Source organism: Papaver somniferum, chromosome 2, assembly GCF_003573695.1.
Source record: "Papaver somniferum cultivar HN1 chromosome 2, ASM357369v1, whole genome shotgun sequence".
In the NCBI taxonomy this organism is placed as follows: domain Eukaryota; kingdom Viridiplantae; phylum Streptophyta; class Magnoliopsida; order Ranunculales; family Papaveraceae; genus Papaver; species Papaver somniferum.
Genome location: NC_039359.1, coordinates 106882364 through 106946829, shown reverse-complemented (window position 1 = coordinate 106946829; position 64466 = coordinate 106882364). Strand labels below are relative to the sequence as shown.

The window sequence follows — 64466 nt, the reverse complement described above, 5'->3', positions numbered from 1 at the left end:
TAAGAATTGCTTCAACTTAAGCAAAGACTTTTGATACCAAATATATTTGTGGAAATAGTTTATGAGTATCTGGTGAATTCGTACTGGATAGGTATGCGTAGGGTTACACATACCCATGAACCAGTTTACGAATTCAGGAAGCTAGGGTATGCGTACTAGGTCTGTATACCCTCAGTTATTCACGAATTCAGTCTCTTGGGGTACGCATATTGGTTTTGCATTACCTCCCCCTTTATACAAATTCAGAACCTTGGGGTAAGCATACTGGGTATGCGTACCTAACTATGTTCAAGAACTTCATATGACTAGGGTACGCATACTGGGTGTATGTACCTACCATGTGTCCAGAATCTCAGTAATTCTGATAAATCACTTTTAGTGATTTGAAAGATTCCCGATCACCATAGGTATGAAATATCATTACTTGGAAAATTTCCAAATGATCAACTTAAAACAAAAATAGTTCTTATATTGTTCTTAACTAAGATTTCTAATGATGGATGAATGTTCAATCATATTTCGAGATATCCAACAAGACAAGCTTGACTCAAAATTTCTTCTTTGCAATATTAAGTCTACTAAAACTATACAACAAAGTCTTATAAAGGTAGAATGGTTATGCCGTGAGGAAATAGGATGGTTCAGTCATCGCATACCTCTTTGTTGATGAAGTTCTCGAAATGTCTTCGTTTGATCTTCAGGCTTCAGTCTTCGAGGGGTATTCAGTGACGTATGATACTAATCAACTACCATACTTTATTCCTCTTATGATACTTGACTTTAGTAAACTTGAAATAAAGGTATAGTGTTGTGAAAATAACATTGACAACAAGCTTGATATATCAAAACTTGCGAGTTCGGCCTAGCAGTACTCTAACAATCTCTCGTTTCTTAAACTGGTCTAGACACCTGCGCGATGCGCCTGCCAATCCGTTTTAATATATATATGTACTTGGAATAAAAAAATATATGCACATGTCAAAAAGTAATTTTTTTCTTCCAACATTGGATTTTTTGTATGTACTCCTTTTTAAGCTCAATAAGTCTTGTACTTTTCCGGGATTGTGATATGATTCGGAAAACCACCCTCAATTGCTGGCAAAAATTGATATGTCAGCATACAATAAGTAACAAAACCAAAACATAACATACAACACAAAAAAACACCTCATAATATTATATATGGAGTTGTATTTTCATTACAGATGCATATACACATACCTAAAACAAGAAAGAAAAAAACCAGACATCATATGCTTTGCATTTTGTGTATATACTCGACATTGAGCTTGCTCCGTGATTATGGGGCTTCTATGGGGGAGAAAACTGCGGTATGTTGCTGAAAAAGTTTATTAAGATACTTAAACCTATGAGTACATGTCGGTTTTAACATTGTTGATATTCGTATTTCAGATGAAAACACGTAGTTTATCGAAATTCAGAGCCTAAATTTCATTATTAAAAATATACTCAGAAACACAGTTGAACAAAAAATTTGTAGCTCAAATTAGGGAACCTGTGCTTCTTTTTGCACGCAATTTCTTAAATATGATGTCGATGTAATTATAGTTCTGCAGTTTGCTGGAGAACCCTGGGCTATGACGAGTAAAACCAAGACCGAAATTAGGAAAATTGGATTGGATACATGCATAACAATCAAAATGATGTACGAGTTTTAAAAGACGGAAAGTCACAAAACCAAAACCACAACAAAACATTGTATAATGAATGAATATAAGAATAAACGTACTTGCTATCAAGATCACAACTTATGAAATCAAGAAAAGTTTTCATCCAAAGGTGCAAGGTAAAACTTAAATGCAGAGGTAGATTCAAGTCAACATGAAGGATTCAGATATATAACAAGTTGCTTACATGGGCATGCCAACTCTTTGGGGATCATCTACACCAAAGGACTAAACTCCATTGTCTGGCATTCTTTCTACCTTCAACAGCGCACCATCAGATAAAATCGACCATGAGCATGTAAATAAAGTGTAGACAACAAAAATTTGTGATTGGCATCTTCAGTGAATAAGGCTCCGTGTGCACCATATGTGCCAACTACATATAAGTAATCTACGAAACTAAATAAATATCCAAAGCACATGTATTTATAACTCTTCAACAAAATTAGAGTACCCAGATGGAAACACGAAGTTCCCTTTACTGGATCTAAATAATGTAATCAAGAAATAACATTGTTACAACTATTTTATAAATGCAACTAAGCCCAAATTTATCCATTAAAGAATAAAGCAACATAAATGCGATATCGATTAATGATTGTTTTTTTTAATGAATTACTACTACGTAACGTTAAATATGTTATAAAACACCCAAATTTAACTGCTGAATGCCGGTCTTATTTAAATTCCGTCTTCCTAATTGCAGTTCCAATTCATTATTTTAAAATTAAAACTAAAACTCACTTAAAATAACATACTTTAATCATCGTCTGAATCAACCTTCTGATTCTGATAGAATGCTTGATCTTTAGAAATTCTTGTTAGAGCACTGCTCGGTCGAACTCGCAAGCGTTTCTATCTCAAGTTTGTTTGTCAAGTTTAGTTTATCAAAGAAATATACTTGATTTCTAGTCAACTTACAACTATGTGTCGGATTAGGATAGAACGTATAGTGGAGATTTAGACTTCATGGTGTTCACCGATTGAAGAAGAAGATCTACTAAGGAGCTTGGAGGAACTTCATTAACAAAAGGTATGTGGATACTAAAATTTATCTATCACTCATAAGTCTATTCTATTTTATCTTCTAATGAGACTAAGTCGTATAGCTATATAGACTTTGTGTTATACACAATTGAAATTTCGATCTAAGTATATCTCGTACATATATTTCTCGAAATACAAGTTGGAAGCTTTCTTTTTTTATCTTAAGTTCATAATCCACTTGACGAGTTTAGTTGGAACAATTTATTTTTTGGAAACTAGATATTAAGTCAAGATGATCATGTGAAAATTACTATGAACATCTACATGACTCGTGTGAGACAGTTATTTGATGTTAGCTCGGGAGGTTTTGTATTGATCAATTAATCACTTGAAAATTACTTGAAGTTATTGGTATGTGTAAGATTACCATCTTCGTCTTCCAAGGATGTTTCAATGATGAAATGAGAGTTTAAGAACTACCACCAATGTCCGGTTACAACACAGTATGCGTACCTAGTATGAGAACTGTGAAGTGCTAGTTCAGGTCTGAAACTCTTGTTTGCGTACCCAGTATGCGAACGGGTTTACCTGTGAAAGGTCCGGAATCGTAGTTCGAGAACGACTAGATTAGGAAATTCCGAAACTGTGGTCCGCGTACATAGTTTGCGAACGCCTGAACTTAGCCCAAGTCCAGGACTGTGGTTCGTGTACTCAGTTTGCGAAACACAGTATGTTGGTTCTAAAATCGATAAGTAAGAAAACTCGTACTCATGAACTCAGGATCGTTTTCGAACTCAGTTTGTGAACTAAAGTCCCTGGAAAGATTAATGAATTAAGGTGAGCGAACTTGTTTTCCAAACCACGGCAGTATATTCATGAATTGGTTCCTGTATAAGTACTTTGTACGATTACAAACCAAACCGATGTTGTTTCAAATTGTTCAAGAATATTTCTATGAGCTAATGAACATTTGAACAACTCTCGTGAAACACATTTAGATTCAGTTGATTATCTTTCATGATTGATTGATCATCATATTTGACCTGAAAGTGTTTGATGAATATTGCTAAGCCAAAAGTGTTCATATGCTTCAGTTAAATGTTATTGAGCCAACTTGATATACACGTTTAGGTACGGTTACCCATATATAAATATAGGTATATTTCATTTGTGTGTACCAAGCTAAGACCATCTAATGGTGGAGATTAATTGCTTAATTTCTAAGCAGACTTGGCTTGAATCTTAAATCAGGAGTTCATCTAACGGTGAATATCAATTATTTTGTTACTAAGTTAACTTAGCTTTGATTGTAGGCAACCCTGATTTGAAAGACTATATAAGGGATAACTCTAGCATCTAGGAAACCTAATCCCCACACTTCCGTGTGTCCTAGTTGCAAACTAGAGTCGATTCTCCATTAACCTAGGTTTTCCAAAACCATTATTAGGTTAACGACTTGAAGACTTCATTTGGGATTCGTGAAGACAGGTCCAACTATTTTACTTTGTAATTTTGGATCTTGATCTTACGATTTCTATTGTATTGAGTTTAATCCTCTCTAAAGTTTTCTCGAGATTTATATCCGATAAGTAAGATACAAGAAATCACAAAGTTCTTCGTCTCAGAATTTATGGTTCCGCAATAATTTCTTCTACCACAATATAGATAAGTTATTGTGAGGTGACTAATATTTCTAGGCTGCCCTCTGGGAGTATAAGACCGGATTATTAGTTGATTCATGTTCACCTTGATCTTTGAATCAAAAGAGGGAACAAAAAGAATAAAGGATACACATATCTGTGGGAGACAAATTTGTTTATAAGTCTTCGACTTTGGGTCGTAGCAAGTCTTATTTGTGGGTGAGATCAGCAAAGGGAATCAAGTGCGCAAGGTCTTGCGAGATTCAAGAGGCGTAAGGAACGCGACTGTACCTTAATTGGTGTGCGACTTGGTTAGGGCTCAACTACATTCCAGTCTGAAGTGAACTTGTAGTAGGCTAGAGTCTGTAGCTTCTTAATACATTGTAGTGTTCAAGTCTCGACTAGGTCACAGGGTTTTTCTACATTTGCAGTTTCCTCGTTTACAAAATTTTTGGTGTATGTGTTATCTCTATTCCACATTATATTTATTTATATAACTGAAATATCACAGGTTGTGCGTAGTTCAATCACAGTTGATAAATGCGACCTTGGTTGTTTGATTAAACTTGATTAACACTTGAATATTGGTCTTTGGTACCATCCAAGTCATTCTCATATCAATCAGTCTCACGAGTTTCTATCTAGTTGATTTACTGATTATATTGAGAAAGAGATAACACTCTTTGATATATTTCCTGATTGAGATCAGTAACTTGCTGCTCTCAAGGATTGTATTAGAGTCACTTCCATACAGATTGCCGAACGAAATAGTTGGGTGTGATTGGTATACCCCCGCGTTTTCAATTCTGGAATTTTGAGCACAAATCATCTGAATCAAAACTCTGATCCTAATGTGTTTAGATCATATCCGAAATATGTCAATTTTTGTTGTTATTGTTTTGATTTTTATAAAGTTCGAATTATGGTATTATAATCAAACTCGGGAGAAAGAATTTGTTTTGCTATGGCTTATCATCGGATCTTTTTAGGACAAAAATAAACTATGAAGTCTTAATATAGTATGGTCGTACCCTTTTATCGTTTCAAATTTACACGTTGTGATCTTACCAAGTAAGAAATGAAAATAATGGAAGGTTGTTTTGGTATTTTCCCGTCGGATGGTTGAAAAAAACCTCTTTTATTTTGATTAGTTAGATTTTAGTGACAAAACTATTAAAGCATATGAATACAAAATAAATAAACTTTTCATATCAAAATCCATCATGCTTGATCTTTTTGGTTCTTCAACATCGCCTTGAATTATTTGTTCTTCAAGTTTTTCAATAATTCTGCATATGATCGTTTCAGCACCTTTTCTTTTGAAGATCTGTATAGATAACAACTTATGAGAGTACTCCTCTAGAGATTTTCTATACTAATAAAATCACTCAATTCAATGGCTGTTATAAGAAAACTATACACCAACTTGTCAATCTTGTTGAAGCATGTTATTGTTATTCCTCAAAGTCAAATTGTACTAAAATTTTAAAGCAATACTACTGTGATATGTTGTCCCCCTTAGTCATTACTTACTTCTTTTGCATAATAGGTAAAATCTATAGTTTATAATCCACTTCCTCTTATACAATTCTCCGAGAAGCCATATGTTATCGTAAATAATACTAAATAATTCTCTCTCTTTTTGTCAACAAATTGGAAAAGGAGAAAAAAAAGGGATCACAATGAATTACACAAAAGAGTTATCGAGACTAGAGATAACAAACCATCTTTTTATTTAGAATATTTCACCAAGTAAACTTAGCGTCTTCATCTAGGAGATATAAAGGTACAATTTTAGGATTCACGTGCACAAACCAAATTTCACCAAGTAAAACTTAGCGTATTCATTTAAAGTCTTCTTTGGAGTCAAGAGGCATCTAGTGGTAGTGTTGTTGGGAAACTAGAATCGCATTGTTATTTTATTTTTCGATTATGGATTTGATTGACTAACGGTATAATTGAACCTTGATATTACCTCGTTTGTTTATTCTGTGATCCATCTCTTTTAATATAAGGTCACTAAAACGATCAAGGATTGATGATTTCAGATCTAATCTTTGATTCAATATTTGAAGATAAAAATTAAGATCATCTATTGTTAACAGACTCTGTTCTACGCGTGATCGATCATAATGGAATCAAATTTTTTACGCAGGTACTTTGAAGACTAAAGATTTGGTGATTAGAATTTTTTTTTTTTTTTTTTGTATTCTGATATTTGTGATTATACTTCGTGCACACTTCATTAACTGGGATCCGACAAGGTCATTCATCTTGATAAACGACGATCTATCACTTAGTATTTCTCTTTAGGAAATGAACTTGATATACTGTGAACTAAGATTGATTATCTTTGATAGTATTTATATCTTAGTTGATCTATTTGATACAAAAGATTTTATTTTGATTAAACATAAGAACCTTTGTAACTAAACATATCTCTGATTAACTTGTTGATCTGGAAGACTAATAGAGCAGTTACTGAAACAGATTAGTCCTTTACTGCTTCGGAATACGATCCAAATGCGTCGAGTGCTAGAAGTCTTCAAAGCAGGTGAAGCGACTTAAGATAGCAGACTCTATCTTATGAATCACGTGAATAGATCAGATTGGTAGTCAGCGCAGGAATATTGAAGGAACTGGGTAACTTGGAGTTAGTTTACTTAGTCTTACCTATAAGAAGTTGGTTGTATTGTATAACAACTTAATTATGAGAGTATTCAAAATTGGACCACGTCCCAAGGGTTTTCTACATTTGCATTTTCCTCGTTAACAAAATATGATTGTGTGATTTTACTTTACTTTCCTCATTATAATTATTATTTTAGTTATAATAAAGCAAACGCACTAGTACATTAATCAAATACCTGGTTTGATCTCATAGTTGATTCGGTTCCGGACTTTGACTATATACCAAGTGTATATATTGTGGTTGTCATCTTCTTGACAGTTCATGTCTATATTAGATTACACAAGGTGTGTCTTGAAAAGGTGGATATCAAAAATATTATGGTGTATTTGGTAACCTCGTCATTTCAATTAGTATCGAAGAAGGTAAACACGATAAAAGCTAGCAATTTGTGTTTGTTGCGATCCAACCTATAAGACCTGAATCAAAATATGGTTATAAAAGAACCTAGGAATAATTTTGTTGACGTATCATAAGATTATGAAAGTCCATAAGTTGCATATGTTGCTGGATTCAGGTCTCATAATTCTCGAGATAAGATAACTGAAAACACAAAGTATAAGTCCGACTCCAATGTCGAAAGAGATGCTAAAAAATAGTTGGCCAAACTCCTAAAGCCTATTAGTCTTCTTCCCACCGAAGTTCAAAAATTGAAAGCAGAAACTAATACTCTTAGATAAGAGATCAAAGAGAAGGATGAAGATAACAAGTCTCTCAGTTAAAGTAGAATTTCTTGATAAAACTCTTGCTCGAGAACAAGAATTTCGAGAAAAAACACTGACTAATGCATCTGTTATAATTTCTTCCGATGAAAAAACAAAAAGTCCGACTTTATCAGATTGTTATAATAAGCCAAATTCTGTCATCTTTGATTCAGATCACGATTCTCGTGACAAAGGTTTACAACCTTTTAGAATCATCAAGTCATAAGAAAATCTTGGAATTCATCTGCATACCTCTACTATTGATCATTTTAAATATGGTTCAAAAGGAACTTCAAATTGATCGCGAAGGGAAGATCATAAGGAATATAATTTTCAATCAATTGAAAGAAGCTAGTATTACTTCAAATACTCCTTTGAGTGTTAAAAGAAGTATCTTGCCTTAAATATTTGAAAGATTATTCTACAGTGGACATAGTATCCAAGTCCAGGATGAAACTCATTAACTCTAAATATCATGGAAAAATAGTTGATAATCTCTTATGGAAAATGATTGCTCCTCACTCATGTCGAAAGAATTATGATTCACATAAAGGTTTATTACCTGTGGAGAACATCCAGAAGAAAGTAAAAGGAAAGATTCTGCCAATAAGAGAACCACTCATAAATGGGTTCCAAAAAATCCTCTCATGACTCCTGATGAAAGAAATGAGATCTGCCGTAAAGAAAACTTTAAAATGAGAATATCTTACGAAAATCTCACTGACAGAATAAAAAGAAATCTTAAGGTTCCAGATTGCTCTTATATCAGTTCATCTCTTATTGAAGGTCCTTTTTCAGCATCTCAAGAAAAGTTGAAAGAGGAAACATGAAAAAAGGTTCCAGATTGCTCGTGTTGGGCATAAACCCTTTAAGGGAAACATGAAAAAAGGTTCTGATACTTTTTATAAGATCATCAACAAAAATTACTCTAATGTAACCTAATTGTATTGTGAAAGTGCACCCTAATCTAATTAGTACTTGGATTGAATAAGATGAGGAACCACATTAAACGGGAGCACAAATTTCTTGTGTTTATAAATATCAAAATTTATTCTAAGTCTATCTTGATCAAGTCTTATTTCTAGGTCATATATTTCTTGACAGACTTAATAGGTAACTGCAAACCCATAAGGTCTAGGTTCATGTTAGTACTAATTTTCGGTAACTAGGGCTTTGAAAGTAAACTTCATTTTCGAAGATTATTGCCTAATGAAAAATATCTTCTTTATTAATTGAGATTTTCAGACAACGGTTCTGTCTTTGAATTTTGGCAATAAAAATATGCGAATCTCGTTTGAATATTTTTTTCATGGGAAACTCTTCGATGTTTCTGGTTCACAAATATTTTCTTAATTTGTTAAGAAAATTTTCCATTAATAAATATTAAGAAACCCTCGTATAATTCTTATTAAAACCTTGAGCATGCCTCATGTAACTCACAGATTTACTAAGGCAAACAAAGAAGAAACTCAGAAATTTAAAAATTGTCAAAGGATTGATATAGAGAGGAAGAAGAAGTTTTTCCCGAAAATCATGTCCGATTATGATTCCTATAGTTCTAAAGGATCTCAAAAGGAATCGTGCCGATTTTCTTTTAATTATCAATATCCAAAGTTAACCAAGGGGTTTCCTACTGATAGAATGGTTGCTTACCTCGCCAGTTTCGAATAACTAAGAACCGATCTTATCATATCGGTTAGGAATCAAGATTCGTTAAAGGAAAAAGATCGAAGAGATTGCTGCAGATCTTGCACTAATGAAAGAACAAGTCTCTTGAGGTCTGTTTCAAGAGCTTGAAAACTGAAGAAACTTCGATGAACAACTAGAGCACATCCAAGGATTAAGAAGTATTTTTCTTGTTTAATATTTTTAATAAATTGTTGATCTATTTTAGTATTTGTGTAAGGTATATTTCAAAACTATCAATAATAAGTTAATGATAATATTTATTTTATAAATCTTGTATTATTCCTTTGATAATTTGATTGTGCAACTTTTGTGATCCATATGTCTCTTAGCTTTCAATTACGGAATTAGCTTTAATTTTTGTTAACTATAAATTTCGGTCTCATATTGGTTATCTCTTATGATATTGTGAATTTTTGATTTAAAGGATTTTATATCTAACCTTTTAGGTTGCTTTATCAAATAATCATAAGAAGATCATGATTGATTAAACTCATGTGTGAAGTCACATATACACTCTATAAGTAGTGTATTTAGTATACGCATGAGTTTCGGTTTTAGCCTTTTACTTTATGGTAGGTAATAGCTAAGATCTTTTTACCTTTCTTTAGTAAAGTTTTTCTTCTTTTTTTTTGTACGGAATAACAGAACAATGGGGGAGAGTTCTACTTTGAACCGGTGCTTAATGTTATATCTTTATGGGGTGTGGTGTTTTGGAAACCGAGGGAAGATCTATTTCTAGTAATATCTTTCCTGATAAGTAACTAGATCGATTCCGATGTTAGTTTGACTTATCGAAGTGAGGTAACCGTTATTTTTGTTAATCGTTTTCCTGATAAGAAAACCAGTCATCTAACCTAGTTTGGCTTATCAAAATAAGGTACAATTGTTTTTGTTGTAATTGGATCCTGACAAGAAAAACTAATTTAATTCTGATCTTAGTTTAGGCTTATCTAAATAGGTACAATTATTTTTGTTACAATCGGTTCCTGATAAGAAACTAATTATCTAACATAGTTAGAATTGTCGAAATAAAGGAAGATTACTTCCCGTAATTGTTCGTTGGTAAAGTCTTGAATAAAGTACTTAGATATTTTCGATTTTAGTGTTGCTTATCAAAAGTGGTTTGTTAGACATTCTTTGCTTGACTCTTATCGGTTGTATCAAGATCATGTGAACTTAAGGGTCCTTTCGAAATATTTGTTGTATTTCTTCGTTTCTTTGTCATTTTGTGATAGAAAATGGGATAAATATATCGAGTATACAGCGTGATATTAGTACACAAAGGGGGAGACTGTTAGAGCATTGCTCGGCTGAACCCACCAAGCGCTGGTATGTCAATTGTCATATTTTAGCTCCAAAACTCAAAGATGCTTGATTAGATTACTCGAGTCAACTTCGTTATGTTAGACTAGGAACATTAGAAATGTTGAGACAAGCTCGTGTTACTCTGAAGAACCTGAATATGTATTGCATCAACACACACAACATCCTTATGTTCGGGGTTAAAAATATGGACTTGACTTGTTTCCATTTATATCTACTTGTCTTTCAAGTCTTTTAAATTGAAAATATAACATACAAAATATATTGATGTATCTCTATTCTCTAGTATTGATAATCATTTCATTATGATCAAAATGTCAAGGAAGTATATATACTAGTTCTGTTATACAACTTTGGTATATTGGATTACGAAATAAAACATTTATCTTTTGAAATTTGTAAATACAACATTATCTTCGTTGCTAGCTAGTGTATTGAGCTTTGGGTTGATTCTATGCCTAGAAAACTATATTTAACTAGATGAGTTTAAGGAATTAGACTTGCAAAACTTGTTTTGTAGTTGAAAAGAATCAAAAAATATTTTCTAGGTCCGATCCCTTAAACAATGATCTACACTAGGACCAGTCCCATGGATCTATAGCATGACAGAACCCTTACTTGGGGATCTATAGCAGGACCGATCCCTAATGATAACCCTTTAAACACTTAGTTGCAGTAAGAGCGTATGTTGTTTAAGTGACAAAATTTGAGTAGATTATCAGTACATAAAGTCCCTTTTGAGATAGCTTATGATGAGCATAGAACACGTCTTTTTTGGAGACACGGATAAAGATCTCATCGGAGACAGCTCATATTGAGCAGATCTCTTTGGAGATCAAAGTCTCGAGTGAGACACAGATAAGGTCTCTTCAGAGATATAACTCATATTGAACAGATATTTTCGGAGATCAAGGCGTCATGGTGAGACGCTTATAAGGTCTCTTCGGAGACATACCTCATATTGAGCAGATCTCTTCGGAGATCAAGGTCTCGAGTGAGACGAGATAAGGTATCTTCGGAGAAACCTTGTATTGAGTAGATCTCTTTGGAGAAAAAGGTCTCGAATGAGATTCAGATTAGGTCTCTTCAGAGACAACATCTCATATTGAGCAGATCTCTGCGGAGATCTAGGTGTCAAGTGAGACACAAATATGGTCTCTTCAGAGACCTCGCTCATAGTGAGCAAATATATTCTAATATTAAGGTCTCGAGTGAGATTCCGATAAGGTCTCTTCAGAAACGTGCCTCTTAAGTGAGCCAGTTGTGTACTTTTTTTGATGGTGGTTTTTAGCTTATGGTTAAAATTGTAAAACCTTGCATCTGATGTGACGTCACTCTGTAAGGAAACTGAGCCATGAGTGTTAACCTCTCCGCTGAAATATTTATTGAGCCGTTCAATATATTTACATAAAATTTATCCAGAATGGCGCATGTAGCAACCATCCCATGTTCTGTAAATCTAGGCTTCTTACCTATATTTACTTAATATAAGTTTCTTTGAATGCTTTGTATGCCATGTTCCCCGGATGAACCCTTAATGTTGATATGGAATGACAATTTGTGCTCACTTGCAGCGGAGTAGCATGAATTTCCAAATATCAAGGATAAGGTCGTTGCATGAGGTATTCAATCAGAAAGCATGCTGCTCTCTGGCTATGAACTTAAAGAACTCTGTGTCAACACATAGAATTCAATCAATTACTTTTACGCCTTGCGCAATATACCAGACCTTGCTTGTCGAAGGTAAGCCTAGGAAAACTAGGTAATTAATCCGCCATGGATCAGTAGATGCAAAACCTGGCCCAGAATCAGAAAACAGTGCGCCCCATCCTAAACTGGCCCTACATCCCTCGACCAATCAGGTCGCCTTAATCCCACCACATGCACATAAGTTGTGAATGGTCCCATACTAGCTGACCCCATTTCCCATCAACCAATCAGGTTGCTCTAAAGCCACCACACCAGAAGTGTATCCACGCCCATGCTTGTCCGGCCCGTCTCCTTCCTACCGACCAATCGATCACTTTAAATGTGCCACTAGAGGTGTGGCCGCGCCTTATGTTTGGTCGGACCCTTTCCTTGACCAATCAAGTCGCTCTAAACTTGCTGCCATACATTAAAGGACAAACACACCCTGCCGCGCCACCATACTAACTGGTAAGCCAAACGTGCCCTGCCACAACAACATATTAATCTGCATGCCAACATGCCACTCTGCCGCAGTATCATGCCAATGTGCCTCAAATGACTCCACTATGTGCTAATCCACTTTCTGTTCGTGTCCAATGCCATAACAGACTCCAATTAGGATTTCATGATCGAAACAAGACTTTTTCTTCAATAGCATTAGCCGAAGCCCTAATTTTTGGTCATAGTCCACAACATGCCACGAGCCAATTTAGACTTGGCCATGCCGCCAAGCCCTAAATTTAGCCTTGGCCACGCCGCCAAGCCATAACTTTGGCCACGACGCCAAATCTCAGCCTTGGCCACGCCGCCAAGCCATAACTTTGGCCACGACACCAAATCCTATCCTTGGCCACGCCGCCAAGCCCTAACTTTGGCCACGGCGCCAAACCCTAGCCTTGGCCATGCTGCCAAGCCCTAACTTTGGCCATGGAGCCAAATCCTAGTTTTGGCCATGCTACAACGCAACAGGCGTGGCCACGCCACGGCTACGCCACTGGCATGCCGCTATGACATGGCTACGCTAGGCTCCACTATGCCAATGACGCCACTTTGCTATACAACGAGATATGGCAATAATTTACGGCCACCCTCTCTCCTGAATTACAAATCTCAGCCATCCAAGTTCGTCAATGAACTGACAGACTTGTGGCAAGTTTCAGGCGACCAACCGCTTAAATCTAGTGGCCATGGCTACGTCAGGCGCCACTTACACTATCGTGCCACTGGCATGCACGAGCCATGCCATCCACGCCACCTTACCACTGGTGTACACAAAAACGCCACCGCACCATTATCAGACGCCAACACAAGGTATCCATAATCAACGGCTACCCCTCCTTCATGAGATGCGATCTCAGCCATCGAAGTTCGCCACCGAACTGACAAACCTGTGGCAAGTTTTAGGCGACCAACCAAAATGAGCCTAATAACATTACATGCTATTTTCCTGCGGTAAGTCCCTTGACTTTGACTTGCCACACGTAGCAAAGTGCTACATGTTTTCCACGAAAACACTTGAGACATCAAACATGTCACAAACTGGGGATGCTCATCAGGGTATTGTTCTGGTGGTTTACAGCGTGCGGCGTGCAATGCTCCCGTTACAAGAAAGTGTCATGAAGCGGGACAATTAGTGGTGGTGAAAAGTAACGGTGTAAACGAATTCACTTCCTTCATCATGGAAGCATAATGTCTGACGGTTACACAAATTCACCTCCTTCATCATGGAAGCATAATGTTTGACGGTTACAAGTTATTCTATTTTTGCACCACTCAATCGTTTCCACTTCCTACGAGACCAGGGTACGTTTCAATATGACTTGTATAAATAGGCTTCACCTATTTCTACCAAAGAACAAGTTTTGGGTCGGCAACAATACAGTATCTAGAAATCACCTGGTAGCTTTCCTTTCTGCTAGCCAGTTTTACTTTCAGATACAAGTAATAAACAACCACACCTTCAGAATCAACGATTCTGGTCTCAACACTTTCGTCGCTTCCCCTAAGACCAACCCTTCTCCTTCACTTTGTGACCGAAGCAAGCCTGGAACAGTCATTTCTTGGTTTAGGCCAGGATTGTACAGATTGATCTCTCGAATCAAAAGTACTCCCGTGCAGTGCATTGTTTAGGGTTTAGATTCGTTTCTCATCCACACATCCAAAATTACCAAAATCAGCAGAAACGGTTTTCACCCTCAAACAACTTTATATATTTCGACGGAAACGTGCCTCTTAATTGAGGCGGTTGTATACTTGTATCGGTGGAGATGCATCTCAATATCGTTATGAAAATCATTTTAGTTGCGGTAAGTTCCAAAGTATACTAGAGCATTGCAACTTTGTTGTTTGTTCCTCAATTTCTGAAAGTTATGACTGGATATTCTGTACTTCCATTACTCGACAAAGTGTCACCAAACCGATACTTTGAGAGTATGAAAGGGTTTTTTTTATGAGAGAATGAAATTTGTGTTTGTAGTTTAGTTGTTGGAAGAATATTAGAATTTCATCCCCTTAAACTTTATGATTAGCACTAAAAATCATATTAGCTAACAATATGTTGAAATCAGATCTTGAACCTCGTATAAACATGCTCTTACAATACACAAAATCAACACCTTACTAATTATGACCCACTAATTTCATTTGGTTTCCGACCCTTAATTTATTACCACGTAGATACATAATTAATAAATAAATAAACATGTAATATGTTGGTTCTCGTGGGTGTCATTTCGTAGGTGTCATTTTTATTGACGCTCAACATGAAGTGATGGCTGAAAAATCAAAAACTGGAATAACCTTACGTAATAATCATTAAACTTAAATTGTACATTCTTTGCAAACTTGAAAAAACTTGCTCTAATAATGATGTGAAGTATTATTATTTACTCTTGTAAAAAAATTTAACTGGATTTTAGCCAAAAGTTACAAAAAATTAGAAATTTATTGTTCTCATAAGATATGGTTTAATTTTTTATGATTACTAAAGGATGATACCAATTCTAACAGGGGATATCAATCGTTTAAATGGTACCCCTGATGATCACGATGCCCACCTTTAATCGTATAGTTATGCCCACCTTTAGTAATGATATAGTTATCCTAGAAAACTTCCTAAAAAAATTAACACTGGTATGACATGGTTTAGTTTTTGTAGAGAACTTTCCAAAAGATCAGCACCATGATGCTTGCATGCTCTTATAAATGTTAGAAACCTAACCCACTACACCTTCGTTAAAATAAAAACAGACCTACTACACCTAATTTTTTGGTATTAAAAAGAAACAATGATCAATCTTTTCATGTTCTTTCGTAGTTTTGGAATTTTGGGTGTTCGAAAAGAGAAAGCTATATATTTGTTAAAAGAAAATAATAATTATATATTTTTTTCCATGACTCCCTGCCATTAAAATGTAGTTTATGTAATCATTATTTGGGTGGAAAATGTGGAGTAGGTGGAGAATATGAAGCTAACTTCGACCAAATTGGCAATTATGGGGTAGGGACTAGGGATCCTATTTCCAAGTTCAATTTGGTTCTAACTGATCCCAGTTCCTCAGGCTAAGAGTTTACTTTCATTTACGTTCTTACGTAGGTACAATAATTCGATCGAGAGACTGATGAACGAATCCACTGTATACATACAGCACTAAAGTTGCCCCCGACGAAAGGGGGAGCTAACGGCAGTACTGATAGGTAAGCAAAATTTTCGCTTGGCCATGCCACAAGCTGGGTAAGGAATGGGCTTGGAAGCCCAATTAATACAAACAAAGGCCAAATTCATAGTTAAACTTGACTTGGGAGTCAGCTGGGTTGGATGAGCAACAACCATCCTATGCCATATTGGGGTGAGCACTTGTTCACTAATCCGCGGATGCAACCAGTTGGATGAGCAACAACCATCCTACGCCATATTGAGGTGGGGAAAAATACGATTTAGTCCAAAATCTCATCCAAATATACTAGTTAGTCCACATCCATTCAACTAGGTATAAATTAGTCCTTTATTTATTTGAAATATGAAAAGTACACTAATAACCCTTCATATTTACAATTTAATCCAAATATTTTAAGTTTAGTCCATAGTGACTTATGATGACGTCATCAATTTTAAATAATATAAAAATAATTTTAAAATGTTTTATCTTTCGAACCGCTCATCCAAAATTCATAAACTTTATATATTCGGAAAGCTCTTTCCGAGAACTACAAAAAGAGTACCCATATGACTATATAATTTTCATTTTTAAAAAAATCTTAGTTTACATTGGTGTACAAACACTACAAAAATCCAAAGACAAGACAAGGTGTACTAGTTTGTACACCACATACAATTTTCCACCTAAGCATCACTAAGGAACATGCTATTAAAATCTAACACATAGCAAGTACCTAAAAACATAGTAGGTATGCTACTCAAATCCAGAAAAGCGTCCATCTACAGAACCTGTCCATTGTTCTTTTCCACTTTCTTAAGCTCCCTCGAAAAGTACCCAAACACATAGCAAGCATGCTATTAAAATCACCTCATGATATCGAAAAACAAAACTTATGGTTTCATCAAGAATTAGTTTTTTATTTTTTATTTTTGAGAGAGCACAATGATGTATAATTATGTACACCTACAAAAATCTAACATCCATACCCACAAAACAGACCATATATTACAATGGTGTGTAACTATGTACACATAAAAAAATCCAACTAATCCAACATCCATACACACAAAACTGGTCATATATATACTGAGATTGCACAATGGTGTACACACCTACAAAAATCAACAAATCCAACATACATACCCACAAAAAAAGCCCATACAATCATGAGAGAGCATAATGGTGTACAACAATATATATGCTTACAAAAATCCATCATGTATACTTAGAAAACATGCATATAGTGTTGAGATAGCACAGTCGTGTATAACTATGTACACAACTATAAAATTTTTTAAACAAACAAACATCCATATCCACAAATAACTCATATATATTGTTGAGATTGTACAATAGTGTACAACTATGTACACACCTATAAAAACTCAAAAAACCCAACATACATATAAAAAAAAACCATAAAATAATGAGAGAGTATAATGTTGTACAACTATGTACACACCTACAAAAATTCCAATACCCGTACACATTAGTGTTTTCCCTAATTTTTGGTTTGTATACATAAAATATAAGTGCACTCTATGTACACACCACTAAGCCCTTTGATGCTTATAAGTCCCTAAATTTTACTACCTAACTACGACTTGGGGTGATGATACCCGACATTAGAAGAATTCTATGTTTGTTGCTATAGACAAGTCTAAATGAAAGTACTAGTTTATTAGATTTCAGGTTCATAATCAATGCAGAAATGAAGTGCACGACTTACAACAAATACGTATGATAAAACTAGTGCACTAAAAAGTACACTGCGTATAATTGGTGTACAAACAAGTGCACCTTGTATATCGGGTATAATAAAAAAAAATGCACATGAAGATTCTACCAGTATTTAACCGTTCAAAATAATATCTTCACAGATGTCACAAGGAATAAATGGTTAGAGGGGGCACAAGTGAAGAATTTACCTTGCCAACTTCACTATTCAGAGATGCAACTCCTTTTCTTGTTGACGATATTGTTATATACAGAAAGAAAATATATGAAATCACGACAAGCCAAGATAGAATGAAAGAAAATATAAGACAAATAAAGTAGAAAAACAAGGGTAACAAGAAACATTTATCAATACCAAAATGATAGTACTTGGTAAAAATGCAAGTATAGCTAACATCACTCATAACATATTCAGTCACAACTAAGAAACCACGTGTACACAAAAAATGAGTTAAAATGTCCTAAAAGTTCAAAGTATCTTTTGGTTGCCTATTTCTGAAATTACAGCTACATGTTACTATCGAATGCCGCATTAGCGTAATCTGATACTTAATGAGAAATCAAACTTGAATAAGAAAAATTATTAATAATCAACATGTGTACAACTATGTACATATTAATAATCAACATGTATAACTATGTGCACATTTCAACAGGTGTACAACTATGTGCACACTTACAATAAACAGGTGTACAACTATGTACACGTTAATAATAAACAGGTGTACCACTATGTACACGTTAACAATCAAATGGTGCACACTAACACTTTGGCTCACGTATTTCCTTACATAAAATATACTTCCAATGAAACACCACAACAAGTTCCTATATCAGTAAGACATTGTCTAAGAGAATATTAGGTGCTACGTTTTTGTAACACTTTGACAAAGACCAACATCAACTGTAATTTTACTATATCATCTACTAAGTGACCACTTTGAAACAAGCATTCAAAGAGTTGTATTCGGATGCGTAAGCTTCGATATCAATAAACTAGATGTGAATCTATACAAGCCCCTTGGAATCATCTAGCATGTTAAGTAAAAATCTAGCAAATAATGAGTAATTTCAGTTAAGTTAGAAATTAGATGAACTACTGATGGTTCACATACTTGTATCATGACTGGATCAGACGTTGACAAGAACATAATATACTAAATGTAGCAATAAACAGGTGTACAACTATGTACACATTAACAATTAACATGTGTATAACTATGTACTAATGTACACATCAATATTCAGCATGTGTACAACTATGTATACATTAATATTTAGCATGTGTACAACTATGTGCATATATGCAACACACGTCGACAACTTCTAATTTTAGTAAAATAGGAAAGTGATAATGCTAAAGGTGCATGAATCCTACTTTGAGTATTGAATATGGATATAGTCATATATTGTTTATCAACAAAAAAAAAAAACAAAAAAAAAAAAAAAAATGCAAGATGCAAAATAAAAGAAATAAACAGAGGAGTGGAGATCCTTAATAATACCATTTAAATGTTTTTTTTTCTGCGTTTCGACTTCAAATGGTGGAACCCAAAAAGGATACCCATAGTCAAGGTGTCAATTAAGTAGTCATGGCCTTTGTTCTTAACCGTTTCTGGTCCTAAATAATCTAATGTCCCACATATCATATGTCTCTTCTCACTTGAATGTGCAGACCATCCAAAATCCGCAACTTTCATTCGTCCCTGCAATAAAACGAAAAATCCAATCAAAATTGACCCCCTTATATTCATGCATAATTTCTACTAGCAATTGAACATTAAAAGGACCTACACCTACTTTGTCACACTTCTAAGATCTTGAACAAATCATGTGTTTGTTCCTATATCTCGATTAATATACAAATTATAGTTCATATACAACCACTATGACCTATCAGGATCCAAAACCTCAAACGACCAGACCATTACAAAAATTGACCCAACCACAACATTGCAAATGACAACAACCCTTTATCAAATACAAAATTCCCTTCAAAAGAAAAAAAAAACACAAACAAAATATTGTTTCTTTTCCTTGCTGACTATAAAACAATGATATCTTATTTTCGTTAAATGAACTACAAAAGAAAGTGAACCTTGAGCACCGAAGCGGAACGAAGCCATAGACCCACCCATACTAATGTAAATAAGAATGTCAAACCAGAAAAATTAATCAAAACAAAAATAAAAGAAAAGTAACACCCACACTGTCAATATTTCATATGGATTAGTAACTACCCATCAAAGTAGGCCTTGTTTTCTTACCTCGTTTTCACGAGACATCTAAGTGATTCAGTGAACCTAAATTTTCATTTCTTACTACGTAGCTCAAAATTGAAATGCTTAAATAGTTCTCTCCTGATTTATACAGTCTCATCTGTATCTTTCTAAGAAGCCAAGGTTTATTTTCCTTAATACCTAACTCTCAATCAAATAAACCTCCGTAATGTTTTATACTAGCAACAACAAACAATTTGCATACAAAATAATGAATAGCTACACTAGAAAATTAACTAGAGGACTCAACTTAGGAGGGGCCATCTGCACATAATTGAGTGTTATCTATGCTGATAGCTCAATTCATTAATTCACATCAAAAGCACGAAATTGGAAAATACAAGCAGATGCAATAGATCAACTTGAACCTGGAAAATGACAACATCCACAAACAAATTAAATATAAAGGTATAGAAATATTACCTTAATAACTTAATTCTCCTCAATAACCAGAAGAAAAGATCCACCTAATACCGGCGAATAAACAAAACACCTAAAACTAAATTCAATAGAGCCATAACACCAAAACTTCAATTCCCACAAACCAAAGAGAGTAACCGTGTAATTCCTCCTCATTTTAGCCACATCTCAAGCTTGAATTCCTCGACAAGCGATTCAAATACAGAGACACTCCGAAGTAAAAAGAAAAGACAAAAAATGAATAATTAACGAATTTCCATATGCATTCGGTATTCGAAAGATCAAAATCGTTTTCGAGTTCATCGATGAGATTAAAAAATGAATCCTAGAAGAGAGGCTCATCGACAGACTTAGGATTTGCAGCTGAGAAGAAACGAGTTAATTCAAAAAATCTCCTCTAAAATCTCTCTCGGTCTCTCTCTCTCTATCGCTCCCTCTCCTTCTCTCTAAATCTCTCCTGAACTTTGAGATCTAAATCGAAACAATTCAAAACGTTTTAACTTTGAAAGGGTAATTTTGGTACTGCGAAAATTTGGAAAATTTTGAATCGTTGTAAATTTGGACTAACTCGTCTAAATTTTGGACCAAACTGTTTACATGGGGATAATTTAGATTAATGAGTACTAGGCTTGGAAGCATAGGAGTAGAGCGCCCAAAGCCCACTAACTTTGGGACTAAACGTCAATTTCTACATTGGGGTGAGCACTTGTTCACTAATCCGCGGATTTAACCAGAGCCACCCGTATTTTTGCGGATGTATGCTTGAACAGCTTGCTAATAGGCAGGATGCGGATGAGATTTTTAAAACCCAACAAATTACAGATTGGGACTGAATGCAATTTTGAAAATTTGCTAGACATCCGTATATGTTAGATTAAGGACATTTGTATAACTTTTAGAAAATATATCGATAGTTTGGGAATTCTTAAGATATATGCTTTGAGTGTTCCATGGTACTTTTTATATTTATATACATATATTATATATATAATGCGTAGGTTTTATAAGAAGTCATCTATGTTAGCTTTATTTCTTCATTATAAATTTTAACTAAATCAAATCCATTGGATTATCAATATTTAATCCGTCCATCGGATGCGGATGCCAAATTTCAAATTTGTAATGAATTCGAATTGATGCAGATGAGGTAAAAACCGGCCCATACGGTCCATGTTCACCCCTAAATTGCCATATATAGGTTGTCTCTGCCCCTTGTCGCCGACCATCATGAACCATGCTATTATGGTATCTTAGAGTCCTAGGGTTAGGATTGAGTCGAGATTTTTAATCAAACTTACTAATGAACTAAATGAGTTTTAGGGTACTAACCTTAACTAGTCGTAAATTCATGGGTAGAGGTTTTTCGTAAAATCGTTCTGCAAATGAAGGAAACTTATAGATTTATAGACTATCCGATTCCACCATCTTAATGATGTGGAATTAAGGTCATAATATTTCACCATCCTTCCAAACCCAGCACCCTCGTTGGCTTACTTTATCGACATCGACCCGATGGCCTATCCACATATCAGTATTCCATGGCGAGGCACTATGCCAATACATAGTGCCACCCACTTTAATCTACCTATCTTATAGGTCGCCCCTTTATGAAAGCTTATAGGTCGTCGCTTCCATGAAATGAGTTTGGGTCATGGTGGTTGGGTGATACCCAAATGTTAAGGTACTGATCTTAACTCGTCATAAGTCGAGTGGCACACCTCATCTCTAAAACTATTCCACAACCTAAGGGAACCCATAACTTAAAAATTACCCAATAGTGCGTCATCTTAGTGACGTGGGACTAAGATATTAAAAATGAGTTATGATATGACACACTTAATTGGACTCGTCAAGCCCGCCTAGGATCAATCTACAAGAGCGTCCTGTTTCTGTCTCTATATGGAACAAGTAGGAGAACCATGTTAGACTTGTTGTCTCATACGATGTTAGTTAACGAGCATGTAAATTAACTTTTATTCTCGAGTAACTAAATGAAATTAACATTTTCAAAAATTAACGCTTCCAAAAAAATGTAAAAGACCCAATACTTATGATGAAGATAACACTAGTGATCACGATAAGGATCCGTTGTAAATAGTACATGTCATTAGTACGATATGCCTTATTTTGGTAAGGATATGAGGAGTATGGTCAGGAACCTCAAAATAGGCTAAAACCTTAACACTGCAAAGATAGACTTTTCGATTACTTTTATCTAAACATTGGTGAGTAACACATTATTCAGTGATTTCAAAGTTATCATAATAAGATTAACATTCGTGGTAAAGTCAACATTGACTTGTACTATGGTTGTCATCTGAACATTGATTTGAAATATAGTGACGGGTAACATAGCCGATGTTATACAATATAAAGTATTTGGGTGATGACATCAACAATCTGAGTTGGATATTTGTCGGTGTTGTAGGGTAAAAGTGGGTAGGAGGCTAGTCAAAGTCACAACAAGAGAAGGTTCCCGAAGATCCTTTTCCAAGTACAAATCCATTTCCTTTTATAACTATCTTTTTATTTCCTCATGTCGACATATGTCATTAGTCTAGTGAACTACTAAACTACCACTTTCCTCTTCCTCAAGTTACTATTGAGTAGGAAGTCCAAGATGATCAAGAATTCAAGCCACCTTTCCTTGGGCTTTGGGTTTAGGGTCATCCCAACTTCCTTAAAAATGGGTTGGGTTTAGTCCCCAAGTCCCCATTTCAGAGGGAGATGACCTGATGGATTTAGGGAACCCTCCTTTCTCCAGGGTTTTCCATTTTCATGTACCAACATTAGTCCCCTGACTATTTGACCATGTGTATAGCTTGGTCAACAGTCACCCAAGACGGTTGGCATTCGTATTGCTCATCTACTGTTCGTGCCTTAGGCGGTTGCATCACCTTAATACTTAAGCGACGTGGACAATAACTTATTTTGTAACTATCACACTTTTACCAGCCTATATACACATGCTAATTCCATTTCCCATTTTACTTAATTTGCTTCTATTCTTTCTTTCATTCCTTCATGCTTCCTCTTTGTTGGTTCTCTCCATCATGAGTAACGAGTCACCTAATTGAGGAGATGAGAACATGCCGATCCCTCTTACGGTGGATGATGCTTCTTATAACATATATGAGATATTGGTAAGTCAGGAACTCAAACATCTATTACAGTCGCCTGAAGCAAAAAATGATGCGCCGCTTTACTCTATGAGTGATGTCCTAATTATGTGCATGTTAAACCTCTACACATTTCCGCTCGCGTTGTCATCAAGAAGTTGGCTCATTCGTACCCAGGCGGACGTTGCTCCTACGGTTTCCCCGGAAGAGATCCCATTCTTTGTTGTTCATCGTGAGGATTATATTTTTACAGTAGTAAGCTTCGTTCATCTGCTGAATCATCTTCTGTGTGGGTGCCCTGGATCGGTTCCATATATTTTAATCCTTCTCATAAGGAAATTATTCGTTCCTTAAGGATAAACAATGTTATCTTTCCGCATCGAGATATAAAATGGTCTCGCATGATTATGAAAGTCTATTTCGCTTGGTTTGCTCATTGGATAAAGGGTTTTAATTTTTTTTTGTTTGATTGAGGGAAGGTGACTCTTACTTTAGAAGATGTGGTTGCTCTCACCGAGTCTTCCCATTCATGAAAAGCACCGCTACCTTGAGTCTTGTATCTGGAATGCTATGCTCCCATAGGATAAGGATTTGTATAATCACCTGATTATTTCTAAAACCAATTCGATAAATTTTAAGCTTTTCGGGGAAGTTAAAACTGAGGCTACTCGAGATTATGAGGGCGAGAAGGTTGATATTGTTACCAAGAAGAAGGGAAAGGCAAGAATGAATAACTCCCCCGCTCCTGCTGCTAAGAATCCTATCTCATCCAAGCTCATGTCCTAAGAGATTAAGGCTCATCCCAAGATAGCTTCTTTTGGAGACGCACCAGAAGAGATCGGGGAAATTAAGGAGGGTCACAAAGCTAAATCTAAGAAGCTATGCTCCTCTTACTCATTATGGGTGAAGTATTAGGCTTCTACTTCTTCATGTGAGAGGAATGGTTTTCCCCCGCGCGAGGGAAAGACTTCTCATGTGGAGCTAGTCGCATTCCTTATTTTTTGGTTATGCTATGACACTTTCGAGCGTAGTCCCCGAGACCCTATCAAGAATGAGTTTATTCCTCTCGCGGTATTGATTCCATGTGAGATTTCTTTTCTGATGGCTCCTATGTTTGGGTGGTTTGTATCATCACTTAGACCTGTTAGTTTCCGACATCCGCTGCGTAAATGACGCTCATGAGGTGGACACTTTTGTTCATGCTAATTTTCTCCAGGCGTGGGCTTGGGAACATTTTCCTTTTAACAAACCTCAACACATTATTCTTGATACGCTTTCTGACAAGGAATTGACTCTTTAGGATGGCACCAAAAATCCCATTATTCTTGATACGCTTCGTGACAAGGTCACACTTTGTACTAGTTGACTTCGGTGCTCCAATGGCCTGCTCTCTCACTTGCTTCATTAGTCCATATAACTCTTGACGTCGTTTAATAAACGTATCCAACTCTTTCTGCATTCCTTGAAGGTCCTGCTCGCTCGTGTTGATACCATATTTCCTTTGAGCGAATCAATATTTTTCTTTAGAACTTTGCCCCCTTGCGAGATGGGTGTTGAGACCACTGCACGGATGACTCCATCCTCATCATTGTCCACTCGTGCATCCTTTACTATTAAAATATCCATGTTGAGCGATAATCCGTTATTCTGATGTCACTGGTAATACATGGGAGCATCTTGCTGGACGAGAAATAAGCCTCTCCCACTGTGGTCGCACTGTTGTTAGGATAAAAGTGGGCAGGAGGCTAGTCCAAGTCACAACAAGTACATACCCAAAAAGAGAAGGGTCCCAGAGATCCTTTTCCAAGTACAATTTCCTTTCCTTTTATAACCATTTGTTTTTTTGCCTCATGTTGTCACATGTAATCAGTTTAGTAAATTACTAAACTACCACTTTCCTCTGCCTCAAGTTATTCTTGATGAGGACGTTCAAGATGACCAAGAAATCAAGCTACCTTTCCTTAGGCTTTAGGTTTGGGGGCAACCCAACTTCCTTAAAATGGGATTAGAATTAGTCCCCAATTTAAAGGGAGATGGATTTAGGGAACCCTTCTTTCTCTAGGATTTCCCATTTTCATGTACCAACTGTCAACACCAAACTTCTTTATAGATCAACGAAAATAATATATATAGTGACAACATAACTAAAGAATAAAATGGTGATAACATAATTAAGACTGTCAGAATGAAAAAATCTTCTTCGGTTTTATTTAATAACATCCCAGTTAAAAAGTTAAATATAATTAGTGATGCCTTTTCTGCATGGAACTACTTCTATTTTCTTTTTCATAACATTTCGCATGAAAAACTAAATATGACGAGTGATTTTTCAGATGGATACTAGAGATGTAAAACGTATCGTGCTGACATGTCTACGATACATCGATAAATAATATGGCGATAACATAAATACAAAATAAAATGACGACAACGAATTAAGGCTGTTAGAATGCATAAATCTTTTTCGTCTCTTTTTAATAACATACAGTTAAAAAGTTAACTATGATGAGGGATAATTTTTTGGATCCTAACCACTATTATTTTTTGTTTCATAATCAAGTATGACAAGGGATGATTTTCCAGGTCGCAATGTAAAAGGTGTCTTGCCAACACGTTTACGACAATATCACAATAACGAAGAATTCAAACACAACAAAACACATGATCTGACACGACAAATAAGTTTTAAAGTATTGTGTTGTGCCAGCCAATAGGCACATCCGCATGGCATTGATAAGCGCATGGCACACCACAGCCCGACACGCGAAAAAACATGTCATATGATGAGTTCCCACCCTAATGCCAAGGCCATTCTTCTTTCTCTTTTTCTTTTTATAGGACGGATGTCCCTAATCCAAACGGAACCCAAGTTGTAGCTGATGTGATTTGTAGATAGTGGTAAAAGTGGTTCGATTCTCAGACTTGTGAAGGATATTAATTAGACTTAAATTCTAATATTAAAATAGAAAACTCACTAAAAATTATAGCAAACTCAATCAAAGTTGATATCAATATTAAAAGAACACTAAGGCTAAGATTCCACTATTTTCCAAATTCAAAGTGATTTAATCCAATATTTATATTCATGCAATTTTTTTCGTTCAATTTGATTCTAAACTATTGCAACAAGTAGATTCTCAAAATAACAAGTGTAAATCCGAAGCATAGAACATCAAAAACCTAGGTCCAAGCATGCTCTATCAAAAGAAATAACAATTGCTTAACAAGAATCATTCAAACAATTTTCACTCAAGGCAAAACAATCATAAAAATAATTGCGATAAATAAATAAATAAGAATATACCATTTTTTGTTGGAAAAATAGCTTCCTCTATCGCCTCAACAATGGGGTTTAGCTCCTCATATTAATCACTTGCTCAAAATACATGTTTGTTGCTCAAAAGTTGATTAAAAGAGTGAAAGGTGTAAAGAAGCTGATTTGCAACAGCGTGAAAGTGTTACAGATCTCTGGTACAAAGAGGAACAATGATTATTGTTGTATATAAACGTTACTTATCTTCTGTTGTTAAATAACGACAGTTTTCTGCGACAGTTGCTTGTGCGTCAATGTTCTTCGTGTTCTTCCTTTTCAGCAGCGGCAACAACAGAAACAGAGTTTGATAAAACTCTGATTTCTTCTTCTCTGGCTCTCCTCAGGTCCCCAAACTCTCGACACCCCTTCTATATGACCCAAACAATCTATTTATGTCAAAAATACCAATTAAATATCTCCCAAATCTTCCAAAATCTCTTCTCCTCTCTTCACGACAAAGTTGCGGCAATTTCTTGTTTTAGAATTTCTACACGTTTCTGAGCTTTCCTTTTTATTCTAAACTCTTCCTTAGATAGATACAAATCTTTGGGAAGGTTTACAACACTTTAATCTCTCTAAAATTCCCTAAAACAGGTCACACACGTGACTTTCCATATTTTTTGTTGTGATAAAAATCCGTCGATTGAGCCCAGTCTAATCGATTTCAACACCCATATCAGATTCCTAGACCCATAAGGAGTCTATCCTATGAAAATCAGAGGTTTAATCGACCTCAAACTCCTCCAAATCATGAACCCTAAATCTGCCAGAACTGCGAAGATATTTCCCGCCAAAACTTGGTTTTTGAAATGTTGAAGATGGTTGCCCCTTATCCAGGGTAAGGGTACGATTAGCAGCTTCCTGGAAATGGGATGCCCCTTAGTAATTAGGTTACCCCTTATCCAAAGTGAGACTCCGAATAGAAAATGTCATCAGGGTACTTTCCGACAAATTTTCGAGCCAATTTTTTCCATAAATGTTTATTGGCAAAAAATACCTACAAATAAATAAAACACCATAATAAGTACAAAAATGGGCTTTTTAATAAAGTAGCCAACTTTTATAAATATATTTTAGAAAATGACCGTTTTTTTGAATCATTATATAAACTGGCCGAGTTTGACTTTTTCCGTCCGTTTTTTTAAAAAAACGGGTAACAGCAGTTAACGGCCTACATGACAGTTATCCCACTATTAAAAAGACGTCTTAGTCCCTCCCAGTGCTAATGAGTTGAACCTGCAAATAAACGAGTCACTACTGAGTTGATAAGGCTTCCTTTCAAAACTTTCCACAAACAGATGGTGTGCGCAAAACTGGTGATGTAGAGGTGTCTCTTCTAGTGGTATTTGCGCAACCTTTTGTAGCTTTATCACCTGCAATTTCGAATTGGATAACTACCCAACAATCCTTGATATACAAAAACTCTAAAAACTTCAAAAACACATACATCTGATCATTGTAAACCGACGGGAACATCAACAGTTGCCAACTGATTTTCCGGCAGCCAAACAAACTCAAATCTTGACCTAAACGTCGTACCATTTCCTTCCTCGTTTTAGTGCTGAATCCGAATTCATAAATAGATTTCGATGCAGCAACTGTTGAAACATACATTCTAATCATTCATAATCTCTAACGGCTTCACCAGCCGTTACCACTGATCACCGAAATCAATGAAAACGACTTAAGTTCTGAGTTGTTTCAAGGCTTCAAGGCCATACACATCCGGACCAAATAGGAAAATCACTTTGCACCCAACGTTTATCTCCAGTTACTAAATTCGAGTCCTAACTCCTCCAAATTTGACCACAAACCATGGAAGCAACGTTTGGTGTTATTTCCAATTAATTCACACTGGGTGGTTACCAGTTTATTTTCATTTTACTTTACTCGCCACACTTCCTGACCCTTTATCTACCATATCATTTGAATTAGACCCATTACTCTCAAGCCTAATTCTATCAGTATTACTTCTCCGGCTTCATCATCTCCCAACCCCATTAATCATAAACCAATTACACTTATAAGATTCCTCTTTTTTAGATTACTTAACACCACTCACATCTAAAGCATCAAATACCCAAACTTAGAATCACCATTCGTCTTTCATCAGAAAATTAAACAAAAAAAAAATACAATTTTATCATGTAAATGAAATCAGTGAAGAAATGAGAATGGAGATGATGATGGGATTGAAGATCTCGGAGAACATTTATTCTTCTCAAAACTTCTTAGAGTTGAGAGAGACAGAAACGAAGCGAAGAAATGAAATGAGGCTGAGAAGGATACTCGTGTAATTTCGATGTGAAAAATTGACTTAATCAACTTGGTAGACCATTCTAGTGGGTCCAGGTGTTATATCTAACAGAATGGCCACTTTATAAAAGATTTAAAATTTTTGGCCGGTTCATTAATTATATGGACGGAAGCTGGCCAGTTTATTAATTTGCCCTACAAAAATAAGCCCTTACAATATATAGAATCGAAACAAATCGGACACAAAAATGTGTCTATCAAATACCCCCAAACCTATTATTTGCTAGCCTCGAGCAAAAATAGAATAGAAATAAAATCCTAACTCACTGTCGCAGGCATCGTCGATTGCATTTAGCGTATGCAATAAGCCTTTAAACCCCTAGGTGTCCCTAGTGGCGGAGTGTTATCTCCGGAGGGCTTACTAGAGGTATACCCACAAAACCTTTATACTCCTGACCCTAGCTATCTACACAGAACCTTGGAAGGCACTAAAGAATTTCCTTGGTTGGCATACTTATTGACTACAGGAGGAAGTACCCTGATGCGAAATTCCAATTGTTGTACACGAGTTCGCACTCAAGCATACTAAAATTCATATGCAGTGACAGAGCTCTACTCAGATAGTCGCACTATGGACATCAATATTCGGAGTCAAAACTAATCACATGGATAGATCAAGAAGATGGATATAGAAAAACATAGATGGTTTTGATGTTTACTAGGTGAACGGTGTTTCTCATATCTGTCTGAAGGCCTCCGCCAAAGTGAACCTATACTAATGGACTGAGATACTAGTCTGACTAATATCAACACACTGGCATATACAAGGGTACCAGTGATTGATAATCCTAACTCTAGGTCAACACACTGGCATATACAAGGGTTCCAGTGGTCGACTTTATTGAATTTATTCCAGTTGTTCTGATGGTCTGGTCTCAATTTCTCTTTTTTTTTTTATATATATATATCTCAATCACTCTAATTCACCATAGCATTGGTAACAACTTGAATCGTGAGCCCCACCGAATCACTTAGAGAAACATAGTTTAAAAACAAAAAAAAAATAAAAACAGAAGTGAAAAGGACTCAACGAGATATGGTGAACTATCATGTTATTTCTAACACCTGAGCTCTGTGCTTTTATGAATAGACTCTTTAGATGTTTCTATCTAGTCAGATTGGTTCCTCAACTCCTACAACCAAAATGCTTCCATCCACTTAGATTGGTTAGTGCCATCCTTAATAGGGATAAATTTCTAGGCTCTGGAGTTTATTTATTGCAACTAAAAGGTAACAAAAAGTTCTACCCCACCCCCAAACTTAAATCTAACATTGTACTCAATGTTTCTAATTAAAGAACAGTACCAAAAATATAAGTAACATGAGGAAATAGTAAAGAGAGAAGTCGGAAAGATAGTACATGGGTGAAGTGTAACCAAAAACCTACAAAAATATTATACAACATACAAAATCGCCTCGATGGTCAATCAAGGTAAACAGGGTCCTCCAGAGGGACCTCCTCAACATCACCTGTAGGAAAAGGCTCTAAAAAGGGCTTCAATCGCTGACCGTTAACCTTCGAAGAACTACTACCATCTGGTGTCTCAATATCAACAGCGCCATGAGGAAAAACAGTACGGACCACAAAAGGACCGGTCCACCGAGAGCGCAACTTCCCGGGGAATAGATGCAAACGAGTATCATACAGAAGAACTTTTTGACCTGGAGAAAATGACTTTCGCAAAATATTCCTATCATGCACAAGTTTCATTTTGTTCTTATACTCCTTAGCACTATCGTATGTATCTCTACGAATCTCGTCCAACTCATTGAGCTGGAGCTTTCTTTGAGCTCCTGCCTTGTCAAGTGAAAAGTTTAAGTTCTTAATAGCCCAATAGGCTCGATGCTCTAACTCAACAGGCAGGTGACATCCCTTGCCAAACACTAAACGATAAGGTGACATTCCAATGGGTGTCTTAAACGCAGTACGGTAAGCCCATAAGGCATCAGTAAGCCTCGACGACCAGTCTTTCCTGTTTGGATTAACTGTTTTATCTAGAATACGTTTAATTTCCCTATTGGAAACCTCTACCTGACCACTAGTCTGAGGGTTATATGGGGCTGCTATTTTATGGGTAATACCGTATTTTTTCATTAAAAGAGCAAACGGTCTATTACAAAATTGTGAACCTCCATCACTAATTATAGCTCGCGGCGTACCAAAACGTGTAAGTATATTCTCTTTCAAAAACTGGACTACGACCCTGTGGTCATTCGTTTTACACAGAACCGCCTCAACCCACTTAGACAGATAGTCTACAACGACAAGTATGTAAAGATAACCAAACGAAATAGTAAATGGACCCATAAAATCTTTGCCCCACACATCAAAGACCTCAATCACTAAAATAGGGTTCAAAGGCATCATATTTCTACGGGAAATGGTTCCTAACTTCTGGCAACGCTCACAAGAAACACAATGACTATGGGAATCTTTAAACAATGAAGGCCAGTAAAATCCACACTGCAAAATCTTAGCAGCAGTCTTCTTAGCACTAAAATGACCCCCACATGCATGTTCATGACAAAAGGAGATAATACTAGACTGGTCACTCTCAGATACAGATCTCCTAATAATCTGGTCCGGGCAATACTTAAACAGATAAGGATCGTCCCAAAAGAAATGCTTAACCTCGGATAAAAACCTAGAACGATCTTGCTTACCCCAGTGTTGAGGCTTTCGACCAGTAACAAGATAATTCACTATATTTGCATACCAAGGTGATTGGGAAACAGAGAACAATTGTTCATCAGGAAAACTGTCCCTTATAGGAAGGGAATTATTAGGGGAACTAACAACTAGCCTAGACAAGTGGTCTGCTACTACATTCTCTGCACCCCTTTTGTCTCTAATGTCTGGACAAAATTATTGTAACAAAAGGATCCATCTAATCAATCTAGGTTTGGTATCCTTCTTAGACAAAAGGTATTTCAAAGCAGCATGATCAGTATAGATTACGATCTTAGAACCTAATAAATAGGATCTAAACTTATCCAAGGCAAACACGATGGCTAGCAAGCATAGTAAATCACATGGAGTAATTTGTTTTCTCGCTGACCTAGCACAACGCCTATAGCATAATCTGAAGCATCACACATAATTTCAAAGGGTAGGTTCCAGTTAGGTGTCTGGACTATCGGGGCAGTAGTGAGTAAAGTTTTAAGCTTCTCAAAATCCTATAAACAAGCATCATCAAAGACAAACTTAACATCTTTTGCAAGCAAATTGCAAAGAGGTCTAGAAATCAAGCTAAAATCCTTAATGAATCGACGGTAAAAACCTGCATTCCCTAAGAATGACCTAATATCTTTTACGGTTTTTGGGACCTGTAATGTCTTAATAAGGTCAACTTTGGCTTTGTATACCTCTATACCCTTTGAAGAAACGATGTGCCCTAATACAATTCCTGATTTAACCATGAAATGACATTTTTCCCAATTAAGCACTAATTTTTTTTCCTTACACCTAGTCAACACTAATGTCAAACGATGCAAGCACTCATCGAAAGATGAACCAAACACTGAAAAATCATCCATAAAGACCTCTAAAAACCGTTCTACCATGTCAGAAAATATGCTCATCATGCAACGCTGAAAAGTCGCAGGGGCATTACAAAGCCCGAAAGGCATGCGTCTATACGCAAAGGTATCAAAGGGACAGGTAAAAGTGGTTTTCTCTTGGTCTTTTGGGGAAATAACGATCTAATTATAACCGGAGTAGCCATCTAAGAAGCAATGGTGACTATGTCCAGGTAATCGCTCTAGCATTTGGTCGATAAAAGGAAGGGGAAAGTGATCCTTCCTTGTGACCTTGTTCAATTTCCTATAGTCAATACATACACGCCATCCCGTGGTCACTCGGGTTGGGATTAATTCATTATTATCATTCTGGACTACAGTGATACCTGATTTCTTGGGGACAACCTGAACAGGGCTGACCCACTTACTGTCTGAAATTGGGTAAATAATACCCGCATCTAACAACTTAAGCACCTCTTTTCGAACTACCTCTTTCATGTTAGGGTTCAGTCGACGTTGCATCTCCCTAGAAGGTTTGGAGTCCTCCTTTAAATGAATCTGATGTATAATGTCTGCTATAGTCCACCCTAAAGCTTCCTTATTGTCTTGAAGTATATTTACTAGCCTAATTTCCTGATCACTATCCAAATCGGAAGCTACAATCACAGGTAAAGTCTCATATGGGCCTAAAAACACATACTTTAGAGTATCGGGTAGTGGTTTAAGGTCCAACTTTGGGGGCTCTTCTAAAGAAGGAATTAGGGTAGTCTCAGAAACTGGTAACGGTTCGAACCTAGCTTTCCATCTATCAGTATCTAACACAGGGGTTGAATCTAATAGAGCATTCACCTGTTCAATAGTGCTATCGTCGTCAAAATCTAAACCAAAATGGGATAGACAACTTTCTAATGGGTCTTCAGACAAAATGTTTGGCAATGACTCCTGAACTAAGGCTTCTATCATGTTCACATCTTCAACACATGTGTCATCTAGCTCATGAGGTTGCTTACTGACATTAAAAATGTTCATCTCCATAGTCATATTACCAAAAGATAAACTCATCACACCATTTCGACAGTTAATGATCGCATTAGACGTAGCTAAAAATGGGCGACCTAAAATCACAGGTATCTGGTTCTCTGGGTCAGGGATAGGTTGGGTATCTAGGACCACGAAATCCAATGGATAAATAAACTTGTCGACCTCAATAAGAACATCCTCGATAACACCTCGAGGGATTTTAACAGACCTATCAGCTAACTGCAGTGTCATCTGAGTAGGTTTCATTTCACCAAGTCCTAGCTGTAAGTATACATGGAGTGGCAGTAAGTTCACACTGGCTCCTAAGTCAAGTAAAGCTTTTTCTACCCGGAAGTTACCTATTGTGCAAGCAATGGTAGGAGAACCTGAGTCTTTGTACTTTGGAGTTGTGGTGTTCTGAATGATTGAACTTACGTGACTAGCTAAAAAGGATTTCTTATGGACGCTAAGTTTTCGCTTTCGCGTACACATATCCTTAAGGAACTTGGCATAAACATGAGTTTGCCTAATTGCATCTAATAAATGAAGGTTTATGGTAACTTTCTTAAAAACCTCCACTATGTCATTAAAGTTCGATTCCTTCTTTGTTGGTACTAATAGCTGAGGAAATGGGGCTGTAGGCATAAAATCAGACCTTTCAGGAACCGAATTCACATCATCAGAAGCTTTATCAGTCTCTTCAGCTACTGGTCCTGAGAGGTTAGATCCTGAGGGGTGAACTACAGTATGTTCACTATCGGGCATGGTTACCTTATTGTCTACAACTCTACCACTTTTAAGGGTTCTAACAGCATTCAATTGATTCGATGGTTTTGCACCTAATTCATGAACTCCTCTAGGGTTGGGTTGTGTTTGACTAGGAAACTTACCATTTTCTCTCAAAGAATCACTTATCAGACCAACCTGGGTTTTTAACTCGGAGATAGCCTAACTTTTTTCTTGTCCTATCCTGTTACTAGCTTGTAGACACTGTTCTACGGATAACTGAAATTTTGCAGTTTGCTGAGTTAACAAGGCGAGAGATTCCTCTAAACTTAGGATTTTCTTATCTGACTGATTCTGAAACTGAGCTAGTCCTGAAGGATTCTTAGTATAGCCAAAACCTGGGGGAGCATTAGAATTACTAAAGTGACCTTGACTTTGGCCCTTAGACCACGAAAGGTTCGGATGGTTTCTCCAACCAGGATTATAGGTTTCTAAATATGGGTCAATCTTTTGACAGTTATCAAATCTAGTGTTATTATAAAGAGCATTGGCTTGCTCTTCAATATTCTGGCCTTCCCAAAAAGGCTCTGCTCTACCACTAGTCTGGCCCACTTCTAAGGCCTCTAACCTTTTTGTTATAGCAGCAATTTTGGCATCTGATTCATAACCTCCTTATACCCTATTAAAGTTTCCTCTACTTAAAAGAATTGTTTTCTGGGGTGCCCTACTATTTTCCCATTGATGGGTTTTTTCGGCGATTTCATTAAATAATTCCATCGCCGCATCAACAGTTTGGTTTTCAAATCCATCAGTGCATAGAGACTCAACCATGGTCGTTGTGGAATAATCTAAACCTTCTTAAAGGATCTGAACTAGCCTAACCTTTTCTAAACCATGATTAGGACACTGGGATAATAAATCATTGAACCTTTCCAAATACCTATATAAAGATTCTCCCTCTTGTTGTGAAAATGTGCATATTTGCGTCCTAATAGACGATGTTTTGTTCCCAGGGAAAAACTTATTGAAAAAGGCAGATGTAAGTTGTTCATATGTCTCAATTGACTCGGAGTCCAAAATATATAGCCACGACTTGGCCTTATCTTTCAGGGAAAATGGGAATAACCTAACTTTCAAAGCATCATCATCCAAGCCTCTAATTCTTAGAGTACTACAAATTTCCTCAAAATCCCTAACATGGTAATAAGGGTTTTCATTTTCTTTCCCTAAAAAGATTGGGAGCATTTGTAAAGTCCCAGGTTTCAGTTCATAGGGTGCCTCCGTTTCAGCTAACTTAATACACGAAGGACGAGTAGTCCTAGTTGGATTCAACAAAGCTTTCAAAGTTGCCATTTCTGGCACTATCGGAGAAACAGGGATTCTCTCCTCAGTCAAAGGACGTTCAAAAACAGACTCTTCAAAAGTCGGACTTTCTAGATTAAGGTAATCGAGACGCTTCGAACTACTAGGTTTCTCTTTAAAAAATCTACCTAGTGCGTCTCTTTTACGTTCAGGCATACAATAGAATTTTCTAAATTGGAAGGGTAAGCAAACACATATCAAGGCCGACTCAACCAAATCAAACCTATTGATTTCTAGCAAACAAAAAGCATGATGGCTCCACTTAGATTGTTTCTAGACCAGCTTCTAATCCTTCGAGTGGGAATTCGTTACAATTTAAGTAAACCCCTCTGGAATCAATCCGAGTTAACGTAAGTTGAATAGAGGCGAGGGAAGCTCGGTGGAGCTTTGATACCCAAAGCCTCACCGGTATTACAAGGCGGCGCAGTCACGCATTCAACTTACAGAAACCGTCAAGAACTTCGAAGTATGCTTAAAAGAGTAACCAATATTTTTCGAATGACTTTCCTGTTAAGCTCGTTACCCTATCGGTCTCGTTCTAGTCAAAATTTTAGGCTTAGGTTCGCGTAGGTTACGTATTCCTAAAGCGGGCTAGAAGAGAACAGTGATGAAATCCGAACCCTTATCTCATATAGCCAGGCCTTTCCCTTTACTAGAAAAATAAATGTTTGTATTCAGTCCTCAACATATATGCATACGAAGGAGTCCAGTAACTCGCTGAGAGGGGATTCGCGAGTGTTTAGAATCTTACCTCCCGTTCCAGACGGGGGATGAATCGGTTGTAGTCGACTCGGGCCACTGACTCCGATGTCTAGTGTACGAACCCAAGGTGCATAGACAATATCGTAATTGTCCTCCTTCTCTGCAAACAGTTTATATTTAAAGTACCCTTCCGTAGGGTAATAAAAAAAATAATGTCCCAAAGTCCAAAAGTCCAAAAGTCCAAAAAAAGTAAAGAAAAATTACAAAAATAATAAACCCTAATACAGTTTTTTTTTTCTAAAAGAAAATAAACAAACCCTAAACTAAAATTGTCTTCTTTTCTGTTCTTTTTGCTTTAATCTTTAGCTCCAAGTCTTTATGAAATCACCAAACTCTTTGGCTCAATTTTCTCTATGATCCAGAACCTGTAGACACAAGATAAATACCCAAAAACATAAAAAAGGACAAAAATAATAAAAAAAATAAAAAAAAAAATAAAATAAATAAAAAAATAAAAATCTAAAAAAACCCTAAAAACAAGTCCGCGTCGGCGGCGCCAAAAATTGATGTGATTTGTAGATAGTGGTAAAAGTGGTTCGATTCTCAGACTTGTGAAGGATATTAATTAGACTTAAATTCTAATATTAAAATAGAAAACTCACTAAAAATTATAGCAAACTCAATCAAAGTTGATATCAATATTAAAAGAACACTAAGGCTAAGATTCCACTATTTTCCAAATTCAAAGTGATTTAATCCAATATTTATATTCATGCAATTTTTTTCATTCAATTTGATTCTAAACTATTGCAACAAGTAGATTCTCAAAATAACAAGTGTAAATCCGAAGAATAGAACATCAAAAACCTAGGTCCAAGCATGCTCTATCAAAAGAAATAACAATTGCTTAACAAGAATCATTCAAACAATTTTCACTCAAGGCAAAACAATCATAAAAATAATTGCGATAAATAAATAAATAAGAATATACCACTTTTTGTTGGAAAAATAGCTTCCTCTATCGCCTCAGCAATGGGGTTTAGCTTCTCATATTAATCACTTGCTCAAAATACATGTTTGTTGCTCAAAAGTTGATTAAAAGAGTGAGAGGTGTAAAGCAGCTGATTTGCAATAGCGTAAAAGTGTTACAGATCTCTGGTACAAAGAGCGTCCTGTTTCCGTCTCTATATGGAACAAGTAGGAGAACCATGATAGACTTGTTGTCTCATACGATGTTAGTTAACGAGCATGTAAATTAACTTTTATTCTCGAGTAACTAAATGAAATTAACATTTTCAAAAATTAACGCTTCCATAAAAATGTAAAAGACCCAATACTTATGATGAAGATAACACTAGTGATCACGATAAGGATCCGTTGTAAATAGTACATGTCATTAGTACGATATGCCTTATTTTGGTAAGGATAGGAGGAGTATGGTCAGACACCTCAGAATAGGCTAAAACCTTAACACTACAAAGATGGACTTTTCGAATACTTTTATCTAAACATTGGTGAGTAAAACATTATTCGGTGCTTTCAAAGTTATCATAATAAGATTAACATTACTGGTAAAGTCAACATTGACTTGTACTACGGTTGTCATCTGAACATTGATTTGAAATATAATGACGGGTAACATAGCCGATGTTATACAATATAAAGTATTTGGGTGATGACATCAATAATCTGAGTTGGATATTTGTCGGTGTTGTAGGGTAAAAGTGGGTACGAGGCTAGTCAAAGTCACAACAAGAGAAGGTTCCCAAAGATCATTTTCCAAGTACAAATCCATTTCCTTTTATAACTATCTTTTTATTTCCTCATGTCGACACATGTCATTAGTCTAGTGAACTACTAAACTACCACTTTCCTCTTCCTCAAGTTACTATTGAGTAGGAAGTCCAAGACAATCAAGAATTCAAGCTACCTTTCCTTGGGCTTTGGATTTAGGGGCATCCCAACTTCCTTAAAAAGGGGTTGGGTTTAGTCCCAAAGTCCCCATTTCAGAGGGAGATGACCTGATGGATTTAGGGCACCCTCCTTTCTCCAGGGTTTTCCATTTTCATGTACCAACATTAGTCCCTTGACTATTTGACCATGTGTATAGCTTGGTCAACAGTCACCCAAGACGGTTGGCATTCGTACTGCTCCTCTACTGTTCGTGCCTTAGGCGGTTGCATCACCATAATACTTAGACGTGGACAATAACTTATTTTGTAACTATCGCACTTTTACCAGCCTATATACACATGCTAAGTCCATTTTCCATTTTACTTAATTTTGTTCTATTCTTTCTCTCATTCCTTCACGCTTCCTCTTTGTTGGTTCTCTCCATCATGAGTAACGAGTCACCTAATTGAGGAGATGAGAACACGCCGATCCCTCTTACGGTGGATGATGCTTCTTATACCATATATGATATATTGGCAAGTCAGGAACTCAAACATCTATTACCGTCGCCTGAAGCAAAAAATGATGTGACGCTTTACTCTATGAGTGATGTCCTAATTATGTGCATGTTAAACCTCAACGCATTTCCGCTCGCGTTGTCATCAAGAAGTTGGCTCATTCGTACCTAGCGGACGTTGCTCCTACGGTTTCCCCGGAAGAGATCCCATTCTTTGTTGTTCATCGTGAGGATTATATTTTTACAGTAGTAAGCTTCGTTCATCTGCTGACTCATCTTCTGTGTGGGTGCCCTGGATCGGTTCCATATATTTTAATCCTTCTCATAAGGAAATTATTCGTTCCTTAAGGATAGACAATGCTATCTTTCCGCATCGAGATATAAAATGGTCTAGCATGATTATGAAAGTCTATCTCGCTTGGTTTGCTCATTGGATAAATGTTTTGATTTTTTTTTCTTTGCTTGAGGGAAGGTGACTCTTACTTTAGAAGATGTGGTTGCTCTCACAGAGTCTCCCCATTCATGAAAAGCACCGCTACCTTGAGTCTTGTATCCGGAATGCTGTGCTCCCAGAGGATAAGGATTTGTATAATCACCTGATTATTTCTAAAACCAATTCGATAAATTTTAAGCTTTTCGGGGAAGTTAAAATTGAGGCTACTCGAGATTATGAGGGCGAGAAGGTTGATATTGTTACCAAGAAGAAGGGAAAGGCAAGAATGAATAACTCCCCCGCTCCTGCTGCTAAGAATCCTATCTCATCCAAGCTCATGTCCTAAGAGATTAAGGCTCATCCCAAGATAACTTCTTTTGGAGACGCACCAGAAGAGACCGGGGAAATTAAGGAGGGTCACAAAGCTAAGTCTATGAATCTATGCTCCTTTTACTCATTATGGGTGAAGTATTAGGCTTCTACTTCTTCAGGTGAGAGGAATAATTTTCCCCCGCGCGATGGAAAGACTTATCATGTGGAGCTAGTCGCATTCCTTATTTTTTGGTTATGCAATGACACTTTCGAGCGTAGTCCCCGAGACGCTATCAAGAATGAGGTGATTCCTCTCGCGGTATTGATGCCGTGTGAGATTTCTTTTCTGATGGCTCCTATGTTTGGGTGGTTTGTATCATCACTTAGACCTGTTAGTTTCCGACATCCGATGCGTAAATGACGCTCATGAGGTGGACACTTTTGTTCATGCTAATTTTCTTCAGGCGTGGGCTTGGGAACATTTTCCTTTTAACATACCTCAACACATTATTCTTGATACGCATTCTGACAAGGAATTGACTCTTTAGGATGGCACCAAAAATCCCATTATTCTTGATACGCTTCGTGACAAGGTCACACTTTGTACTAGTTGACTTCGGTGCTCCAATGGCCTGCTCTCTCACTTGCTTCATTAGTCCATATAACTCTTGACGTCGTTTAATAAACGTATCCAACTCTTTCTGCATTCCTTGAAGGTCCTGCTCGCTCGTGTTGATACCATATTTCCTTTGAGTGAATCAATATTTTTCTTTAGAACTTTGCCCCCTTGCGAGATGGGTGTTGAGACCACTGCACGGATGACTCCATCCTCATCATTGTCCACTCGCGCATCCTTTACTATTAAAATATCCATGTTGAGCGATAATCCGTTATTCTGATGTCACTGGTAATACATGGGAGCATTTTGCTGGACGAGAAATAAGCCTCTCCCACTGTGTTCGCACTGTTGTTAGGCTAAAAGTGGGAAGGAGGCTAGTCCAAGTCACAACAAGTACATACCCAAAAAGAGAAGGGTCCCAGAGATCCTTTTCCAAGTACAATTTCCTTTCCTTTAATAACCATTTGTTTTTTGCCTCATGTTGTCACATGTCATCAGTTTAGTAAATTAATAAACTACCACTTTCCTCTTCCTCAAGTTATTCTTGATGAGGACGTTCAAGATGACCAAGAAATCAAGCTACCTTTCCTTATGCTTTAGGTTTGGGGGCAACCCGACTTCCTTAAAATGGGATTACACTTAGTCCCCAATTTAAAGGGAGATGGATTTAGGGAACCCCTCTTTCTCTAGGATTGCCCATTTTCATGTACCAACTGTCAACGCCAAACTTTTTTATAGATCAACGAAAATAATATATATAGTGACAACATAACTAAAGAATAAAATGGTGATAACATAATTAAGACTGTCAGAAAGCAGAAATGTTCTTCGGTTTTATTTAATAACATCCCAGTTAAAAAGTTAAATATAATTAGTGATGCCTTTTCTGCATGAAACTACTTCTATTTTCTTTTCAATAACATTCCGCATGAAAAACTAAATATGACGAGTGATTTTTCAGATGGAAACTAGAGATGTAAAACGTATCGTGCTGACATATCTACGATACATCGATAAATAATATGGCGATAAAATAAATACAAAATAAAATGACGACAATGAATTAAGGTTGTTAGAATGCATAAATCTTTTTCTGCTCTTTTTAATAACATACAGTTAAAAAGTTAACTATGATGAGGGATAATTTTTTGGATCCTAACCACTATTATTTTTTGTTTCATAATCAAGTATGACAAGGGATGATTTTCCAGGTCGCAATGTAAAAGGTGTCGTGCCAACACGTTTACGACATTATCATAATAACGAAGAATTCAAACACAACAAAACACATGATCTGACACGACAAATAAGTTTTAAAGTATTGTGTTGTGCCAGGCAATAGGCACATCCGCATGGCATTGATAAGCGCATGGCACAACACAGCCCGACACACGAAAAAACATGTCATATGATGAGTTCCCACCCTAATGCCAATGCCATTCTTCCTTCTCCTTTTCTTTTTATAGGCCGGATGGCCCTAATCCAAACGGAACCCAAGTTGTAGCTGATGTGATTTGTAGATAGTGGTAAAAGTGGTTCGATTCTCAGACTTGTGAAGGATATTAATTAGACTTAAATTCTAATATTTAAATAGAAAACTCACCAAAAATTATAGCAAACTCAATCAAAGTTGATATCAATATTAAAAGAACACTAAGGCTAAGATTCCACTATTTTCCAAATTCAAAGTGATTTAATCCAATATTTATATTCATGCAATTTTTTTCGTTCAATTTGATTCTAAACTATTGCAACAAGTAGATTCTCAAAATAACAAGTGTAAATCCGAAGCATAGAACATCAAAAACCTAGGTCCAAGCATGCTCTATCAAAAGAAATAACAATTGCTTAACAAGAATCATTCAAACAATTTTTACTCAAGGCAAAACAATCATAAAAATAATTGCGATAAATAAATAAATAAGAATATACCACTTTTTCTTGGAAAAATAGCTTCCTCTATCGCCTCAGCAATAGGGTTTAGCTCCTCATATTAATCACTTGCTCAATATACATGTTTGTTGCTCAAAAGTTGATTAAAAGAGTGAAAGGTGTAAAGCAGCTGATTTGCAACAGCGTAAAAGTGTTACAGATCTCTGGTACAAAGAGGAACAATGAATACTGTTGTATATAAAAGTTACTTATCTTATGCTGTTGAATAACGACAGTTTTCAACGATAGTTGCTTGTGCGTCAATGTTCTTCGTGTTCTTCCTCTTCAGCAGCAGCAGCAGCAGAAACAGAGTTTGATAAAACTCTGATTTCTTCTTCTCTGGCTCTCCTCAGGTCCCCAAACTCTCGACACCCCTGTTATATGACCCAAACAATCTATTTATATCAAAAATACCAATTAAATCTCTCCCAAATCTTCCAAAATCTCTTCTCCTCTCTTCACGGCAAAGTTGCGGCAATTTCTTGTTTTAGAATTTCTACGCGTTTCTGAGCTTTCCTTTTTATTCTAAAATCTTCCTTAGATAGATACAAATCTTTGGGAAGGTTTACAACACTTTAATCTCTCTAAAATTCCCTAAAACAGGTCACCCACATGACTTTCCATATTTTTTGTTGTGACAAAAATCTGTCGATTGAGCCCAGTCTAATCGATTTCAACACCCATATCAGATTCCTAGACCCATAAGGACTCTATCCTATGAAAATTAGAGGTTTAATCGACCTCAAACTCCTCCAAATCAGGAACCCTAAATCTGCCAGAACTGCCAAGATATTTCCCGCCAAAACTTGGTTTTTGAAATGTTGAAGATGGTTGCCCCTTATCCAGGGTAAGGGTGCGATTAGCAGCTGCCTGGAAATGGGACGCCCCTTAGTAATTAGGTTACCCCTTATCCAAAGTGAGAGTCCGAATATCAAATGTCCTCCGGGTGCTTTCCGACAACTTTTCGAGCCAATTTTTTCTAAAAATGTTTATTGGCCAAAAATACCTACAAATAAATAAAACACCATAATAAGTACAAAATGAGCCCTAACAATATATAGAATCGAGACAAATCGGACACAAAAATGTGTCTATCAGTAGCAAAGACCGAATTGTGACCTTTCCAAGTAAGCACAAGCATCTCATCCACTTTTTTCGTTCCCCAACCGCTTGCATGTTCATTTATTAAGTACTTAACTTCTTCACTAGTTTCTTCACAGATGGGAATACTTATGAACTTTGCACTCTTCATTCTTTCTACCAATCTTCCAAAGCATCAAATAGTATCCATAGATAATTAAAACTGGTAGTATCCTTGATTTCAAACTCGAGGCATCCAAATCCGCATCTTCATCAACTATGATAACAATATGTGGATTGAGACCTCTAATAATCTTAAGAAACCTATTTCGAAAAGTTGGAGCTTGTTGAGTATATCCTTGGAGTTCATCGGGTAAATGGTGTAACCAATTTTGGCAATTTACAACCAACGCTTCATCATCTTTCAGTTCTAGTGAAGTAGGATTCAAATGATTCATGAGCCTCTCAAGGTCAAATTTCACATGAGTTGATGATTTAGAAGAAGATCCACCGAGTACTGAGAAGCTGAAAGTAATATCTTTGGACTTAGCAAAATTTGCCAAGTAGAAATTAACATTTAATCCCAAAGTTAATGGGCTTTGGAAACTCTAGTCCTACACTCTCAAGCCTAATACTGGGAGGTCCATATTTAACCGATATGAAACGAGTTAATCCTTTTGTAAACGATTCAGTCCAAAATAAAAAAAATTCGATGACAAAAATACCAATCAGATATGATTTCTTCGTAACTCGGTTTTCATTTCTTCGTTTCCAATGTCCAACGTCGAGAAAGCTTTTCCAGCCGCTCCTATTGAATACGATGTTACTCGTTTCATCTCGTTTTCGTCTTCTTTTTCTCGATTGATTTCGTTTCACTTGATTCATCAAATTGTTTTTACAATTTTCGTCATGTGAAAATTTGGTTTAGGGTTAATTTCATCAACTTGGTATTCTACCGAGATCAATTTTTATATATAATTTTTTTCGAGGTTGATTGATGCATTCATCGTCACTATAACAATCTACAAGTATGTTATTCATTTACTTACGATCTTGTTATGTAATTTGGAAGAAATTATTATTATCACAATTTTTTGAATAGGTTATTGTTTTCTTGATTTTAGAGGATTTTTGTTGATTTTGAGATGTTTTATTGAATTTGTGTATTCAAGTATCAATTTTAGGTTTTCTTTCAAGGATTTTATCTTGTTGGGTATATGCAGTGAAGAGGGTTGATGATGTTGGGTTTAATTACTTTATTTCTTTTTAATGTAGTGTTTAAAAACTAATCAAATGTACTTCCTCTCATTATTAGAGGTTATTAGAGTTTATAGAGATTGTTTGGACTTTTTAATTATTTGTAAAAGATGGATGCTCATTTTTGGGATAAGAGGAACTGTTTCATTTTGGTGATAATATAACTTATGTTGACATATAAGCTTCTTGCTTATGTTGACGAAGTAGCTTGTCGGCTGATTAAGAAGATACTCATTTTTGTGAAGGTCATAGGATGATGCCAGTTGATCCTGTTGTGCAATGTACATGGATTGTGTCACAAGATTTTCTTGCTAGTATCTCTCTTGCAGCACCACCCAGTGAAGTTTATACAAGTCAAAATAACGACGCATTGGAGTTAGGGGTGTAAATTTTGCCCGGCAGCCCGAGGCCCAGTACCGTCCGCCCTGTCCCATGACATCCCATGGATGACCGTGGCCCTTTACGGGATGGCCCGACCTATCCCATTTAAATAAGAGGGAGGGCACATGCCACAAGTCAAATTTTCTTGCCAGACCCAATACGCTCCCTATTATCCCGTCAATGTTACCCGCGTTGTTAGCCCGCCAGTGTTATCCATTTACCTAGCCTAAGTGACTGTTCTCATTTGTTTTATCCTAGAATATACTTGGTACATATACTTAATACAGTCAACCCTCATAGTTCTCATATGTATTTCTTAACTTTTACTCCATAGGAGTCTAAATTTGTTAACCATATAGAGAAAATATTGAGCAAAATTTAAGGCAGTTTCCTTTTCTGATGATTCAATTCAGGAAAAATTATAGGAAGTTTTGTTTATCTTATTCCTATCTCTATTCTCGTATTTGATTATTAATTTAAGTAAAACTTGTGTATTATTACTACTTTCTTTTTATTTTTAATAATATATATGTATAATATATATTTGTTCGTAATATTCAAGGCCCTCCCGGTCCTACCCGCCCGAGCCCAAATTACAAAACAGGCTTGGGTAGGCCAAGGGTACTAACTGTAGATAAATAACCCTGCCCGCCCGACCCTTTTAATTTCATGGATAAGAGATGTTCCAACCCGCCCTATACCGTCCCATTTAATAAACAGGAGGACCTGTCCGGCCCGGCCCAATTTACACCCCTAATTGGAGTGGGATTCTTAATTGATAAGAAAGTTTGTTAATGGCATAGATGGAATTAGTGGATTCATTACAGGTATTATTAATCTCTCACTGTATTGGTTCTTCCTTTTGTGCTTCCTATATATGGATATGAAGTGGACCAAAGAGAAATTGTCAAGAAAATAAGTAGCATGGCTATATTTCTCTTATTTGGATTTACGCCTAAGTACGAAAAAACATAGGTAAACCCCATTTTTAGAAAATTCAAGTAACAAGATGGCGTGGTTATACTTCTTTTAAACTAGATGAAACTAAGAAAATTTAGCAAGAAACCGTGTTCCGGACTATTAGGTGTTCTTAAAATTTTGCAAATGTGAAAAGTATTTTGTACGTTCAACCAGAGGAAAAGCCAACTTGTCTAATGCTCATGTAAACTAGATAAAACTAAGAAAATTTTAGCAAGAAAAATCAATATTACCGGCAGCCCGTTTAGTTTGACATAAGATCTTTTTGTGGAGGTTTCATTTCTGTATAGGGAAATTATAACCCTTTATTGTTTAGTGGAAAATGTTGAATTGGTTATGATCCGCAATGACATTTATAATTAAAACAGAGGCTGTAGTTTACTAGTTATTCAAGTATTTCAATTATTAAAAATAATCAAAACTTATTAGTTTTTTTTCTCAAATGTCTTCACATGCACGCAAAGGTTTAGAATTTTTTTAGTCGCTAACGCTTAATATTAGACAAGCTTTGGAAAATCTTAATGTGTACATAATTGTGATTCTTAATATGTACATAATTGTACACTTGTTGATTTTCATGATTATTGTTCATTTCTTGTTGTTTCAATGATTATTCACCTTTTAACCTATATCTTCTTTTACATGTTCTCAATCTATGAATCATATTTGTAGATGTGTACATATTTGTACACCATTGCCTGTTTTTGCTTTATGAATCATTTCTTAATCCGCTTTATGAACATTATATTTTTTTGCACTAAGTCCATGTATTATGTAGCTTATAGACAAAGTATGTATTGCAGGTGATCGGTTGTGACAAAGAAATGCGGTATCCCTGAAGCATCCCTATCAGGATATGATATATGAACCTTTGAAGGATGATCGAGTTGATCGTTTTTATCCAAAATCACATTACTTCAGCTGCCGATATAGTCGTCTAGATTTCTTTGGCTTGTAAGTCATCTTTGTCTTTCCACTTTCTGAGTTTTAAACACCTTTACTTTGTTATTATCATCGGTTTGTGCTTTTTTTAACAATTAAAGTGTCATATTTTGTGTTTTCCTTTTACATGGAAAGTGAAAGTTTTCCCATGCAATAGGTGTATTTTCTTGTACACCACTAATAGGTGTTTTTGCTTGGTGGTGTACTTATAACCACCAAGAAGATGTTTTTTATGTCTAAAAATCCCATCTCTTGTGATCATACCACACAAATCACATTATCACATTGTTTCCATCGCTTACTAGTGGCTGGCCATAATCCCAACCTGGATCAGCTGAGGGTCTAATACGAGGCTATGGAGTCGACATTGATTACTACAAATTTGAAATATATAAACCAGAATAAATACAAAATTCAGAGAATGCCCTAAACAATTATGCTCTGTCTGCTCCCAGAATGGACGAGGGGCGTAAACGTTTGAAGAATTTTCCTTCCCACATATTAGGTGTATTTTCTTGTACACCTGTTATACGCGCTGCACATAAAAGTACACTATTTTTTTGTGTTTGTTATACGAGGTGTATATGCTTGTACACCAGTTATAGTTTAAGTTACAATTAATTACCATAATATTTGAGTATTTCTAGATTTTATTATCAGTCAGATAGTAATTCAATTTCTAGGTGTTATCCGCTTATTTGAGTTCTTCAAGTAATTCAAGTATTTTATGTTATGCGTAATGTCTACAAGTTTGTTTACAAATTTGTAATCTTGTATTTTGTCATCTTAACTGAATCAGTATTTCCCGAAATGATTCTGATCTAACAGTCATGTTTTGATATTTATTCTGCATATTAACTGTCACCACAAGAAGCATATGTTTCACTATATTTAGCCCTATTTCCGTACATGAACTTTAATATCTAGAATTAAATGAACTAATGTGTGGAAAATAAATGGTTGATATAACTCATTCAAATTTCAGTAATGGCAGCATGTAATATTAAGCTGATGTTATTACATTTTTTTATTGATTGTTAATGTGTACATAGTTGTACACATGTGATTCTTAATGTGTACATAATTGTACACATATTGATTTTTAATGCGTACATAATTTTACACCCGTTCGTTAATGTGCACATAATTGTACACCTTTTGATCGTTAAGATATTGTGTGGCCTGGGGTACTAAACAAGTGGTTCCTGGTTTAGATTTCGTGTGACATATCTAGGTTATGGAGCTATAAAGTCGTTTTGTTTGTATTTTGTTAAAGTTACAGATCTCTGACCTTTCCCTTTCCTTTGGATTAGTTTGGCAGTTTCCAATCTCTGATTTTCGTGGAATATCTGTTGTTTTTTTAAGATTTTATAAAATGTAGTTGACATTATTTTGTTACAAGTTCAACCTGAGCTTCTAATATCTTATATTTCGTATTTCTGTAAACATTCCATAAGCTTATTAACCGCTTTACAGGAATTATAATATGATATTTAGTAATTGTATGAATTATAATTTGATATTTATTTATAATGTTAGGTTATGTTGGTATCCTATTCTAATATGTTTCCAGTTTTGTTTGACAGCAAATGTGCCAAATAATTAGTGAGCTTCAACGTCTAACCTGACTTGAATGTTTATCCTCACTGACAAAGAGAGGTATGTTTCATAATTCTAATATGCTGGTCTCCTTGGTCTAATCTTAGTTTAGTCTTACATAATGCTCAGAAGAATGATAATGTGTAAGCCAAGTGATCTTTGAAATGAAATAAAGGATGCTTTATTCTAGCAGTGCATGGTTTTTAGAGTTGTCGATTTAGCTTGACAGTATCTCTTGGAAATTAAGTTACCATCCTTCTATAAGTGTACATATTAGTGCACATGTATTGCAAGTGTATATGTTGGTGCACCTAGAGTACAAGTGTACATATTTGCTTGCGCAAATATCTGTGGAGTTTGTACAATTTTCCTACACCTATAATAATGTTTGAGAAGTTTTACTTGATTTAATTTTTTTCTGTCCCAGATTTCATCTGTTTTGGTGAAATGTCAAACACTTTGTTAAGCTGCGATTGAATATATTTAAAACGGTGCATTGATATTTCTTAATCGTCTCATGTAATACATGGAGGGACTTTTTTTTATCTAGGAAAAATAAAAGCAAGCGCTAAGCAAGGCAGGACCCATCTCATGACAGTGGGAAACATACAAAATAAATGGATGTGACTACTGTGAGCAGTTCTTGCACTGACCTTTTTTATTAATTATGTTTTTTCGGACAGTGCATACGACTTACCATTTATCCTGAGCATGAAGTGGAGTTATTATTTGTATCTACGCTCTTTTAGAATTCCTGTTGTTGTTGGTTGCGTCTGGCACAAATGACAGATCTTCTAAAATGATCAAGTCAAAATATAAGATAACGTCCGAAAAACAAGTCACACTAGTTATAATTAAGAAATACCATTCAAAATGCTGGGCTGGAAAATATCCCATGAAAAGTGAAAGACCTTGATTTAAAACAGATTACTGATACATAAACATTCTAGAAATTATTAGTCTCATGATAGATTTTTGATGTAGTGGTCTCAAATTACTAGTCTGGTTTTGATTGTTGAACTGATCATTCCTTACTTTGTTCTTTTTAGTGCGTATTTGCATTAATCTCACTAAGTTTTCTTTATCTTAAACAATCTTCCCTGTGCTTAATCTGAGTGGGGATCTTTTTTGTAATGCTTTTGCAGTGGATCCATTGGGATCGCATTGCATGTATACGGTAGATTTAAGGTTATTGAGAGGAAGGATAATGCTCAACATAAAAAGTGAATTGTGTTAGATTTGAATAGCATGCTTGTTAGTGGTGCTTAGGTGGAGTTGTATGTGGTGTACAAACCGGTGCATCTTGCCTTGTCTTTGGATTTTCTGGAATTTTGTAGATGTGTATATGTCTCACACCAGTGTAAACTAAGATATTTAAAAAATAAAAATTATATGGTCATATGGGTACTCTTTTTGTCGAGCTTGAAAAGAGCTTTCCAAATATATAAAGTTTGCGAATTTTGGACAAATGGTTCAAAAGATAAATTGTTTTTTAATTATATTATGTTAATTAAAATTGATGACATCATCATAAGTCACTATGGACTAAACTGTAAATATTTGGATTAAATTGTAAATGATAAGGGTTATTAGTGTACTTTTCCATATTTTGGACTAATTTGTACCTAGTTGACTCGGACTGGACTAAACCATACTTTTGAACTAAACCGTATTTTTCCCATTTTCCAAACGGAAACCCAAATCTTCGCTTGAGACGTTAACTAATGGTGGCACAGGTGGCCTTGAAGATGGCACTGTGATTCACAGGGCCGGTGGACCGCCGGGTCTCTTTGCCAAGGCATCTATTAGAGCCATTGCATACAATGTGTGAAGCTAAAATCCAAGATATGAACTTTATCTTGTCCCTGAATTGCTCTAAGAATTGAATTATTTGATGCACAAAACCCAAAACTATGCCAAGGGATTGTGTCAACGTACCCGGCCAACTGCGTCATCGAGAGCGGCCGTGAACTGTTTCTTTGAAGAGTAGCTGGTGTTCCATCGGGGAAGTTCATGGTTGTACTAGGGAAAACTCTCGAAGCTCTGGATATGAGAGCTCTTAAGAACCACGAAGTCAGCCTTTGATTAGTATCACCAGTTGAAGAAGGAACATTGTTAAGGACCCACATCATGTGAGCTAAAGTTACATCGTTATTCTCTAAGGCACTTTGATAAGAAATCCCCAATTATTTAGAATTCTTAATTAAAATTAGGGTTAGGGTTAGAAATCCCTAAACTCTCTTTTTTATGCATTAGTTTATTTTTTGAAATTGTTCTGTTTTAAGAATTTTATTTTAGATTCTTAGTTATAGAAGTAGTTATCTTTATAGGTTTCCTTTCCTTAATTCTATAGTTCAGTGGCCTATATAAGAAGGTCTAGTGTTATTAGTTTGATTATCTATGGGAATTATAAGTTTTTTCTAAATTTATGTGTTCTTTTAAAGTCTACTCTGCTGGACGTGGGTAAGAAATATTAAGTTTTATCAATTGGTATCATAGCAGGCGTATCCTGTTTATGACCAAAACTCGAAAACAAAAACAAGTAATTATGGAAAAGCAATTAGGGGAGATAACGCAGAAGATGGATGAGATGACATCAAATCAAGCTTTGTTAATTGAGAGGATCGGCCAGCTTGTGGAAAGCAAAGCAGTTGGGAACAATGAGGGACAAAACCAATCAAAAAGAGGAGGTGAGCGATTATATTTTTCCAAGTTTGATGGATCTGATGTATAAGGTTGGCTCTTTAAGGCTGCACAATATTTTGAGTATTATGAAACACCTGCGAATCAGAAAATCAAGTTGGCAACATGTAATTTAGATGGTAAAGCTTTACAATGGTATAGGTGGTTGAAGAGAACTAAACCTGTAGTTACTTGGGAAGAATTTGAGAAAGCCATTATTAGCCGTTTCGGTATTACTTCATATGGGATGCAGGAGAAAAACTCGCTAAAATTAAGTAGTCAGATTCATATGTAAAATATTGTGAAGAATTTGAACGATTATCAAATTTGGTGGATAATTTGCCTGAAGAATTTTTAGTGAGCTGTTTTCTAAGTGGATTAAAAGACGAGGTAAGACTAGAAACTCAATCCCACACTCCTATAAGTTTACATGATGCAATGGCAATTGGAAGGTTACAAGATGAGAAGGTAACATTGCGAAAACAATAATATAGAATAGCACCAAGGACACCTAGTGTTGTTAATACTAGTAGACCTTTTAATTCTAGAGCACCTATTTCATCTTCAAAGACTATGACAGAAACTCCAGTTGTTAGAAGATTAACTCAGACCGAGGCTGAAGAAAGAAGAAAGCAACAACTATGTTATAACTGTGATGAAAAGCGGCACCGTGGTCATCGCTGTAAAACTCAGACATTGTTCCTAATTGATAGATACGACAATCAGGATGAAGATGAAGGTAAAGATGAAGTTTCTATAGAAGAATAACCTGAAAAAGAAACCGTCGAGATTTCTATGCATCCGCTGGATGTATCATTAGCTCCACAAACCATGCGGGTACAAGGAGAAATTAAGAAGGCTCAAGTTACCATGCTTATCGATTCTGGAAGTACTCATAATTTTGTTGATTCTGCGATACCTAAAAGAATCGGAATTAAGATAATTAAAGATGAAACTTTTGAGGTGATGGTAGATAATGGTGCTAGAATGACTTGTGAAGGAAGATTCTTGGATCTGGATTATAAGTTGAATAAATATGGGTTCAAAAGAATTTTTTATGTATTGCCACTTGGGGGATGCGATGTGGTTTTGGGAGTCTAATGGTTAGAAACATTAGGTTCCATAACTTGGGATTTCAAACATTTGACCATGGATTTTAAGAGGGCTGGTGAACGTATTCGACTAGAAGGAGATAAGAAAAATAAAGTAAAGTTAGCCAACATCAATAGCATCCAGAGACTCTTAAATAAGGGATCATCAGGGTTCTTTTTCCAAATCAACCAATGTTCGAAAGCACAAATTAGTCAAGAAACACCAGGGGAGATACAAGAATTAATTAAAGAGTTTGGTGAGGTGTTCTTAGTACCCATAATGCTGCCACCTATGAGAAGCCATGATCACCGCATAACCTTACAACCTGGGAGTGATCCAATCAATGTACGACCTTACAAGTACGCACATTACCATAAAGGTGAGATCGAAAAGATTTTTAAAGAGTTGGTAGACTCAGGATTAGTTAGGCCAAGCACGAGTCCTTTCTCTTCTCCTGTTTTGTTAGTTAAGAAAAAAGGTGGCACTTGGCGTATTTGTGTTGATTATAGATCTTTAAACCAGTATACTGTCAAGGATAAGTTTCCTATTCCAGTCATTGATGAGTTATTAGATGAACTACATGGTGCGTTATTCTTTTGGAAACTAGATTTAAGATCGGGTTATCATCAAATTAGGATGTATGAACAAGATATCTACAAAACAAATTTTCGAACCCATGACGGACACTATGAATTCCTAGTGATGCCGTTTGGATTAACTAATGCTCCATTTACATTTCAACATCTTATGAATGATGTGTTCAGAAATCAATTAAGGAAATCCGTCTTGGTTTTCTTTGATGATATTCTGATCTATAGTCCTACCTGGGAAGCACATTTATTGCACCTTCGTGAAGTATTCCTGATATTAGAAAGACATCAACTTAAAGTCAAATTAAGCAAATTTTCTTTTGGTACTGAGAGGGTTGAGTATTTGGGTCATATCATCTCAAGAAGAGGAGTGGAAGCTGATCCTAGCAAGATACGGGATATGTTGGACTGGCCGTTACCGAGAACTGTCAAGGCATTACGAGGATTCCTAGGTTTGACAGGATATTATAGGAAATTTGTACAAGGTTATACTAATGTTGCAGCACCACTTACAATATTGCTCAAAAAAGACGGTTTTTTGTGGACAGATGAAGCAACAAACCCATTTGTTAAATTGAAAAGTGTAATGACATCCACACCCGTGCTAGTATTACCTGACTTTACAAAGACCTTCGTTATTGAAAGTGATGCTTGTGGAGTAGGAATAGGTGCGGTTTTGATGTAAGAAGGTAGGCCAATTGCTTTCACAAGTAAGCCACTTGGACCTCGTCATATGGGTTTGTCAACTTATGAGAAAGAATTGTTAGCAGTATTTCATGCGGTTACTAAATGGCGACCTTATCTTATTGGGAGAATATTGCTTATTCGGGCAGACCAACAAAGTTTGAAGTATTTTTTGGACGCTAGAGATGTAACACCGGCACAACAAAAATGGTTAACAAAATTATTAGGCTATGACTACGCGATTGAGTACAAGAAGGGATCATCTAACAAGGTTGATGGTGCACTTTTTCGAAAATTTGAACACGGTGAAATTTGTTCCGTAACTTATGTTAGTTATGCTTGGATGGAAGACCTATTGGCTGAACTAAAAACAGATCCGTGGATCACAGATTTCATCTTTAAAGTGAGTCAGCCTTCTTTCGGCAAGAATAACTTTACCATACGAGATGGTTTAGTTTACTATAAACAACATCAACTGGTGATAAGTCCTTCTTCAAGGTGGAAGGCACTACTACTAGCTGAGTTTCATGACTCTCCAATTGTTGGTCATGCAGGATATATGAAGACAGTAAAACATTTATCTAAGTTGTTCTACTGGTCTAAAATGTATAAAGAGGTGAGAGACTACATTGCTTGCTGTGATGTTTTCAAAAGGAATAAATATAGTACTCTTTCTCCAGCAGGATATCTTCAACCATTGCCAATTCCTACTACAGTATGGACAGATATATCCATAGATTTTGTTGAAGGGTTGCCAAATTCTAAAGGGAAAACTGTGATTCTTGTAGTGGTGGATCGACTAACTAAATATGCCCATTTCCTTGCATTAAAATATCCATATACAACCACATCGGTAGCCCAGAATTTTTTAGAAACAGTCATCAAACTTCATGGATTTCCTCAATCTATAGTTTCTGATAGGGATGCTGTATTTACAAGTAATTTTTGGCAAGAGTTGTTTCGCCTACATGGAACTCAGTTAAGAATGAGTTCCTCCTATCATCCACAAACCGACGGTCAAAGTGAAGTGGTTAACAGATGTTTGGAAGGTTACTTACGGTGTTTTGCTGGAAACAAACCAAAAGGATGGTCATCTTGGTTACCATCGGCAGAGTATTGGTATAATACATCGTATCATACTTCAACTAGTACTACACCGTTTGAGGCTTTGTATGGCCTTCCACCTCCGATATTAGCAACTTATTTACTAGGAGAAGCGAAAACCACAACTTTGGATGAGGCAATAACCAAGAGGAATGAAGTTTTATCAATGCTTAAGGATCAACTTCAAGTGGTGCAGAATAAAATGAAGCTAAGGGCAGATGAAGGACGTCGGGACGTCGTATATCAAGTTGGGGATTATGTGTATCTGAAGTTGCCGCCATATCGACAAAATTCTAATGTGCAAAGGAAGAACCAAAAATTATCTCCACGATATTTTGGACCTTATAAGATTTTGGAACGTATAGGACCTGTGGATTATCGATTGGACTTACCTAAGGAGTCAAAGATACATTCGGTATTTCATGTATCGTTTCTGAAGAAGGCTTTGTTTCCTAACACAACTGTTGGGGATAATCTACCAGAAGAAGAAGATGAGGTTGATCCAGTAATCTCCATGGTTGAACTGATCCTTGAGGTCAAGAAAATCTTAAGGGGGAGGAAATGATAAGAAATCCCCAATTACTTAGAATTCTTAATTAAAATTAGGGTTAGGGTTAGAAATCCCTAAACTCTCTTGTTTTAGGCATTAGTTTATTTTTGGAAACTGTTCTGTTTTAAGAATTTTATTTTAGATTCCTAGTTATAGAAGTAGTTTCCTTTCTAGGTTTCCTTTCCTTAATTCTATAGTCCAGTGGCCTATATAAGAAGGTCTAGTGTTATTAGTTTGATTATCTATGGGAATTATAAGTTTGTTATAAATTTCTATGTTCTTTTAAAGTCTACTCTGCTGGCCGTGGGTAAGAACTGTTAAGTTCTTATCACACTTGCACATTGATGAAGAAGCTTTTCTATACAAGCTCCATCTGGCGTTCCTACACATCCAGTAAGTGCACCTGGTAAAGAACTTTGAGAGGTATCAAAAACACTAGGCTTAGAAAGAGAAACAGGTGAAGTTGAGCTTCTTAATTTATTCTTCATCACAGTTATCTTGTTAGTTACTATATATCTAGAAACACACAGGAAAATATATATGGTCTACGATTTTGTTTGGTTCTACAAGTTGGTGATGTAGCTGGTTAAGTAATCTGTTAGTATGATGAAAGAGTGAGAGAGGATTCTCTTGTTGCGGTACTCATGGAGATGCTGGTTTTGCTACCTGGCTTATAACAATCAGTAAATATATATATAAGGATTCAAGATCAACACAGTTTTATCGTCTCTTGATGAAGATCTGTAAAGCAGATGGAAGGAAACAATAGGAACTAAGAAACAAATGGTGTTTGAAATGTTGAGAGGGACTGAGGGAGAGAGCGAGCTATGTTTTCTCTGTATATTTATGGACCATATATATAGCAAAGGCATACACGATCCTATACAAGAATTATTTTATATAATTATCCGGATATTATATAGTCAGACACCTTTTCAGAGTCTTGTTTAGCTAGCTAGGGTTTGCATGGATGAATGATGAGGTACTCGTAATCTAGATCCTGGTTAAAATGTTGGAAATTATGGTTCATCCTGAAACAGGTGCATGCCCGGTCCATAAATACTAGGAGTATCTTTTGAGTTTGGGTTTCCATCTGGGGTTCCTACAAATCCAATAAGTGCACCTGGTAAAGAACTTTGAGAGGTATAAAAAACACTAGGTTTAGGAAGAGAAACATGTGAAGTTGAGATTCTTAATTCAGTCTTCATCACAGTTAGCTTGTTAGTTACTATATATCTAGCTACAGACAGGAAAATATATATGGTCTACGATTTTGTTTGGTTCTACAAGTTGGTGATGTAGCTGGTTAAGTAATCTGTTAGTATGATGAAAGAGTGAGAGAGGATTCTCTTGTTGAGGTACTCATGGAGATGCTGGTTTTTCTACCTGGCTTATAACAATCAGTAAATATATATATATAAGGATTCAAGATCATCACGGTTTTATCGTCTCTTGATGAAGATCTGTAAAGCAGATGGAAGGAAACAGTAAGAACTAAAAAATAAATGGTGTTTGAAATGTTGAGAGGGACTGAGGGAGAGAGTGAGCTGTGTTTTCTCTGTATCTTTATGGACCATATATATGGCAAAGGCCATACACGATCGTATACAATAATTATTGTATATAATTATCCGGATATTATATAGTCAGACACCTTTTCAGAGTCTTGTTTAGCTAGCTAGGGTTTGCATGGATGAATGATGAGGTACTCGTAATCTAGATCCAGGTTAAAATGTTGGAAATTCTTGTTCATCCTGAAACAGGTGCATGCCCGGTCCATAAATACTAGGAGTATCTTTTGAGTTTGGGATTCCATCTGGGGGTTCCTACACATCCAGTAAGTGCACCTGGTAAAGAAATTTGAGAGGTATCAAAAACACTAGGTTTAGGAAGAGAAACAGGTGAAGTTGAGCTTCTTAATTCAGTCTTCATCACAGTTAGCTTGTTAGTTACGATATATCTAGCTACAAACATGAAAATATATATGGTCTACGATTTTGTTTGGTTCTACAAGTTGGTGATGTAGCTGGATAAGTAATCTGTTAGTATGATGAAAGAGTGAGAGAGGATTCTCTTGTTGCGGTACTCATGGAGATGCTGGTTTTGCTACCTGGCTTATAATAATCAGTATATATATATATAAGGATTCAAGATCAACACAGTTTTATCGTCTCTTGATGAAGATCTGTAAAGCAGATGGAAGGAAACAATAGGAACTAAGAAACAAATGGTGTTTGAAATGTTGAGAGGGACTGAGGGAGAGAGCGAGCTATGTTTTCTCTGTATATTTATGGACCATATATATAGCAAAGGCATACACGATCCTATACAAGAATTATTTTATATAATTATCCGGATATTATATAGTCAGACACCTTTTCAGAGTCTTGTTTAGCTAGCTAGGGTTTGCATGGATGAATGATGAGGTACTCGTAATCTAGATCCTGGTTAAAATGTTGGAAATTATGGTTCATCCTGAAACAGGTGCATGCCCGGTCCATAAATACTAGGAGTATCTTTTGAGTTTGGGTTTCCATCTGGGGTTCCTACAAATCCAATAAGTGCACCTGGTAAAGAACTTTGAGAGGTATAAAAAACACTAGGTTTAGGAAGAGAAACATGTGAAGTTGAGATTCTTAATTCAGTCTTCATCACAGTTAGCTTGTTAGTTACTATATATCTAGCTACAGACAGGAAAATATATATGGTCTACGATTTTGTTTGGTTCTACAAGTTGGTGATGTAGCTGGTTAAGTAATCTGTTAGTATGATGAAAGAGTGAGAGAGGATTCTCTTGTTGAGGTACTCATGGAGATGCTGGTTTTTCTACCTGGCTTATAACAATCAGTAAATATATATATATAAGGATTCAAGATCATCACGGTTTTATCGTCTCTTGATGAAGATCTGTAAAGCAGATGGAAGGAAACAGTAAGAACTAAAAAATAAATGGTGTTTGAAATGTTGAGAGGGACTGAGGGAGAGAGTGAGCTGTGTTTTCTCTGTATCTTTATGGACCATATATATGGCAAAGGCCATACACGATCGTATACAATAATTATTGTATATAATTATCCGGATATTATATAGTCAGACACCTTTTCAGAGTCTTGTTTAGCTAGCTAGGGTTTGCATGGATGAATGATGAGGTACTCGTAATCTAGATCCAGGTTAAAATGTTGGAAATTCTTGTTCATCCTGAAACAGGTGCATGCCCGGTCCATAAATACTAGGAGTATCTTTTGAGTTTGGGATTCCATCTGGGGGTTCCTACACATCCAGTAAGTGCACCTGGTAAAGAAATTTGAGAGGTATCAAAAACACTAGGTTTAGGAAGAGAAACAGGTGAAGTTGAGCTTCTTAATTCAGTCTTCATCACAGTTAGCTTGTTAGTTACGATATATCTAGCTACAAACATGAAAATATATATGGTCTACGATTTTGTTTGGTTCTACAAGTTGGTGATGTAGCTGGATAAGTAATCTGTTAGTATGATGAAAGAGTGAGAGAGGATTCTCTTGTTGCGGTACTCATGGAGATGCTGGTTTTGCTACCTTGCTTATAACAATCAGTAAATATATATATAAGGATTCAAGATCATCACGGTTTTATCGTCTCTTGATGAAGATCTATAAAGCAGATGGAAGGAAACAGTAGGAACTAAAAAAGAAATGGTGTTTGAAATGTTGAGAGGGACTGAGGGAGAGAGTGAGCTGTGTTTTCTCTGTATCTTTATGGACCATATATAGCAAAGGCCATACACGATCGTATACGAGAATTATTGTATATAATTATCCAGATATTATATAGTCAGACACCTTTTCAGAGTCTTGTTTAGCTAGCTAGGGTTTGCATGGATGAATGATGAGGTACTCGTAATCTAGATCCAGGTTAAAATGTTGGAAATTCTTGTTCAGCCTGAAACAGGTGCATGCCCGGTCCATAAATACTAGGAGTATCTTTTGAGTTTGGGATTCCATCTGGGGGTTCCTACACATCCAGTAAGTGCACCTAGTAAAGAACTTTGAGAGGTATCAAAAACAATAGGTTTAGGAAGAGAAACAGGTGAAGTTGAGATTCTTAATTCAGTCTTCATCACAGTTAGCTTGTTAGTTACGATATATCTAGCTACAGACATGAAAATATATATGGTCTACGATTTTGTTTGGTTCTACAAGTTGGTGATGTAGCTGGTTAAGTAATCTGTTAGTATGACGAAAGAGTGAGAGAGGATTATCTTGTTGCGGTACTCATGGAGATGCTGGTTTTGCTACCTGGCTTATAAAAATCAGTAAATATATATATATATATATATAAGGATTCAAGATCAGCACGGTTTTATCGTCTCTTGATGAAGATCTGTAAATCAAATGGAAGGAAACAGTAGGAACTAAAAAAGAAATGGTGTTTGAAATGTTGAGAGGGACTGAGGGAGAGAGTGAGCTATGTTTTCTCTGTATCTTTATGGACCATATATATAGCAAAGGCCATACACGATCGTATACAAGAATTATTGTATATAATTATCCGGATATTATATAGTGAGACACCTTTTCAGAGTCTTGTTTAGCTAGACAGGGTTTGCATGGATGAATGATGAGGTACTCGTAAGCTAGATCCTGGTTAAAATGTTGGAAACTATGGTTCAGCCTGAAATAAGTGCATGCCCGGTACATAAATACTAGGAGTATCTTTTGAGTTTGGGGTTCCATATGGGGTTCCTACACATCCAATAAGTGCACCTGGTAAAGAACTTTGAGAAGTATAAAAAACACTAGGTTTAGGAAGAGAAACATGTGAAGTTGAGCTTCTTAATTCAGTCTTCATCACAGTTAGCTTGTTAGTTACTATATATCTAGCTACAGACAGGAAAATATATATGGTCTACGATTTTGTTTGGTTCTACAAGTTGGTAATGTAGCTGGTTAAGTAATCTGTTAGTATGATGAAAGAGTGAGAGAGGATTCTCTTGTTGCGGTACTCATGGAGATGCTGGTTTTGCTACCTGGCTTATAACAATCAGTAAATATATATAAGGATTCAACATCAGCGCGGTTTTATCGTCTCTTGATGAAGATCTGTAAAGAAGATGGAAGGAAACAGTAGGAACTAAAAAATAAATGGTGTTTGAAATGTTGAGAGGGACCGAGGGAGAGAGTGAGCTATGTTTTCTCTGTATCTTTATGGACCATATATATAGTAAAGGCCATACACGATCGTATACAAGAATTATTGTATATAATTATCCGTATATTATATAGTCAGACACCTTTTCAGAGTCTTGTTTAGCTAGCTAGGGTTTGCATGGATGAATGATGAGGTACTCGTAATCTAGATCCTGGTTAAAATGTTGGAAATTCTGGTTAATCCTGAAACAGGTGCATGCCCGGTCCATAAATACTAGGAGTATCTTTTGAGTTTGGGATTCCATCTGGGGGTTCCTACACATCCAGTAAGTGCACCTGGTAAAGAACTTTGAGAGGTATCAAAAACACTAGGTTTAGGAAGAGAAACATGTGAAGTTGAGCTTCTTAATTCAGTCTTCATCACAGTTAGCTTGTTAGTTACTATATATCTAGCTACAGACAGGAAAATATATATGGTCTACGATTTTGTTTGGTTCTACAAGTTGGTAATGTAGCTGGTTAAGTAATCTGTTAGTATGATGAAAGAGTGAGAGAGGATTCTCTTGTTGCGGTACTCATGGAGATGCTGGTTTTGCTACCTGGCTTATAATAATCAGTAAATATATATAAGGATTCAACATCAGCGCGGTTTTATCGTCTCTTGATGAAGATCTGTAAAGAAGATGGAAGGAAACAGTAGGAACTAAAAAAGAAATGGTGTTTGAAATGTTGAGAGGAACTGAGGGAGAGAGCGAGCTATGTTTTCTCTGTATCTTTATGGACCATATATATAGCAAAAGCCATACACGATCGTATACAAGAATTATTATACATAATTATTTGGATATTTTATAGACAGACACCTTTTCAGAGTCTTGTTTAGCTAGCTAGGATTTGCATGGATGAATGATGAGGTACTCGTAATCTAGATCCTGGTTAAAATGTTGGAAATTCTGGTTCAACCTGGAACAGCTGCATGCCCATAAATACTAGGAGCATCTTTTGAGTCTGGGGTTGCTCAAAATAATTCATTTTCAAGAGATTATTCGAGTTCTTAGTTGGTGGAACATAATTTGTGCTCACTCCTTCACACCATTTTATCTTGGAACGTATCTGATCCTTGGCTTGGGAAAAAGCACATCACATCACAACACAACAGGGCACCATACATGACGGTCTAGCTCGTTTCGATGTGTGCCTTGCACACTTTACACCTCTTGATTAAATTTCAATTAGTGACAGGGAAAAAAAATAGAGAACAGGTTAAAGATGGATAGCTCAGCCGGCCAATGTTTTGTCTGATGTGTGCTAATGGAATTACTAATTACAATTGAAAACCAATTTTTTGGATTAATTTATTTCTGTATTTTCATCTAAGTTACTAATTGATTGGGGTATCTATATTCCTCATCAATCATTTCCGATAGATCACAAAATTGAGATTACTCTGTTTGTTTCTTCCTTGTAATTCCATCACTTGCGACAATTACACCCTCTCACTTTTAAAAGAAAAAAAGATTAGTTACAAGGCACCCAACTTTGACACTTTAGAGTGGCAATTGGGCTGGTGGGCTTGCTCCTAGTAGTATGTGATGGGGTGATAGAGCTAAGCAGCTCACACTCCGAAAGCCACAAGGTTTCACTGATGACAGGCTCTTTTCAAATATAAAAGTGCGACTAATGAGAAGAACCCAATTTTGCGGCGAAATTTATCATTTGCAGTGAAAGCTACAGAGAAAATCAAAACAACCAAAACTAAAAATATTTGAACTAATACGTGCTTTAGACAACAAGTCTTGCCTTCTCTCCATCTTGCATCCCACCAATTGTATCATACAGTGGCTGGTTTAGAGTCTCTGGCAAGTAGAATACAAGCAACCCACCAAATATCCCGCAAACTCCAAACACAGCAAATGGTAATCCACCACCCATAACCACCACTAACGGTGCCAAAATCGCCCCCATCTGTGATGCTTGTGTTGCACATCCTAATGCTGCATTCCTAACAACCGTGGGGAAAAGTTCCGCCGTATATATAAACAACAAATTGTAAGTACCAGCCATGCCGAATATTCCTAATATTCCACACACCATTCTAACTACTTTCCAATGTCCATGGCTTCGCATTAAGCTTCCTGCTAAACAAAATGCTCCACTGAACCACATTGTCCCCATAGCTAAGGGTTTCCTTCCATATTTATCCAAAAGGATTGCTGTTAGTGTAAATGCTGGCATCTCAGCTACCGCGTTGAGTAGCACGTTGACATAAAGATTGGTGTCGAGATTTACCACGTTCAAGCTTAGTCCATAGTATACGACTGAACACATGAAATTGATAGCTACAGTTAGTATTAACCGTACTCGTGTTATAGGCAACTTGACAACGTCGACGAGCGAACCCGATACTGCATTGGATTCTCCGTTGCAACTCTCTACCTCACTCGATGACGAGTTTTCACTGTTATCATCATCAAGTTGGAGGGAGGCATCATCTGGAAGGTGTTTTCCATTCCCCTTTGCAATGTCTTTCATGATTTTCATTGCAGAATCGATTTTCCCGCGAACTAAGTACCATCTAGGGGATTCAGACACAAACGGAATCACAAAAAGAAGGTAAAGAATCGACGGAACGGATGAGGCAATGTAGAGTGCTCTCCATGACTGGAAAATGTAGGCGATGCCAGATAAAATTGCAATTCCACCTGAAAAGAAGTAGAAAGTTGACATTCCAACATAACCACGCCAATTTGGGCCTATGGGTTCGGTGGAAAGAACAAATGCACATAGGCCAACGCCACCGGTGCTGAAGCCGGTAAGGAAACGTAGTAAAGTGTAGATCCAGTAGTTTGGGGATAAGGCCGTGAGGCAACCGAAAATGGCGTTTATTACGCAAACCACTGTTAAAGATCCTTTTCTTCCTAGGAAGGAGTCTGATAAATGGCCAAATACACCCGCACCTGAAAATTTGAAACTCAGTTAACATATTTGTCGACGAAATTTGAAAGCAAGGCTACCAAACCTCTAAACTTGCAAGTAAGTAGCATAACCAAAATATATATTATAACATGTCGACAAAATCTTCAAACAGATCTTCACATGTAAAAGAAGTACGCCGTGAATCATCATTCATGTTAGGTAAGGGACAAACAAATAATTCTTGTAGAAAAATATAGAGTTGCAAAAGTATAGATGACTACGGAGAAAAGAAGTAAAAGACGCTGCTTTCTGCTTTCCTCTTTCTTTTTTCACATGCATCGTCCGCAATACCAACTCACTACACTGTGTCCCTTGAGAGAAAGTGACAAACGTACATATATCCGTTCTCCACGTCTCTATTATTTTTCTTCCCCGACTTCATTCTCTAACTCTAACTTAGATTTTGTAGTTTTCCTCTTTAATTTTCTTTGCTGATCAGCCTCCTAAGTTTACTTATGTTTTCTGATAATGTTATTAATTTTCTGCTTTATCTATTAATCACTGGCAGCTGGCTTATTTAGGATCGATATATATCAAGAACAAATGATATACTATTTTATGCGCATCCTACTGCCCGCGTCGATCATTCTGTACAGATGAACCAACGTACAAGTTGCATGACAATATGTCAGCAATAATTCTTGATCCACATGATGAATATCCCATTTTCTACTCGGACAAAAAACACTAGTGTCTTTCAAATGATAGTAGGTATTTGGTTCCCGTGGTATGGGATATCTTTGAATCAGCGTATTTTTGTGTTTGTCTTTTTTTGTGGACAAGCTAATTCGAATCTGGTTGTTTAGTAAAAAAAAGAAGAAGATTATATACCGGATTCGGCCGGAGTACCGAACTTCAAGTTCAACCAAGGAATGTAACTACTGTTTCAAAAGTGTGCAAAACAGAACATCAGAGCTACTGTAGAGATTGCCAACTTTCATATGGATTACTTACTAATCCCACTACATTTGGTAATCCTGTGAAATTTGACAACCCCAAGTGTCAGTCGTCATATGATCAAAGTTATGAAGTGCTTACGTGAACAAAACAAGATATTTTGATAAATAAGAGACAAAGCACACGTGTTCTAACTGATAAAACAAAATTAATATGAAATACCTCGAATATAGATCGGAAT

General features: G+C 36.3%; 1 protein-coding gene and 1 pseudogene across 1 annotated transcript in view; both read right to left on the bottom strand.

Annotated features, from left to right (window-relative positions):
* Positions 1 to 19313: 19313 nt before the first annotated feature.
* Positions 19314 to 55714, bottom strand: LOC113351731 (annotated as a pseudogene).
* Positions 55715 to 61778: 6064 nt separating this feature from the next.
* Positions 61779 to 64466, bottom strand: part of LOC113348711 (organic cation/carnitine transporter 4-like) — a 3982-nt gene continuing 1294 nt past the window's right edge. Inside the window, exon 2 of the mRNA XM_026592556.1 lies at positions 61779 to 63309. Coding sequence (XP_026448341.1) covers positions 62135 to 63309 — 1175 coding nt within the window. The 3' untranslated portion in view covers positions 61779 to 62134. The remainder of the gene's footprint in view (positions 63310 to 64466) is intronic.